The sequence below is a fragment of the Cydia pomonella genome, chromosome 1 (assembly GCF_033807575.1).
Source record: "Cydia pomonella isolate Wapato2018A chromosome 1, ilCydPomo1, whole genome shotgun sequence".
Classification (NCBI taxonomy): domain Eukaryota; kingdom Metazoa; phylum Arthropoda; class Insecta; order Lepidoptera; family Tortricidae; genus Cydia; species Cydia pomonella.
Genome location: NC_084703.1, coordinates 26,331,698 through 26,403,786, shown reverse-complemented (window position 1 = coordinate 26,403,786; position 72,089 = coordinate 26,331,698). Strand labels below are relative to the sequence as shown.

The window sequence follows — 72,089 nt, the reverse complement described above, 5'->3', positions numbered from 1 at the left end:
ATATTTTATTGACAAATGTATTTACAGTACATACGGTGCTACTTTACCGCACTAGTGCGAAAATTAGCATATTACGTTACTGTGTCGAACATTTAAAGGGCCATCTGTACTGTAAAATGTTGTACGACACATGTGCGAATAGGTAATTCGCAACTCGTGTCGATTTAAAACACTCCCTTCGGTCGTGTTTTAATATATCGCCACTCGTTTCGAATTTCCTATTTTTCACACTTGTATCGTAATGTACTATTGTTGCTGTATCTAGACTAAAAACACTTGAAAGTAACTCTGTTTAGACAGATGGCTAGAATAAAATGGCTTAAAATCCGTGATACAGATATGTGACCGAAAAAAAAATCTTAGTCCTTTGCCGGTGACACGCGTGTTTTTAAGTTTGAGCCTTTTCTTCGGCGAATTCGTATTTTACCGAGCAAGAAATGCGTCTCTACAGGTTGATTATTCAACCGATTTTCTAGACATTTTGTGAGCAGGTTCGATAATTATATGGATTTTTTTTGTGATTAAGTTTTTGTGAAACAAAAAGTGTTTGTTTAGTATGTAGGTATTATACGGGATCTACAGCTTTCAGAGCCACTAGTGTTAAATTTTAAAATTAAGTTCAGAAGTAAGACGTTATCTCGCTACAGGACATACCCAATAATAATACTTTTTTATTTCATTAATGAGCTGACTGAAATGTAAATCTATTTCTCCCAGTGTAGCCACGGCCATAACCCACTCGTAAAGACTTAAGTTTCAAAATAAAATTTTATCATTTGTACACGACGGTTGAATCGAGGCTCGAATTACAAACAAAACACAAATATGTCCCCATACGTCATGCCAAAATTAAAGATCGACATGCATTAATGACTTCTACGACAGTGCTTATTGAGTGATGCATGTCATGTATAGAGTAGTTAAAGCGACAAAGTTCTATAGTGGCCTAGGATTCAAATTGGTTGACTGTACCTCGCTCGCTACGATATATCTGATGGCGACTGTACACCTCGTATATAAAACTCACTGCTAGAATGTGTCTCTTCCACGTCTCGAGATTAATCTTCGTAAGGGCATGAGAAATGCTTCTGTGGTCAGTAATTTGGTCAATTCGATATGCAAGGCTCGGTAAACTGCACATATGAATAAAATTATCCAAACTTTCCCTCCGGACCTCAGAAAAAGAAAACCAGCTAGGTCTAAAATGTATTGAAAGAAGAAAATCAGAGTAGAAGGAAACGTCTATCTGCAGTGTTGTTAGAGAGCACTACTTCCTTAGTTTCTTTCAACTTATATTCATTTTATAATACTACATTCATTAAAACAATGCATGTGTTCATAACAGGTCTTGTCACGGTCGCCAGATGTAGAAAATTACGTAAAATATAGCCTGAATGAAAACACGCATCAAACGCTTAGCCATTTATTTTAGAGTAACACATGTAAAATCAAGAAAAATTTGACACTGCTGATCTCAAAAGAGTTTGCAACACATATGATTTATGCTAAGCAGTTATTTTATGATCCTATATAGATTTATATAGGGACCGTGCGCGTTGGAGGGTCTGCCATCTTGTGGCCTGAATCGGAACCATAAACATGCACATTTACACGTCATGTGTTTTCTTGTGCATAGTAGGTTCTGCCATCTTGTGGACTACATCGGAACAATAAACATCACATTTACGCCTCGCGCCAAAAATCTGACGGCTCCTGTGCTGCCTCCTACAGTTCATGCACGCTCCCTATAGACAGATAGAGTTCACGGCGCCACCACTCAAATTAAGCTAATTTAGACAATGCGGTCAAGAAAAAAGCTACACAAACATGTATACCCGTCCTTAACTTCCTTACGAAATAAAAAAATTGTCAAAAAGAGATGTTTATGTATTTATTTATATATTTCATAAACATCAATTTACATAGATTTCCTTAAATTAGAAACTCTGCTTCCTAAATAGGTATAACCTGTACTTTAGGGTAAACAGCGCTCCTCCCCAAAAATTTAGTTGCAGGAGATGTTTTATTTATATAAATTTTAGATAAAAATTGAAAAACTTTAGTATCATTAATACTGAGAAATTTAACTTATAAATCTAAACATGTGTATGTGTGTGTGTGTGTGTGTGTATGTGTGTATGTGTGTGTTTGTGTGTGTATGCAAAAAAGAGAAAATGAATATGCAGAAATGTTCAAAAATAGTTAAGTAATTATGTTCATAATATCTTCAGTGTTTTCGTAATTTTGATGTAAAAGCCAGTCTGTAACAATATTTTTGCATTCCCTTTTAGTTTTGTCGTAAATATTTAGTGTTTTATTAAGTTTATTATAAATATACGGCCCATTAAAATCAAAGAATTTTCTGCTAAAGGCTGTGTTAAATTTTTTTGATCTTTTCCCAACATAGAACGCTCTACGACAATTATTTCTTACATGTTGTCTATTGTAGTCAAGTGTTGAGTGGTATTTGAGGGCTACGCTTAGAATAAATAATTGTCTTACTGATAGGACTTTTGCAGTTTTATATAAGTATTCTGTAGGAGTTAAGAAAGGCAGAGAGTGCATATGTTTGTTATTCCTCATTTTTGTAGGGTGTCACAAGTTGAGTTAATTACTAGGGATGTACCTGTGTCGATATTTATATCGTAAAATTATGCACTTATGTTCTGTCAGTAAAAAAAGAAAAGAATTTTGCACACTTCGAATAATTCATATACCTTCCTCTTTTCATTTCGTCCTTTTGCGCATATGAGTAACACCTCCCTCAACTCGATACAAGCGCACGAGCAAAGAGGACGTTGAAGCGAAAGAAGACTAGTGTCCAGTAGGTAAAAACAGTCCACTCGCTATACAGCTCGCCACTCGGACATGTGCACGTAACTAAATACAGATTTTCCATCGAGGATAAGCCACATATACGATAACAATCTAGTATTTACAGTGGCTTACTGGTTGAGAAAGAATGCTATCACTTTTAGACTAGATGCACAACGCAAATAAAGACGACTTTCTTGGCTGACTGTACATAAAACTGTCAGCGTCAAATATCTAATTGTTATAATATAAGTATGATTCCTTTTTTGACCACTCCCCTCTCTCTAAACTGCAAATAGTCTGTGCGGAAAGAGAAGAGTCATGAAATGTATTGGTTTGGTTCCCGTATATTCCACGACTCTTCTCTTTCCGCACATACCCTAATATGAGAATTTATGTAGCATCGATCTCATTTAGAGTCCACCACTCAAAATCTACTTATTTTATGTAGCAAATGGGAAATAAAAGAAAACGGTTGTGTAATATGATTTTTTATTTCAATAATTTCAATTACATTTTTAGACAATCATAGTTTCATATTTTTCATTAGGCTTCCTAGCCTAGTCGCGATAATATATACACATTTGACGTGGCAGCTGTTCCATATAAAAATGAGTTTTTGGCAAAAATTTCATTTTTGGTACAAGCTTTTATCGCTGACTATACTTTTCTTTCTACAGGTAACTGATACACATCGAGCAAATTCTAAAACCCCAAACACAGTTAATTAGGTTGCGTTGTTTTATCACAGAGTTCCTATGTCCACCTCTTGTCTCCATCATCAGATCAGCTCGATGGTACCATAATATTGCATTGTCACCCGACTTACATATGTATGTAAATTTTCAGCTCAATCGGGGACCGGGAAGTGGATCAAATTTAACTTGCAAGATTTGATTACAAACAGACAACAGTCAGGTGAAACTAAATAAAAGCTTGTAATAATGAACTGTAATACGAATCATCATTGGTCGCACGAGATGTTAGTACATTATGATATAAGTGTGCCAAGTTGGATATTGCACACGAGGCGATATTGTGGCAGAGGCATGTTATTACGAATTAGTTACTTTCTTAACTCAGTCGGATAATATAATGAAAAAGCACGAGTGTTACAATATACTGAAAAAGCATGCGTGTTTATATTTAGGATTATGACCCAAAAATCGGTGGAATAAAAACGTCGTTTTGAGCAAGTATGTTGAAATTAGACATTACGATACAAGTGCGAAAAATAGGAAATTCGAAACGAGTGGCGATAAATTAAATCGACACGAGTTGCGAATTATCTATTTGCACATGTATCGTACAACATTTTACAGTACATATGGCCCTTTAAATGTTTGACACATTAACGTAATATGCTAATTTGCGCACTAGTGCGGTAAAGTAGCACCATATGTACTGTAATATTGTATTCTATAATCTTGTATATCCGCATAGTGATGTGCGTTTTTATCGACCTTGGAACAATAACCTATCGACATAGTAATAATCACAATGAACTTTCCTTATCCTATTGGGTTACCTATCTAGTACATGTTTAAATTCTTATTACTGAAATTGGAGCAATGATTATAAATTTAGAGAGAGACGAATGAGATAAGCGATCACAGACGGTATACATAAAATTAGTTAGTTAATTATTTAAACTTCATTGCACATTAAAAATTGTACAAAGGGCGAACTTACTAAATACCTTAAAAAACTATTTAGAAAACAGTATTCCCGAAAGCATCTTGTATCAGATATTAAATATAGGACTTCATAGTACTTATCTTGTATTTAAGATAGATCTCTGGTGATGTATATGTATAAGTGCTGCCTTGTATATTTTGTTACTATTATTTATTTACTAATTTCGTGATATTTTTTTAAACATAGCACATAAGCGCATAATTTATCGATGTTGTGTGTTGACTACAGAACATCCATAGCAAAGCACGAAACTTGCGAGTCTTGTGACTCTTGTGACACCTTACGGAAATAAGGAATAACAAACATGTATGCATCTCTTTTCGACACATTATCTAATTCGTAAGGAAGTAAAGAACGGGTATATATGTTTGCGAAGCATTTTTGTCCGGCTTCTATGCTTTATTTATTATTCTGAGGGTACGTGCGAAAGTGACGCGTGGCATGACAAGTGATAAAAATGGTACCATGATACCGCCGCTAGAGTAGAAACAAGGTGTTTCAAATGGACTTATCGTAAATGTTAAATTCGAAGACCTTCTATGCTCAAGTATTTTATAAAAAAACCGGCTAAGTGGATGTCGGGCCATGTTTAGTGTAAGGGTTCCGTAGTTACCCGTTTGTCACAATAATAGGCTGCCTTGAACGAGGGCTATTATGTGGTATCCTGTGTATAACAAACAAAAGATAACTATTGAAACATTAAAACAAAATATTTTGTCTTTGTGCTTACGAATAAATCAATTGTATTCTGTTCTGTTCGGTCCTATTATATAAAAGGACCCTGTGCAGCATTTTTACTAAGAAGGGATGACTTTTTGCAAAAAATTAAAAACGATTTAAGTTTTATTTTACCATTTTGTTGCCATGATTGATTTATGTCTCCATGCCAAATTGCAGCTTTCTAGCACTAACGATCACGGAGCAAAACCACGGACGGACAAACAGACAGATAGACATGGCAAAACTATAAGGGTTCCTTAGTTGTCTACGGACCCCTAAAAAGGGCTGTGGTTACAAAATTTTCTTAAATAAAGTTAAATTAAAGAGAAATAAAAATCGAATATATTAAGTATTTATATGCATAATTTTAATTAACCAAAATACAACAATTTTCCCGTTCGCCGCAATCTGTGGCTCGTGAAAATATGAGGGTTGGAGGGCACTTTTGCTGTTTTTCTATGCATTCACCTCCACGTTTTTGGCATCGAGTTTCCGAGAATGGCACTATAAAATGGATTAGTACGTTAGTTTGATTACAAATACAAGCAATTATTTCATCATTCAGTATTTTAGACAAAACTTACAAGCATAACAACATTCGATTCCATTTTTCTGTTGTAGGGGACACAGGCCTGTAACTGGGACGCGATTTGTGTCTGGACACTCCGTGGACGAGACACAAAGACCACCAATGGTTAAGCAGGGCAATTCTTCATGCGTACTCCTTGCTGTCGAATATATATTAAGTTTTTATTTATTTTATGTTAAATATAATTTTAGTAAGTCCAATATACACCCTATGCTCGAATAACCCGACAGATTTTAAAGGCTTATTCTTGACCGTAGCGTAGACTAAAATGTCATACAATGTTTTCTGAAATCTTTTTAATTAGTTTTCTGTTTTAGATATAATAACAATTCTCGCGTAAAATATGTTTCTATAATAACTCAGTGAAAAACGCCTTTTTGGTTGCTACGCTGCTACTATGCGAATTAGTTTAGACATACCTACGAACAGGCGTTACTAGTTTAAAGGAAACTCGCAATATTTATCTGATATTTAAAAAAAACTTTACTTATTCATAGTTAACCTTAAAAAAAAGACCACGGGTTTCGGTGTAATTAGTGAACACCCATAAAAATTTGTCACAACCGAATAAAGAACCTCCTCTTTCTGGAAAAGGAAGTAGAATAAAAATAATCAGTCATCGTAGAACTCCCGGACCCATACGACAAAATTCTATTTAAAATCTATAAGAGAGAGGACTGGAGTTGGACCAAGCACACGCTCTGTTATCTAATGTCTATTTATATGTCAAATTACCATAAGAATATGACGTTTACTAACTTACTTCCCCACTTTGACACGTCAAAGTCGGTGCAGAGTGTTTAGGTTGTATGTTTCTGTCACCAAACTTCTGTAGGGGATCCACATACAGTCATTTAATGGGTTCACGACAGGGTGATGGTGCGAGCCACCTTCTCTGTCAGCGACAGTCTTTTCTGTATTGCCCTCTCTATAAACTCTAATAATGAAATTACAGTTACAAAAAACTTACTTGCTTGGTGTCCACTCCCGTAGTCAACCTTTACAACACTAATTATAAGCCAAATAAAAAGTTTAGGAACCATAACTGGATAATTCTCACAAGTAAATAAGTATTTAGATTCGTGCTACACGCCTTCAGTATACTGTGAACGATAATGCACTATCTCTCGTTATATACAATTTGGCCCGCATTAGCAATATGCAAATTTTACTTTCGATTCGATAAAAACCAAATTAGCCATCGCTCTGTTTTCAGGTTAGTTTAAAACAAGAACATTGTCTCGACGGGTAGTTAAATATGTCTATTAGCTAGTTATTTTAATGTGCATTAAAATATACTTAGGTAATAGTCAAACTCACTAGTGAGATTGAGATTACCGTTTTTATGCAATATGGACCAATGAGTGTAATATTTAGGTAGGTAAATCTAAAAGATTAGGAGGATGTCTCATATAAATATAACCATATTACATTTATTTTTAAACAATACGCTAGTTGTATTTTTTTTATTAATGGCATCAATCGATCAGTACCCCTAGTGTAAATAAATTCGATTTCCAAACGTGACGTACGCGTTTGCGTTTAGTCTCATTTTGTATTGGATTTCGAAAGAGCGCGCCAAGCGGGACGTTTTGGAAACTCAAAATCCTATACAAAATGAGACTTAACGCAAACGCGTTCGTCACGTTATGATGTCGATCAAAGTTACACTAGGGGTACAGTACCCCTAGTGTAAATAAATTCGATTTCCAAACGTGACGTACGCGTTTGCGTTTAGTCTCATTTTGTATTGGATTTCGAAAGAGCGCGCCAAGCGGGACGTTTTGGAACCTCAAAATCCTATACAAAATGAGACTTAACGCAAACGCGTTCGTCACGTTATGATGTCGATCAAAGTTACACTAGGGGTACAGATTTGTTTTTAGGATCAAATATCAATATGGGACCCATTGCGTTAAACCAAATACAAAAGTCACAAATGACAGGTAGGATAATCCAGTAACTTTGTCGCCTTTTGTAATGGGGTTCGTTTGCGTCAAATCCGATAATTCTGATTTTTTGCAAACTTGTTTATGATGCTGGCTCAAAAAATCCAAGTTTGTGACCTCGAGTGCCGAACGCAACTTTGTAAAAAATCTAAAAAAGCGCGTAAATTTCAGTTTTTTATTTTATTGGGCGATTATAACCCTAAAGGATTTTTTTGATAGTACCTTCTCAGGGAGTTTTTAAAGTAGACTAAATGTGTGTACCCCTAGATCTAATAGTTTTCGAGACAAAGCCTTTCCATATTTATAATATGTGACTGTCCACATCAAAAGGGACTTTATGGCGATCGGGGCTTACGCCGTTTTTAGTGGCGCGCCAATACTAAGTTAAGGTCACTTTTGATATGGACTGTCACATATTTTCGAACTTGTATTCGTAAACTGAGTAGTGCAGTATGCAGTTTTGTCTCAGGCGATGCCGCTTGGCACGATTGTTCCTTATGTCAAACAAAGCTGATTTGGCCCGGTAGCCACGAGATCGTACCGTGCCTACCCCCCAGAAAAGAGGGGGATAAGATCGGCTCACCAGGCCCAATATGCGCCAATACTAATGCGGCACTACGCGACGTAGGCGCCGACCGCCATAAGGACCCTCTTGGTATAGACTGTCATATATGTGTTCATTGACTGCTTTTCAATCCTGCGCGAGTCTGATTGGCACGTTTAGGTACTACCGGGAGCGTTAAGGGTCGACCACTTGCGGAAAAAATTACCTCGATCCTTGCAAAGAGCTAAACTCCGTCGCCCCCATACAATTAGGATCCATTTAGGATTCCCTATCTTAATAATGAAAAAGCTAAAACCAGGTAATGAGACAACAGGTAGCAGGGACAGTTTATTAGTTGTTATTGTTTAGGCTAAACTTCGCCCTCCCCCCCTTCCTTTCCCTCTTCATATAGATAACCAATTAGGATTCCATAACACCCAATCTTTCATACTATGTTGATGTCACGTTATGCCTTCCGTGTTGTCGCCTAACCGCCTGCAAGACGTTTATACGATTTTCGTCTATAAGGTAGTCGACCGTTAACGTTCCCGATGGTACATCTATGTTGTCTGTTTGCAGTTGTGTGTGGTTACCGACCTGCAAGTCGACACTCCGTTGGGATGTGTCATGGCGGGCGAATGGCTGGTTGCAAGCACACGATCACAATCTCTATTCTATTTACCACCTTGTCATACAACGGAGTCAAGACGTCACAATGGCGACGAGGATAAAAAACATAAGAAAAAATTAATAAAAACGATGAACTAAATGAACGACAAAATGTTAACTAAATTAATTTTTTTTTTTTCAATAAAAGGAAAGGAGAAGAGTGACCCAAAATAGCACAGGTTTGATTACCCATTGTTGATTTATTTATAGCCCCGAGCACATAAACATCTCTATAAGGTACACATCTGATATTAAAACTATATTATGGTCGATACAAAAAAAAAAAACTATGTTTACATATCAACGTCTTATTCAGTTTAAATAGTACTGAATGCTATTGTCTTTCAAAAAACGTTCGGTGAATAACAATTTAGCCAAGTACGGAAAAATTAAGTTATTAAAAACATAACTTTTCTAACGACTGTGACATTAATAAAGCGTGTAAAACTACAATGAAGTTATACGTATAGTAAATAAACTGTCGCGCATTTTGCTGAGTAGTGCTGAATGTTTGTTCACCGGCAATTTATGATAGACTTAATTTACTATAGTTGTTGAAACAATATCTTGGTGCGCTGTAGTATATGAACAGCTCAAAATGTGTTGTACGAGTATTAACGACATCTGCTTAAGAATAGTTCACATAATAAGTTTTTTGCAAAAAAAAAAATTTGGTACAAGCTTTTATCGCAGACTTTATTTTTCTTTCCAATGGCAACTTATACACATCGAGCCAATTCTAAAAACCCCAAACACAATTAGGTTGCGATGTTTTATCACAGAGATCCTATGTCCACCTCTTGTCTCCATCATCAGATCAGCTTGATAGTACTTACCATAATATTGCATTGTTACCCGACTTACATATGTATGCAAATTTTCAGCTTCATCGGAAACCGAGAAGTGGATCAAAATTAACTTGCAAGATTTGATTACAGACAACGGGACAGGTGAAACTACATACGAGTAAAAGTTTGGAATAAAAAATATATGTACACTTAACAATAGGCGTGTCTTAAACTCAATAAAAATCAACACCTGTTTACGTGTGCTACTTAGGCATGCATTTAAACTGTTTAACCAAATCAGCATAATATTATCTGGGTCAGGCTGGGATCAGGTTTCTATAATGCAAAAGGGAGAAATAAGTTAACAAACTGATACTGTCGGTGAAATTTGTCGTATAGAGTGCTAGCTAATACGACTATTCTCCAAGAAGGGAATACCTTTATGGTTGTCAATGTTGTTGCGTTAATGTTGCTGGGGTCCAGCCATACAAGGAAAAAGTGCGAAAGGCCATGCCTGGATTACTGGTCAGGTTAAGGGAAAATATGACACTCTTCATTGATCAACATATTTTACAAACAAAAAGTCAAAATAAACCGTATCTGAGTAGCGACGTAGGAAATAATATGTTAATTTATATAAGTCTGAAATTATTTATATATTTTTTGCAATGGGCGACCGGTTACGTATTATTAACGAAAAACTGAAAAAAGGGACCTGTGAATTGATTGTAATTAACTGTTCCCCTTTAATATCGTTTTAAATATTGATCATAGAGAAAAGCAATGAATTGTTTTTTGTAGGTTTTCGTTTAAATATATTTATGTATTTTTATTGCTATGGGCCATTGTTTACGAGTTATTTACAAAAACACTAAAAAGGGACTACAAATTGATTATAATTTACATTCTAGCTTTAAAATCTTTTTAAGTATTGATCCTACTGAAAAGTGTTCCGCATGTTTCTTGTAGTAAATTGTATGTAAATTATTTATGTCTAAGTTTTTTTCTATGGGTCATACTTTACACGGAACTTTGGTAATAATCGGGTCCCTTTGTTTGGCATAATTGTTGAAAGTCATAATATAATGATAGTCATATTATCGTTAGTCATAACTCTGAAACCGTTAACTTTTCAGGAATTTCCTTAAGTTATCCTATACATAGGTAAGGTTCGGTTTGTTTAATGGCAATCCTGAAAAGTTACGCGTTTCTGAGAAAAACCAAATTATGGCTAACGAAAATGCGGACAAACAATACATTATGACTTTAAACTTTATGGGAAACAATAGTTTATAATTAACTCTCCCTCTTTAATATCTTTTTAAATATTGATTCCTTGCAAAAAGTGAACTTAATCGTTTTTATAGAAAATTTTGTATTTAACAACATGTTTTGCTATTGGCCACCGTTTATGAGTTAGTTTCGAAAAAAAAAAACATAGAATTGCTTTTAATATCACTGGTTGCATAAATGTTTTAGGGTAAATATATATATATATAACCCGCATTCACTCACATAAAGAGCGAGATAAACTCAACCCTTCTCCACGGCTGTGTCTAATTTAGTGAAAAGATAACAATCGCTGTCGTCTTGGTGCAAGTTAAAGGCGCATGTAGAGTAACTTATTTTTTAATACAGTTGCTCAAAAAGTGCTACTTTACGTAGCTGTTTAGCGTGCGGAAAGTTGGATTTCGCGAACTAGTGCTTTTTACTTTTCCACTTGTTCCAATTCATGACTACTTATTGATGAGTGTTAATGTTAGTTTCCTTTAAAAGTCGTAATCAACATAAAAACCTACTGTTAATGTAAAATAATAAATATAAGCATATTTCATATTTTATTACTTACCTCTTCATCATTATAACACGTTTATTTTTTAATATTGTATATTGAAAAATCGTTCTTAATAAGTTGTCTGAATAGAACGGAATAACTGCCGAAACGCCTGTCAAAGCAGAGGCGTTTTTCTTACTGCAAGAATGTTATAAGTTTCCAAAGGCAACATTCGATATTGTTTTCATACAATTCAAATATACGATCAAATAATCGTTTACAGTACATATGGTGCTACTTTACCGCACTAGTGCGAAAATTAGCATATTACGTTACTATGTCGAACATTTAAAGGGCCATATGTACTGTAAAACGTTGTACGATACATGTGCGAATAGGTGATTCGCAACTCCTGTCGATTTAAAACACTCCCTTCGGTCGTGTTTTAATTTATCGACACTTGTTTCGAATTTCCTATTTTCGCACTTGTATCGTAATGTACTAAAATAACGATTAGGTAATAATTGTATAATATTTAATATTTACAATTGTTTCTGTCTTATAAAGAACATGCATAAAAAAGTACTTGTTGTTTTTCTTATTTTTTCCCAACTGCATTAAAAAACGTCGTTCGATACACGTGCTGAAATGTCATTCTTCACTCGTCCCGAGTCTTGCCACTAGCCTAATACTTTCCGCACTAGCATCGAAATGTACTATTACAGTACATAATATATGGTGCCACTTTACCGCCCAAGTGTGGTAACTCGCACTTTACGTGCGTATGTATAATTATATTAATTATGTACTGTAAAGGGTAGCACGCCAAGTAGATATAGATGGCCGAGCGTAGCGAGGTCGGTTAGGCAGACGCGGCCGGCAACCCCGTTTCTCGCCGAGATTTGTATGGTGCTTTTCTCAAACTTGCAATGAAATAATAATAAAAAAATTAGATGACTATGATGATGATTGTTTCACGTCCTGATGTGATAGTACTTATGGTAATTAATGATAATAGCAGCCATGCATATTAATTCCTGGGAAATAGCTTAATACAGCCTACATGGCAGCTTCCTCGTTATCTGTTTATTCGCCGTGGGTTGCCAATTTCGTACAGTTTCGTACAATTTTCATCAAGTGAAATTATATTTTCAAAGTAAATTTCGTCTTGTCAGATAACAAAGCGTATGCAAGCGGTCCAATATTTGTACTAATTTCACTACTCCCTAAGTCACCATGTAACACATAGAACTGTGCAATTGGTCGAGGGCGGCACTTAAATAAGATGTAATGTTACTCGTAAAACGTCTTGATGTATTCCAACAAAAAAATAATATGCGAACTTTTCGGTCTTGTCCTCGTAATCAGCTAATATAAAAGCGGCCAAGTGCGAGTCGGACTCCGTTCCGTACCATTTATGCCGTATTTAAAAAAAAACTGCTTACTAAATCTCGTTCAAACCAATTTTCGGTGAAAGTTTGCATGGTATTGTATATCATGTTTTTTTTTAGTTTTATCATTCTGTTATTTTAGAAGTTACAGTTACAGTCACGCAAAATGATATTAGAAACCTCAATATCATTTTTGAAGACCTATCCATAGATACCCCACACGTATTGTACGGCTTTGAAGAAAAAAAAATCGAGTTTCAGTTCTAAGTATGGGGAACCACCAAAAAAAATTTTTTTTTCTAATTTTGTGTGAAAATCTTAATGCGGTTCATAGAATACATCTACTTACCAAGTTTTCTAGGCACTTGCGCGTGCATTGTGCATTACACCTTTACATACAAGTTTATCTACTCTTGCTACTCTGTTCCTATTATAAAATACATACGCGTCTTGATATTAAGAAATGCAAGGGTATTGCATATTAGGTCTATTCCTTTATCCCGGAGAGACCCAACGACATTTTGATAAATCTGAGGTACCTATAGGGACATCATCTGATTGCTTGCTTTTCTTTACACATATATCTAATTGCATATCCAGCTCATTCTTGTTAAAGTCTTGCTGAAACGTATGTTCATTCTTCTTTGTGATAGCTTGAGTCTGTAATGTAATTGGTTAGAATATGCATAGGTATATATAGAGTTTTATTAATTGGTGAAAATAATTCGCAAGCAAATGTAACTTGCCAATATTGTATCTTTACAGAATATAGGACAGACCGAATATGAAGTTTACGATGAACATGAACAGGCAACCACTTGAGCTGTGAGTGAAAGAGGAACATGGTCATACTTGCGTAATCCAAATATGAACCGGATGCTAAAATTTTGGATGTGCTCAAGTTTATTAAGTTGCTCCTCCATTAGATCAGGATAAGATACGTCAGCAGCAGCGTAGTCCAAAAATGGAAAGAAGGAGGGTTTAGGCAAGCGTAATTTTTGGGCGGAATTGGTAGAAGATATTGTAGCCTCACATTCTCCTGCTTACGACACACATACAATCAATTTACTAAGGTGTGTCAATAAAGAGTTCTGTCTATCTATCTTCCCTTGGTGAAAATTAGTTGCAGTGGTAAAACCAGTGGGATATGCGGTCGTGACATACCTTATTATTATTATTAACATCCACGTAAAATACTGTCGTCCAATCTGGCGACGGGCATTTATTAACTAATTCTGAAGTTAAATAACTAGGAAGTAGGAGAAAATAATGCTTACATTTTTCTGTTTTTGTACTTCTCTACAGAAACGCACAAAGATAAAGAACTGTAGAAATAACGAACTTTTTTCTTTCAATGGCATAAAAATAATCACCAAAATGCGAATAAAATTTCAAATTAACTTTTAACCGTGTCCGTTTATTATGACAGGTACCAATCCGTACGCTGCTTGTACCTAACACAGCTATATGAAACAAATTTAATAGTACATTTTATTGCAAGTGTGCAAAGTGTGTCATTATGTACGAGTCCCGAGGTGTCTTTTATGGGGGGCCGTAGGCGAATATGAACATAAGTACATATTACACTTACGGTTACGATTTTCCCTTGAACTTGAATGATATTGTCAGTTCACTTACGGTTACGATTATCCCTTAACCTTGAATGATATTGTCAGTTCACTTACGGTTACGATTTTCGCTTAAACTTGAATGATATTGTCAGTTCACTTACGGTTACGATTTTCCCTTAAACTTTAATGATATTGTCAGTTCACTTACGGTTACGATTTTCCCTTAAGCTTGAATGATATTGTCAGTTCACTTACGGTTACGATTTTCCCTTAAATTTGTCAGTTCAGCACTATATTTTTATTTAAGTATATTAAATAAATTGCAGAAATTTAAAAAAATAACTCTATACAAAAATACACAGTTCCAATTCACGATACATTATTATGATACAATTAAATTGTGAGCAATATGTCTAATAGCGAAAAATATATAGTTTTCGAACAACCATGCACTTTGGTGTGTTGGACAGTGGACATATGGATCTACACGGCGTAACATGAGGAAACTGAAAGATTTTAATATTGACACACCTTAGTAGGTATATTATTATAAGTCTGTACTTGCTGCGAGTACGGGATCAGCCGCCATCAAAATAAATTGGAGGTTGAGGTCGATCTTCGATAGGGATGTGACTGTATTACTATGACTGGAACGAAAACTAGACTGATAAGGATTCGTTCGTTGCTTCTTTCATACTCTTCATATAGGTATGAGCTGCCTTTCCAACCTTACGGTTATTTGGCGGTGTCTAGTCGCCGCCTGAAACTACGGGCGAGTTGTGCCCTGCTGCTGGCTGCGGCGTTCATTTTCTTTGGCTGGCCATTTGTGTTGGCCTGTAATGGCGTTGTGTTGTTTTTTCGTTGGCCTATCTGCGGCGTTGCGGCTTGCGATGGTTTCAGCTACTGACAGGCGTAGTTTGTCGCACCAGTGCCCCAGGGAGCTGGCGCGAGCGGCGGCTATCCGGTGGGTTTGCAGCGGTGCGATGCCCTGCAACTGCAAAAAAAATACTCCCATATAAAACGTCAAGGTCAAACAGCCAAAATAAATGAAACAGCCAATTTTTTTCTGGCTTTCGGGGTAGGTCCCATAGTAAAAGTTGCTCAGTATGACCTATATATTCACCCCGTAAATTATTGCAGGTGACTAAATAAACACCCTGTATAAGCTTTAGAAGTTACGAACAACATGCTGAAATGAGGCCATTTCGTGGCACTATGTTTTTCTTAGTTAATTGGTTTTCCATTTTGTTTACGAATAAAATAAAATATATTTCTATTTAACATCAAAACAAACACACACAGTTCACAGTTTGATTCCTTCATCAAAGTCATCCGTTATTAATGAAATTGTCAGACTCTGCTCATGTCAAATCTCGGCAAGCCTTAGCATGGCCACTACCTTGTCAAGTAGCCTGACTGATTACTTACGCCAAAAATGTACAAATATCCTACGGCTTCCATGTTTTTTTGTGCAATGAATTGCTTCTGTCATTTGAATTTAATTTAAATAAAAATTGTTAGTCATTTTTTTTTTACGAATGGCATTGTTCTCAGTAGACCGTCACTGACTTGATCGGCTCCGCTAGTCGCGGCTGAGACGCAGTAAAACCACAGCTCGGGAGCTGCGTAATTGCTGCCTTTTAGATAGCGTCAAAAATGCCGCAAATCTTTGTTTACTGCATACTTATAGGTACGCGAACATAATTAAGCTAGACATTATGCACCGCAGGAGTAAGAATAATATTGTTGTTGATATGTACAGTCCCCAGCATAAATATATGACTGTAGGCAGCCGTGCAAAAATATCTGATCTGCCATTGGAGCTATAAATATATGACGAAAAAACCTTCGTAAAAATATGTGATGCTTTGTGGCCGGCAAAAACATAATTACTCTGTATCCGCATAAATATCGAATCGGGTCGCTTAAAAATATTTGATTACTCAAGAAAAAAAAAATATGTGATTACTCTCACCTGGCATAAATATCTATCTACTGTGAAAGCAAATACATCCGATGGTAGTTAGAGTAATTATGTTTTTGCCGGCCACAAAGCATCACATAATTTTACGTAAGTAGGTTGTTTCGTCATATATTTATAGCTCTAATGAAAGATCAGATATTTTTGCACGGCTGCCCACAATCATATATTTATGCTGGTGACTGTACATATACTAGCCGACCGCGTAGCGGAGCACAGTGTAAGATTATGCCTTAGTTGCGGCCATGTGTGTTTACAATTTCATTTGATAAATATAATGAAATAATACATCTTTGGGAAAGAAACTATATTTATCTTTCGCTTAGTTTTTGAGTAATTGAAGTTTTAGTGATATTAGTGAAAAACTGTTTTTTAACTTTCGGTCCTAAAACAAACATTAAGTCCATGTGATGTATTTACAACAAAATGTGCCATAGTATCATTTATGTAACTATATGCAAAAGAAAAAACGTGTAGGTGCTACATATACTACACCTATGAAGTGATTTAGTTATTTATGTTTTTTAGAAAAACATATTTTTCTTCTTTGTCTTTATGTTGGAGCAATGTGTTTTGATTAACAATCGTAAAAAAAAATCACATGCTCAAATAGCAGGACTCCGGAGATATTGCATTTCGAAGGATTTACTGAATTTCTATGGAAATAGGGTTGTCACATCAGAGTTAAACATTATACTCGTAGCAAGATTTTAGATATTTTTATCATGTACTATTAGTGTCTTTCAATTGTACCTTTATAATTATAAATATTAACCAACTGAATAAAGAGGAAGGTTCATATTTGAAACGTATTCAAGTATCGCTCTTCTCACGATCCATTGAAAGCTTGAACACATCAACTGACTTAGCCGACTGTTTAAAAGCCATATCTGCTGTCTCCGCAACTGCTGTAAACTTTGCCAGGGGTGCAGGAGATGGTCACTAAAAAACCTCATTGTCAAAACTTGATCTCCTTGTGGACGCCATTCAACAATCTTTCCTTTAAGTGTTCATCTACATCCCTGAATCGCAGCCTTTAGCCAGTTTGCGAACAGCAAACAGATATTCTTTTATCGTTTCTCCTTCTCGTTTCCTGGCCATCAGTCTCGCACTGTACACTGCTAGATTTATTTTGTAGTGGTACAATTCTGGCAGTTTTTATATATAGTTCATCGTATAAGTATAAGTATTTGAGGCACATAATCCTGACAATTAATAATCAAACGAACTTACCTGTGAAGTTTGATTACAATTTTACGAGTATCCAAATCCAAGACAACAAATATAATTTACTAGCAGCAGTACACGTTATCGTGCAGTCCAAGTCACACATTTTAGAGATATAGTATTTAAAAAACAAGTTCGCGCTGTCCCTCTCACTCGCTACGCTGCGTTCCTGCTTCGACATCGCTCCTCCAGTACTCATTATTTCAGAGTTATTTTTGTGTTATTAATCGAGACTATTTTATTTTCATTTTTGGGGATGGGGGGCGGGTCTTTGTTGTCTTGGATTTGGATACTCGTATAATTGTAATCAAACTTCACAGGTAAGTTCGTTTGATTATTAATTATACTTCCTATCTAAATCCAAGACAACAAATATAATTTACTAGCAGATGTTCAGAGATTTGTATTTAAATTCAAATCCTGAATGCTGACACTGACATATTCGATAGCGTAACTTACTTTCTATGCATCTCGCTCATACTGGCATCCTATTAGTGTGAACGAGATGTATGGAAAGTAAGTTACGAACACGTCAGCTAATATGTAGAGTCAAACTCGTGGTAAGGCTACAAGTACATCAAATTGAATAAAAATGTATAATTGTAAATTCATATAGATTTTATAGCTGAAATAGTTATATTAGTGTTTGCATGTTGCTAGGTTTATATTCTGATGCCACTTATGTTCTCAGTGAGATATGTTTATGGAAACATCATAATCTATATTGTACTAGTTTCGTATATACTGCCTTTATTGTTTTTAACTTGTATGATTCTGTTTTATCTCCTTGTAATAAAAAATATAAAAATATTCGTCCGATGTAGTGCAGCCCTCCATAAAGTGTTGGTGTCCGGGTTTCTCAGTAAGAGTACAAAATTAAGAATCTATAAAACCGTCATTCGGCCTATTCTTATGTACGGCTGTGAGGCCTAGACACTAACTCAAAAAGAGAAAAGTCAGCTCCTGATATCGGAAAGAAAAGTGCTCAGGAAGATCCTGGGACCTGTCCGAAGTGACGATGCTTCCTGCAGGATCCGGAAAAATGCTGAGATGGAGGAGTTGGTGGCTGAGCCCAATATCATCGGCGTAACTAAATCCCACAGACTTCGCTGGCTCGGTCACCTACTCAGAATGAGGGAGGATCGGGCAGTCAAGGAAGCGGACTTCGGGCGACCAACAGGAACCGCTGGTGGGGCGTCGTGGAGGCGGACCTGCGTCGAATGAATGCTAATTCATGACAGAAAACCGCGCTGGATCGGGACAGGTGGCGTTCTCTCGTTTCGGAGGCAAAGATTCTTTTTGGATCGCTGAGCCAAAGCAGTTAGTTATATTCGTCCACTAGCATCACTTGCAGAGTAAGTAATATTACTACAACTTTAAACGTTACGAAAAACGTGTTATGAAAAAAGAGAGGTCAAATACGAAACTGATACCCCATCATATATCAGTATCACACGATACTAATAAGAGACTATGTATATCTTCTTGTATTTCACACAAAACCGCTAAATTGTAAGGGCCGTCGTAAAACTGTCAAAAGTTTGTCGGAACGTCATCTTAATTGCGCCATTACATCGTTCATGATCCTATCTGTAGCCAACCTTTACCTCAAATGAGAGATAAAGATAAAATATGTAACCAAATACTTGACAATATAAATTAAAAACGTATGGTTGTTCATTTTGTCTGTTTATTCAACAAAATACGAATAATTAGAAATCATAGTTTAGGTGCGCACTAAACCCGTTCGATATGACTTTCTTTAATGTTGAAAGATAGCGAAGATATACAATTTGATTTTATGTAACTGCTATGCTGACAGTCTCGCTCCGAGCGATCGCGCCACTTGTTGCGATCGACTTGAAACAATACTGTTTAAAATTGTCTATTTCATTAATGTAACGGTCTAATAAGTTACCTACGTGCCGCAATGGAGTGTATACAGTGCCATAAAACTCTATCGAAAAGGGGGTCCCATTTCATGTGTCAAGGACCATGCCAGGGAACCTTTAATAGAAATTGTGTTAAGGGATTGGCGGCTGACATGAAAGCTGGACGGAATAGAGCCCATTGCAACAACTGTGAGGAGGGTGACACCGACGATGAAGACGTTGACGAGGACGGGTAGGACATTGACAAGATCCTCAAGGACATCCAAAGAAAGGTCAGTGCTATTCCCGGCTTCAAAAAACAATTGGACTTGAGTAAACAAAGTATGAGTGTTGTATCAGACAAATACGATGCTCCGATATCTGAGCTTGCAGTCTAAGGCACTGGTCCCACCGCCGGCTACAAACTATAAGCGAGTGAAACTATAAACTACAAACTAGTGGGCGAGCGGCGAGAAGCGAGTATAGTTTTACTAGTTTAGACGCTGAGCTATAAGCGAGTGTTTGCGTGCGACGGGCGATTACTCGCTCCACTAGCTCAGCCGGGTGGCCCAGCATAAAGGTAAAAAACTTAAGAGGGCCCTATTCGCCAATGACCTATACAGGGTGGAAATAGATTTTGGGTCAGTGAGTGCAGCCACCAGCTTCCGTACTGCTAAGCGAAAATGGTCTTAGAAGACCTTCCTTCTATTTCAAATTAATAAAGATTGGCGTTTAAAGATTTTTGAAAAAACATACGGGGTGCGAGAAAATTTTTGACAAACTTTTTTATTATGTCTATCGATTCTATTCCTATCCAGTATCAATAGTTTCCGTGGGTCAGCTTTATAGTACTCCTGCCCCAAAGAATACAGCTCAAGATTCAATGGGTGTTACTGCAAGTGCTGGTACAAGTAATAACTAAATATACTTAACTATATTTTCCTACTCCTCTACTGTTATCTGTCATTTATGCATTCATTAACACGAATATAAGAACATACATAAAAGATTTCAAGAAAAGTCTATATTGTCTATTCCTCATAAAAGCTCTTGTGCTTTTATAAGCTATAATGTTACTGCGATTAATGGCTACCAACCTAACAAAACCAAAACGAATACAGTTTTAAACTAAGTGCATTGATGCCAACTTACAAAATATTCATTTGGTTGCATAGTAAAAATAATTACTTCATAATGCATGTGACACCCGTAATATAGCAACACCCATAGACTACGAAGACCGCTTAGCGTTGCTTGTTAGTCTCCGTAGGCTACGGTGGCCAAAATTGAGAAAAAACTGTCCAAAAAATTAATTTAGCAAGTAGCAAGTACCAGGGCCTCATGAGTTACGAAGAGGTGTCGCCGACCGGCCGGCCGCGGCCCGGGGCGGGCCGGACGCGTAACAAGGTATGCTGGCGCGTCTTGGCTATATCTATATACTTTTGCTGTAATTTGTTTACCTAAATTAAGATTTATTTTTGTTGACTCGTAGGAAAAATATTGTATGCAACGTTGTATAAGTAGGTCAAAAAATTCTCGTGGCGTATTCCTTTACAATGTTCGCCTACGCCTTCGGCTCCGGCTCACATTGTAACTCACGCCACTCGCCTTTTTTGACCCTTCTTATACAACTGTTGCATAAAATACTATTCTCCACTATGACGTTTGATTTAAAAAACCTACCCTTAGTGCCCTTACCTTAATGTAATGGCGAGACGCTCTCTTGAAATTTTTGACAAACTTTTTTATTATGTCTATCGATTCTATTCCTATCCAGTATCAATAGTTTCCGTGGGTCAGCTTTATACTACTCCTGCCCCAAAGAATACAGCTCAAGATTCAATGGGTGTTACTGCAAGTGCTGGTACAAGTAATAACTAAATATACTTAACTATATTTCTCCACTATGACGTTTGATTTAAAAAACCTACCCTTAGTGCCCTTACCTTAATGTAATGGCGAGACGCTCTCTTGTACTAATAGCTTCTCTATAATTTGTGTTATTTTTTTTTAATATCATTTTCTATTAATGTATGTATATACTCAAACTCATCTCTTTTCATTCTAAAATATGAACGAAATTGATCGTTTGTCAACTCGTAGAACAGTTTGAACTCACTGCATTCTTTTCTGAAATAATTAATTTCTTGCATCCAACATTTTCTTGTCATTCTTTTTAAAATATCTTTTTTTTCTTCCGTCTCTTCAAAATTGCCACTGCCACTACAGCCATGCTTTTATAAAATACATCATCATCGTCATCCGAACTGGACAACAAAGATAGTTCATATGATTGTTTTAAATTCATTGTAAATACGTGCACTCGCATCCACCTCATAAGGTAAAATGATCGGTCTGATCGCCAAGCAGGCACCGGCGAGTACCGCTGAGCTAGTTTTATAGTCGATAGCTTTTATCGCGGCGGTCAACTAGAAAACAGTGGTCCCACCGCCAACTATCAGCGAGCTCGGCTATCAACTAGTAAAATTATGTACTAGAAACAGTTGACAATCAGCGGGCGGCTAGTAAACATTGTATGGAATTATCGCTTACTCGCCGGGCGGTGGGAGAGTGTCTTCGCCGGCGGTGTGAACAAGCCAGCTATGAACTATAAATATATATCTCTCTCTTTTATTTACACGAAAGCGATTATCTTTTGTTCGTTTCTTGAGCTAGAAAATAGCCGATAGTTCATAGCTTACTCGCTCGCGGTGGGACCAGTGCCTAAGGAAAAAATAAACGCCCTTGAAAAGAATGTGTCTACAATAAACAATAAATGCGTTTATTTAGAGAAACAGAATGTTGCCTTTGAACAAAAACTGCTCGAAATCGAGCAAAGCACGCGCAAACAAAATATAGATATTATCCGCCTTGAACAACTGCCGGAGGAAAGCGCAATGAGTGTAGTAGCTAAATTGGGTAAAACACTTAAATTGAACACCGCGGACATCGACTGGGCCCGCCGCAACCCATCCAAAAAACCAGGTGACGATAGACCGGCCTCCATCATCGTCGGCTTCAAGACGTCCGGCGCTGGCTCCCGTGATGCGTGGCTGTCGCAGCATCGCAAGGTCGCGGAGGTGACGAGCAACATGGTGACCGGTGACACTAAGACTAATCAATGGACCTGCCCAAGCCGACCCGAGCTTTACTCTGGATTACCAAAAAGAAATTGCATGGAGTCTACAGATTCATTTGGATATCCAACGGTAAAGTGCTAGTTAAAAAGGCAGATTGAAGGAGATAAGACCCTTTGGTTGAGATCGGAGAGCGAAGGAGACCTACTCAAAGTGAAGTGTCTTACTTTGCGGTATATTGTGCTAAATTTAATTAATAACATTCAATGATCTCACTAGTATTGAGTCATTTAGTGATTAAAAAAAAATAATAATCTGTTTATTTCATATCAAAAAAACATGCATTTTTTCTAACTTAACTACTAATCTTAAATTAAAAATATTTTTTGAGTTAATTTATTTGAGTTAATTTGAGTTAAGATAAAGATGACTCAATAAATATTGTTAAATTTGATAATTTTAATAACTGGTTCTCTTCTATAAATAGTTTAAATTATTATGCTGCACGCTTATGTATACTGCACGTCAATATTCGTTCTTTAAAGAAAAACTTTGCAGAATTATTGCTAACTATAAATAACAACATTGACCAGATCGATATTCTTGTAATTACTGAATCTAACATTAGTTTCTCCTTGTTAAGTTTTTACAGCATAAAAGGTTTTGATCTACTAGTTTTATCTTTCATTCATTTTGAATTCCATTTACTGATAATGGTCTACTTTGTTTATAACTTAGTTTATTAGTATCCTTCCAGAACTGAACGAAATTTCCTGCCGACCTATGGGATGCTATAATATCCATTTTAATAATATCTTGGTTCCGTTGGCTCCAACTTAATTTATTCTTAAATAATTTGCGTTTATTGGACATATCATCAAATATAGGACCTGAAGAAGGCGAACCGTGCCATAACCATACTTTATGCGCTTCGCGTGCGTTATTGTACAGTGGTAGCACATGATAATTCCAACCGGTAATTTTATTGATTTGTTTACGTTTCTTACTGATAGACGATTTACCCGCGCAGGCCGCAGCGGGGGAGGGGTTCTTGTTTACACGCGGGAGGGAATCCAAGCGCGCGTAAAAGAAACTCCCGCCACTAGCTTGCCATCAGCGGAGTGCGTTTCCATTACCATAAATGTTAATAATGAAACAGACCACCTAAAATAAGTAAAAAAGATAAAATTATTGAATTCCTCGAAGACCTTCGGCCATTATTAGAATCTGTACCCTCTAACGTGAATCTTATTTTCTGTGGTGATATAAATATAAACTTATTAAATAAACATAATAAATATGTTCTGGAATATGAAACAGTTATGACAGAATTTGCCTTAAATAAATGTATTAATCAGGGATCGGAACCGGTTTTTTGCAAAAACATCGAAATAACCATATATTTCGGTTGTTTCATACTCTAAATGTAGGACTCAGTTGTGTTTTCAGCTAACGACTTCGTATTATTAGATTGCCTAATTAGAAATGAAGTAATTAACAAAGAACGAAAAAATACCGTTTTCGTTCCCATACAAAAAATACCGGTTTCCGATCCCTGGTATTAATATAGTAACACGTAAGGAAGTAGTAATTGATAAGGCTGTAGAATCCTGCATAGACCATATTTACATAAGGACCTCGGTTGGCACGGCACCAATCCGCTCAGCTGTTATAGAGCATAAAATGTCGGATCATTATTTTGTGTCAGCTGTGGTGCTATGGAACCGCGGGCCGGGGCGCGCGATTCCGGCCGCGCCGGCGCCCATAGCAACGGCGCGTTGACGGAGTCGCGCGGCGGTGGCGCTCTCGGTGGCGCAGGTGGCACGAATGGGAAACATTTTGCCCGCGCTGAGTCGCGACGTGTCCTTGACAACCGCAAGGTCAAAAAAATGCTTTTAGAAACCAACTTTGAAATGTCATTAAATTGCCCAGTTGATTTGTATAATGCGATAACACAGTTATTTTTAAATATGTACAACGATTGCTATGTATTTAAAACAGTTAAATATAATACAAGTAGAAATCGTAAACCCTGGATAACCGATAATTTAAAGAACATGATAATAGAGAGAGATTATTTCGCGTATGGTGTAATGAGCCAAAGAATATGCTAAAGCGACTTAGTTATACTAGGTATAGGAATAAATAAAATACCAAAGCCATAAATAAAAGTAAAAATTCATATGACAAAAATTGTAATATAGAAAGTAAAAATAATATAAAGAAAATATGGCAAAGGACACATATATTATTAGGGAAAGAGAGTAAAAATTTAGATGATATAATACACTCAAACATACAAGGTGTGGGTGATGACAAGTATGTATGTAATAAGTTCGCCTCTACTTTTTCAGACGAGATCAAAGAAATTAAACGTATGTGTAACGATACTTGGATTGATAGGGGTAACTATGTTAAACAGTCAGACGTGTGTATGAGATGGCAGCCCGTGAAAAGTCATCAAGTTATGAAAATTGTCAAAAACATGAACGCAAACAAATCTCCGGGCAGCGATCTGATACGCATGTCTGACATAGAACTCGTTGTAGACAAAATAAGTCCTGTTCTTGCCAAACTGCTTAATTTATCTGTTAAATATCATAAATTCCCTAGTAAATTAAAAGAAGCCATACTTCGTCCGATTTACAAAAAAGGAGATCGTAAATCATTTTCTAACTATAGACCTGTTGCAAGATCATTATGAGAGAATGCCTTAAGGCATTAAGTCCGCCATTTGTACTTATTTATATTGTGCAATAAAGTTTAAAATAAAATAAATAAATAAATATTAACAGCATTGATAAAATTATGGAAAAATGTATAACTGACCAACTTAGTACCTATCTTAGTAAAAATAATATTCTAACTACCTGTCAACACGGATTTAAAAGAGGAAAAAGTACCTCATCTTTATTGTCAAAGTTCACAGATGAAATTAATCATTACCTCAATGATAAAAAATTGATTTAGCCGTATTCTTTGATTTCAAAAAGGCGATCGATACATTAGAATCGAACACCTTATTGAAGGCTATGTACGAGTGCGGAGTGAGCGAGCCGTTGAACTCATGGTTCCGCGACTATCTTACCTCGCGCTCCTACAAAGTCAGGGTCGGTAGCTCCTATAGACACGAGTGCGCCGTGGAGTGCGGAGTGCCCCAAGGCTCGGGCTGCGGTCCTGTCTGCTACTTGATGCACGTTAACAGCTTGTGCAGTGTGCTGCAGCATTGCTCAGTGCACATAATATGTGCATAAATATTATTTCCAGACGACCTCTGCGCCCTGCGCGTGGGCACCGACCTTGAGGACACATTCCGTTTAGTGCAAGAAGACATTAACTCGGTCGTTAAATGGTTTCATGACAATGGAATAGTCCTGAACTCAAATAAAACAAAGTTCTTACTCATTCGTTGTCCGTACTTACTAATTAAGAATATCCCTTCCAAACTATATGCCCATACTTTCCTGGTCATACCATGTTAATTTTATATATGATAGGCTTAGAGTATTATCAGGTAAGTTTTATCACTTACAATTCAAAGTTCCTACTAGCACACTAAATTTTTTTAAATATGTCACTTGTAGATTCAATACTGAGAGCTGAGTTATGCTCTTGACAGCTATGGGCTTACAACCAAGACCAATATCGATAAATTAGAGCATATGCAGATAAGATTTTTAAAATTACTTCTTAATCATAAAACTAAACTCAAATGCTTCCATTCAAAATATGCAATATTTTACCAGTTAGCTTAACCCTTTTCCAGGCATAGTACGATTTATCGACCACATACGCGCCATTAGAATTTCAACTTTAGCATTCCGATTTAAGGTTCAAATTAGATTACACTTTCAGAAAATGTTACTTGTATTCAAATGAATCATCAAAGCTGGATTTATTGCAATATATTGGCTAGATTGATTCTGTAAGGTAAGCATTTAAATAAGTTATTCTTCTTTTTCGTACTAAAGGTAAAATAATCTTGTAACAGTTGGTCTTATCAATAAAAAGCGATCTAATCAAAATATTGCAACCACTCATAGTCTTATATACGTAAGGGCTATTGTTGACCAACAACCAGCAGTAGGTATATGTATAATAAATTAATAATATATAATGAAAAATTCATCACACAAGCACACACACACACACAAACACACAACACACTTCTAGGTAATTATCCTAACAGTATAATAAACAATAGTAATAGTCCAATAGTAAATATATATAAACATATATAATACGGGTAGTTGAAAATGTTGTCACAAACAATAGCTGATATTGTATACGTATATACTTAATTAAGCAAAACGATTACCCAATTTTTAGATTTGTGTACCAAGGGTGGTTCCCTGATCCCTATAAGACAGGTTTACCTAGTTTAGGGCTCAGGACACTATTCCTAGGCTTTCCAACAATAGAATGCTTCTAAAAATGTAATACTTTTCTACTGTGTAATAAGCTGCAATTTTGATACCTAAATAAATCATTTTTCATTTTCATATCTGGATTTTTTGGGAAAACCTTGTAGATTGGTGCGGCCTGGAAAAGGGTTAAAACATAAATACCTACTAGCGATAAATAACCATAGCTGCCTGGAGCTTAACTCAGCGGATTCCTTAACACCAGTTAGTCAAGGAGCAACGCTGTCTCCTCTTCTGTATAATTTGTATACTAGTGATATTAACTCATTTGTAAATAGTTCTAATGTTAATATACTGCAATTTGCAGATAATCTTGTAATATATTCTATTAATTCAAATTTAGATGTAGCTAAAGTACATATTAATAATGCACTAAATGAACTCTATGTATATTACAATAATTACTTACACTTAAAGATAAATCCTGACAAAAGCAAGTTACTAATATTGAGCAAGGACATAACAAATGTACATATTGTATTTAATAATGAGATTATTAGAGAAGTCCTTTCTCATAAGTTTCTAGGTGTAGTCATAGATAATCATTTAAATTTTGACCTACATGCTAAGCACATAATTTCAAATTCTGTAAGAGGTTTAAATGTTATGAGATGTCTTGCTGGTATATCTTGGGGTGCTGACCCTCGACTACTCTCCTTACTGTATAAAACCCTTGTCAGAAGTCACTTTGACTATAGTTTTCTTGTACATATGAATACTGTTCACACACATCAATTAGAAATAATTCAAAATAAGGCTATGAGAATAATATCAGGGGCAATGTGTTCAACCCCAATAAGAGCAATGGAAATAGAGACTAAAACAATGCCTTTACCTGTCAGATGGGTGTTGTTAGCTTATAGATATTTAATTAAGATATATGCTAAAAATAATCAAAGTGTAATTAGAAGAATAAAGGGTCATCCTAGTATCCCCAAGTTAACAGCACTACTCTTACAGGTGGAAGCTAAGTTTTGTAATATATATAAAAATGAAATTCGGCCATGTTATGAAGATAGCTTTGATAGTAAACTTTTAAACATTACAGTATGCACAAAATCTATCAATAATAATACTGATTTTCTATATTTCTTGTCACAAATTCCCGATTATTACAAATTATACACCGATGGTAGTAAAGCAGATTCTTATGTTTGAAGTGCAGTGTATGATCCTCAAACTAAATTTGTACAGAGCTATAGGTTGCATGATGTATGTTCCATATTTACGGCTGAATTGCGGCATATGCTGTATTTGAAGCCCTGAAAGTTATAACCAGAGTGTCAGAATATAAACGTTTCTTTATTTTCACTGATTCACTTAGCTTAATTTATGCATTACAGAATAATCACTTGCATTATAAAGATAATTTCATTCTGTACAAATTAAAAAGATCTTATCACTATTTAAAAATAATAATGTAAATATAAATTTTCATTCCATCCCATACTGGTATAACAGGGAATGAAGTTGCAGACAAAGCTGCTTATTTAGGTATTAACGAATTAGATGTAAGATGTAGTACTAGAATTCCACTAACTGATTGTCAAGCTTCTGTGAAAACTGATGTTGCTAAGATGTGGATAGATTTCTGGACCAAAGACAGAGAGATAAAAGGAAGATGGTACGCTAGTATTCAATCTGACTTACCTGGAAAGCCTTGGTATGAGAAAATTAAGACGGGAAGTCGTAGCTTTATTACCACTATCAATAGATTGAGGTTTGGTCACAACTGTGCACCAGCGCATTTAGCCAGATCTTCGTTTATAGCCGATGGTACATGTCCTCACTGCCAGAATGGTAGCGTTGCTGATGTTGAACACCTTATATTTAAATGCCAAGTGTTTGCATTTGAAAGACTAATCCTTGCAAGTGAATTAAGTAAAGTGTTTAATAATAATGTTCCCCGCCGCCTCACCGATATTCTTAAAAACGTTGACAGTTACGTTCCGTTATACAAGTATATTAAAAACACAGTGTTGAAGATTTAAAGTGAAGTGTTTTAACAAAATTACTAGTGCATTCTCTGCCATACAACTCTTTAAATGAAGTGTTGTGAACATTACAAAACAAAGACTTGGCTTAAAGGACTCGCATCCAGGCCATAATTGTAAAAAAAAGATAAAATAAAATAGTATCCTTTTAAGTATATGCGTTACCAACTGATATGTTTGAAGTCGGTGAAAAGCCAAATTTAGAAGCATACCATGATTTTGGTGCGATTCGATAAAGATGCGGCTATACCGGTTGTTTCCTGTAACACGAGCAAATAATTAAACCATATATTGTACTCCTTAAACGATATAACTCTTGATTAACAAGTTTTAAAAATTATGAAAGTTAACTTTTTCATACAAATTTAATATTATTTTCAACGTACGCTGACATCAGTGTGTTTGTTACTTGTCACGCTTCAAACAAATCAAAATTTGAAATACATTGCGTCTTAGAATTAACTTCAATGTGTGATAAAAATCAAAACATAAGTTTTTTTTCAAAGTTATACAAATGTTGGTCAGTTTTAGGTGTACAGCTTACACTTTAATTTATTGTTCCTGTCTGACAGTAAACATAGTATTTTCGGGATCGTGCCGGTACCCCTTAAATGCCAACATATTAAATGACTATAATGAGAAATACAGATGGCCATTTTAAATATACTCAATTAATTTTAATTCATTATATTGTAGTTCTGAAATGAAAATATCGATGTAATCGTATTTCATTAATTGAACTATTTGAGTTTCCATTAGTCTCAAAACTTATTTACAGACCTTAGTCTGTTACTACATGAACTCTATGTATGTGGTTGTATGTGGGGTTTTTAGAATTTAGTAGTTTGAGTATACTCATATACTCATCGAGAAAATTCTAAAAACCCCACATACAACCAGGTTGCCTTGTTACATTATAGAGTTCCTATGGCCACCTCCTATAACCATCATCAAAACAGCTCGATGCTAACATAATATTTCAGTTTTCGACTTATATATGTATGCAAAGTTTCAGCTCAACCGGAAATAGGGAAGTGGGTCATATGTAGCTTCCAAAAGAGTTAACCCACACGAGTCAGTTCGTGACAAACCAACCAATATAACAAGAGGGCAAGTTAAATAAAAGAATATTGGAAATAGCCCTTTTGAAAACACACTCTTCAACTCGGCACTACAACTATGGTTCGTTGTAGTCCCGTTTTTTATTTCTTTCTACATTTCTTGTTGGGCTGTATTTAAAAACATGATTATTAAATTTAAATATTTAAATAACGCTGTATAAATGTATGTATATATAAATAATTAAGTAAAATCAGACACTTAAACTTTTTTTATTCGGTTACTTGTACTGTTTCATGGACGCACATACAACATTGATTTAGGTGGTAGTCCGTAACGCAGGTCGAGCTTATATGAATTCGGTTCAGCTTTTTGGATTAAATATCTACTCAAATCTCTTGGCGCTTGTGACTGAATATACTGTAAACAAATAAAGTACCGTTATATTAATTTACAGTACATATGGTGCTACTTTACTGCACTAGTGCGAAAATTAGCATATTACGTTACTGTATCGAACATTTAAATGGCCATATGTACTGTAAAACGTTGTACAATACATGTGCGAATAGGTAATTCGCAACTCGTGTCGATTTAAAACACTCCCTTCGGTCGTGTTTTAAGTTACCGCCACTCGTTTCGAATTTCCTATTTTTCGCACTTGTATCGTAATGTACTATTGAAAGTGCATATGAAGAAGAGTTTTAGTCGGCTACCTACTTAAACAATTTTCCATAAATATCGCAAGCACTATTTATTTTCACCAATGCTCCAGGGAAAAGTGTCTCAAACGAGGCGTAGTGTAGAAAAAAGAGCAAACGAGGCGTAGTGTAGAAAAAAGAGCAAAATCTCTATGTACGAAAATTGTCCATCAAAAAACATTAAGGTGGCGCCACAATACACTGAGATAAAATGTTATAGAGCTAGTATTTTATACAGATGTGCTATCCCATACCAAAAACAACCTACGTTGTTTGGCCGTGTTATTTGCTGCCCCTCTCTCCCCCATGAATTATTATACCTCTATGGTTCATGTAACATCCATGAGCCTAGCTAGCGCCACCGGAGAGATTAGGAACTATTATTTAAATTTGAAATCTGGTCACTTTTGCAACAGTTCTGCCAAAAGAGATTGTCGTCCTTTCTCTACCGTCCATAAAAAGGACAAAAAATACTGTCAATTATTCACTACCTACGTCAACTACGATGACGGGTAAGGTTGCAATTATGGAAGGTACAGGTAAGGAATAAAATCTCCATAGGCAAAACTGTTGCAGGTCTCCAGCTGTCAGCTATAAAATAATAGTTCCAAATCTCTCCAGAGTAGGCGTTATTGACGGAGAGAAGTGCACTGTCTGATGTTTTTTTCTTCTTCGGGTATTGTAGGTATTGTAGTTTTTTTTTAACTACGTCGGTGGCAAACAAGCATAAGGGCCACCTGATGGTAAGCAGTCTCCATAGCCTATGGATGCCTGCAACTCCAGAGGAGTCACATGCACGTTGCCGACCCTAACATTACACTCCGCACTTTCGTTGAACTCTGGCAACCTTACTCACCGACAGGAACACAACACTACTAGTAGGGTCTAGAGTTATTTGGCTGCGGTTTTCTGCAAGGTGGAGGCACTTCCCCAGTTGGGCTCCGCTCACTACACAAAGCGAGATGACATTTACAATGCCCATACCTCTCTTTTGGACCTAGTTTAAGGACATACCCGGGTCCAAAGGTTTTATGACGGACACTTTTTGGTACATGGAGATTTTATTCCTTACCTCTACCTTCCATTGTTGCAATAATCGTACCATAGATGAAGCACTCGAAGTTTTTGAAGTTTACGGCGCTACCAGTGACGCAATATATATAGCCGACGTTCACCATAGAAAAATGCCTTTCAAAAATGATCCCAGCCATACTGACACTGACTGTTATCCCTTGTCCATTAATATGTCCTGCTAGATCTTTGAATTATATCGAATTAAACTATTTCCCGTTATTAATAAAATGATCAATAAAAGTTTTGATTGGCTATAACAAAATTCTGTGCGTTAAACCTCTTGCGCGGCATTACAATATTTTGGCGTTAGGAGAGGCGAAGGATGATACAAAAGGGAACCAATTCATAGGTATTAAAATAAATAACCAATCGACATTACGAACGAAGTCCAGTTTCGAAGCCATCTAGAATAAAGCCAAAATGGCTTCCAGGAAGCTTGGGGTGCTTAACAGAGCCAAACGTATTTCACACCCGGTCACCAACTTTTGCGCAATAAAGCGCAGGTTTGACTTCATACAGAGTACTGTTCTTATCTCTTGTCTTGCGTTCCACTATACCAGCTCCTTACTCTTGACTCCATCCAACGGCGGGCAGTTCGTAATGTGAACTTATCTAGTTTTCCAAAGGACCAGTACCCCTAGTGTAAATATTTTCGACAGCGAAACTTGACGTACGCGTTTGCGTTAAGTGTCATTTTGTATGAGATTTTTGACTTTCCAAAACGTCCCGCTTGGCGCGCTGTTCAAAAACCCATACAAAATGAGACTAAACGCAAACGCGTACGTCACGTTTCAAAATCGAATTTATTTACACTAGGGGTACAGGACCCGGAACTAAAGTTTCTTTAAAAAATACTGTTATTTTAGAAAGACAGAAACCAGATTGGTTCCCTAGCGCAAATGAGTAGCGTTTTTTCAAAGAAAGTGATCACTATCAGACAGGAAATGGATTACTGCTACTTAGATAACATTGTACCAATTCGTACGGCACGGTTACTTATATTTTTGGTTACGTATTCGATCGAAAACACCCAATATGTTCAGTAAAAAATAATATTTTAGCTGGTACGTAACATACTTAAAATATCTCAGAAACTTCAAATGAAACTAACAATATTCCAAAAATCCGTCGTACTCGTATGTTAAATATATTATAGGATTACAAAATATTGAAATAAAACGTAGCTTTATAATTCTAGCACAATCGGATTAATACCAACCTCTAAATCTCTAGAACAGTCATTAAATTTGGTATTTATTTTCATGCCCACTCCATTTGACATTTGGGGACCTCGAGGAATCGCAGCCATCTTGGAAAATGTGTACCATCCAGGAGAAATTAGCGTTTTATTCTAAATCTAAGTTCTCTGTAAAAATATGGTCATGACTGTTCCAGAGGTTGATGCTAATCCGATTGTGCTATTCTGCTTATGCTGACTTATGATATTTTAACTTGGACCCCGGATCAACACCAAGTCCATGGCATCAGGACTGAACAGAGCAAAAAGGTACTGATCTACGAAAAAGGTGCTAAACCGAGAGCCTGCGTCGTAATTAACAAAAATATAATTTCGCCTGTTACAGAACTATGCAGCGAAGACCAAGAACCTGCCTACTACGTCGATCTCAAAAGGAGAGGAGCACTCAAGGTGATAGTCTGCTTCGCCTACCTGCCCGGAGAGAAGCAAGATCCCACAGAAGAACTGACTAAAAAGTGCTCACAACGCTCAAGCACAAAAGGTGGAACTTATTGTCCACGCCCACCACACCATTTGGGGGAACACTGGAATCAACAAAAGGGATGGGTTATTATCCTAATTTATCTTTACCAATTGTCTGCATTTGCTGAATAAAGGCAATACGACCACCTTCGTAACTAGAGCTAGGCAAGAAGTATATTAAGTATCGTACTGGAAAGGCGGCAAGCTGCCTAACCGACTGGCGTATCAGCAGCGAGAATTCAATGTCGGGTCATAGACATATTTTTTCAGTGTTAAATGCTCTATAGATAAGGAACTACTTACGCATAGAAATCCAGAAGAAATTCTAATCCCAAAGGAATCCTCGAATCCACAGGGCACGCAATATCGACTGGAATTAAGCAACAAACATCTTTAGACCAAACAAAATTAAATGGGCATTGGAAAAATGTAAACCATTTAAAATCAGCGGGAGAAGATGGAGTGTTTCCGGCGCTTTTACAGCAAGGACAGATCCTCCTCCTTCTGCATCTGGCCAGAATATTCCGAGCAAGTTTTGCGTGGGGAATTATACTTGATAAATGGACTCAAGGTACGATTTATACCAAAAGCAGGGAAAAAGAACTACTCATAGCCTAAATCCTTCAGACCAATCTGTATAAGATCGTTCCTACTCAAAACGATGGAAAGAATCATTGATCAGCACATCAGAGCCAAAACCCTGGTGGAAAGACCACTAAGTGTAAACCAACATGCTTGCCAAAAGAGAAAATCTACGGACACTGCCTTACTTGACCTGGTTGACCAGGTGCAGAAAACCCTATAGGATAAGCAAATCGCTCTATGTGCGTTCCTTGATATAGAGGGTGCTTTCGATAATACGCCCACAGAGACCATACTTAATGGTATGAAATCATAGGGAGTTGATGAAAGTACCACTAGATGGGTACATAGCATGCTCTCGAACAGAGTAGCCACTCTGACCTTCAATACTACTATGAATTTTATATCACAAAAGGATGGATGAAGGAAAGGGTGGCAACCTTCTCCTAGCACTAAAACGCAAACTTCTCGACATGTCTATCTAAACCTACGGCACCCAAACTTGGTCATTAACAGAAGCTCAAAAGCCCCGACTCAAGATTTGCCAGCGAGCAATGGAGCGCAGCATACTCAGAGTCCGTAGAATCGATCGGATAAGGAAGACAAAGCTGCGATCCAAAACTGGTATCGCAGATGTGGGTGTGAAGGCCGCCAAACTCAAATGGGATTGGCCGGGACACATCTGTGGAATGCACCAGGACAGATGAGTCAAAATAGCGACCGAATGGGCACCACAGATTACCTGAGGCAGAGGCAGGCCAAAATAGAGATGGCGAGACGACCTGGACTCATTTTGTGGCGACTGGCGGGAGCATGCACAAAAACTGTAACGAGTGGCGGTAGACATGGGAGGCCTTTGCCCAGCTGTGGGAGACAATGTAGGCTGTTAAAAAAAAAGGATGCCCACAACGAAACGTTATTTCTCCTCTATTATGGACCCTAGCAGTGGACCAACTTCTTGCAATTATGTCAGGCCAAGACACACAAGAATATGCCGACGACCTTGTTAGTCATTATCAAAGTGTACAACAATCTACCCGCGCATATTAAACATCTCGACGCGTTTAACTCGTTTAAAAAGCACCTTGCTAAACACTTCATTTCAGACAAACCTATAATATAACAATACAAAACGAGTTGAACGTGCATGTATAAAATTGATTTAAACCTAATAAGATAACTATCTTTTTTTTTGTTATGTTGCGACGACGAAGAGTAAATATGTATTTTCTAAATATGTTCTCATGTCAGTGATGTATTTATCTTTATAAGAATAAATGTTTTTAAATTTTAATACCATTCTCAGACGAGGTAAAGTACCTTGGGGTCACTTTCGACTAAAAGTTAAGGGCCTACTAAAGCCGCGAATACCGGTTCGTAAGCCACGCCCGCTAGCTTCCTCACTCCCCGCTAGCACGCACACATGGAAGCGCTCCGCGGAGTCCGCGGCGCACGTGTAGGTGAAAGCTCCATCTAGCGTTACAAAAGTTAACTACGATTATACGTGGTCGGCCAGAAACTTAATTCTTAGAAAATAAAAAAGATGGCGTTATTACTTGCTACTAGAAAATAAAAAAATATATTGTTGTAAATTGTAATAAATCTGAGACTACAATATAGCCAATTTTTATTGTTGATTTTTGGAAGATGTTAATAGTATAGTTAATTGTAAGTATAACACTACCTATCTTTTTAAATTCGGTATCTTACATTGTTAGTTATCATATTTTATTTAGTAATATATTGTTGAGGCAGGAAATACAGGGTGCCGTTTTCCGACGACCAATTTTTCGGATGATAGTGAATCACAGTTGTCAGTGGGAACTACCTACATATAAATAAAAGAAAAAAGTAAGTAATATGGTAACAACGAAAACTACCAAAAAAAAGTGAACTAAGTATTTTTATTACGCTGAAATATGTAATATTCAACTAATAACTTTTAAACAATTACTCAAACAATCAGGGTGATTCTTAAATTGTGTCCAGAAAAATATTTTTTCATAAAAGCTTTTTATTTTTCACATATTGTTACGTATAAAAAGCATTTTTTGATGCATATGGTCAAGCTTAATACCCTCAGGAAAGGTAAATAAAATGAGTACATAATCACGGTTGTCACAAAGTGTCCCTCAGTCGTGACGTTTCAGCATTTTGGCGGCCAACTCCACTATTTTGAATTATACAATATTTTTAATATAGCCTAAGTATAACTACGACACATCGAATGACAGCTCATACGTTGAAATTCGTCAAACTAGCGCTGTAGAGCGTGACAAAGAACCGGATACACATCATACATCCACATACACGCGGAAACCATTTTTCTGCTTTGGCAGTTGGGCAATAATAACAAATGAACGTATCTAATAAAATCCATTTCTAAAGAGTGACTATGCCTCTAAATTAATCAAACGAATTGAGAATGTCACGACCACGTGTCTATATGTCACGAACATGGATTCAAAAGTCCGTGGTGGGGACAGAATTTTGAGGCCACTGTCGTGACAATTTGAAACATGTTCGGTATTACCTAAAAATTACCTTTGACTTTGCAAATATTAAATAATTAGCTCAATCTCGAATGTAGTAGGTATATCTTATGTTACAAACAATAACGTGAAATGAGTACTGACTTTTAAAACTCAAACACGGCGGTGACGCGTTAAGGTTGACCTTTGTTTTTTCTTTAATTAACACAAATAAATAATTTTCGACAACACTTCTCCCTTCAGCCATTTGCAAATATGACACCAACACAGTATTGCTGTTCTAAAAAAATAGCGTTAAAAAGGCTGCCAGACGTAAAGGTAACTTTCTACCGAGTACTGCATGTTTATGTTACCACGCGCGGCGGTGACACGAAAACTGATCTCGTATGTTATTAAATTTTTTATAAAGTCGTTATATATCCATACAATTTTTAAACCGTATTGTGGAATAGGTGTAAGTGTTAACATTTGATATAAAATTCTTCCAAAATCACTTTCAAAGAAAAATAAGATATCATAAAATCCGAGGAAGTCACACTACACGTTTCGTGACATTTCGAACTTCTTAATATTATGTTTCTAATAAATGCTCTTAGGATATTAGGTTGACATAAAACTAGAGGTAAATTACTAAGTATATTGATATTCAGTTAACTTATTTTCTTAAAAATATATGCTATTCTTACTGTTTTTTTTATTTTGTTTGTTATTTTGACTGTTTTTAATTTAAGTTAATTTGTATTGTATTTTCGTTTGTTTGTGATGTAATTATGGGTCTTTCACCTGAAATAAACGATTTCATAATATCGTTCCCCTGGCTTTGGTTCACTGTGATTTTCATTCCCGTGTGTTTTGATATAAAATGTATTCTTCATGGGCATGTACAATGTTAAATCATATGTCAAGTAAATGATTATTTACTTTCATGGATTAAGTAAAATTATCGTAATCATAACAGTTGATCAAAGACATACTTATTTCTTTACCCCTGGTTCTCATTCCATCCCTTTGGACTGGGGTTTCAACTAAAATCAACGCTTGGCACTTCGTTCTATAGATCTTAAAAATAACATTAAGTTGCTAAGAGCGTTCTATGATTCAGTGTATTATTTTGGAACTAATTGTTCCGAAATTCATTGTCATTATGTCATTCCTTGTCATTCCCTTATCGGTTTTTTTCATTCTCTCGTCGCTTTTAGATTGATGGGCTTATATTGAAATTATATTTAATAATCTGATTTCAAAGAACGACCCTTCAATGCCCGCCATAAGCTAATTGGTTGGCTAATGGTTTCAAGAGCATGGACAAATAAAGTATAGACTAACATTATCAACACAGAATCGCGTTCCTCTGAAATGAAAAGTTTGATCGGGATATCCATAATTGCACAAAGCCGTCTATTAGGAACTACTTTAATTATCAGACAGTTAGACAAGAGGTTGAAGCAACTGTTAAATGGTGGTATCTACTATAGCAGTTGCCTAAACTTACAGGAGAGCGATTTTGTAAAGACATTGTTAGTAAGCGATTTTGCTAAGTATAAAACTTTAATCGTCTTTGTCAGGACTAAGATATATTAATAAGGTATAAAAGTAGAGCGGTATAATTTTAAAATCTGAAAAAAAAAGAAATTAAAAACAGTTATTATTAAGTTCTACGATGTACATTATCAAAAACCATCCTGTATATGTTAACATTTATAGTATTTTTCAAACTCGATGGGTAGGGTGACAGGTGTTATCTCTATATAATTTTAACCTAAAAACGCCAAATCTCGCAAAATCGTATTGAAACAACAGCTGTCAGCATACCCATATAAAAAAAAAACTATAGATAGCACCACACACGAGCTGAATTTTCTTTGAATGGCAATTTTAAGAAAAGGACGATTCGGTACGTTTTTCTTATTGCTCCTTGTCAAGTAAAATCAAACTGAAAAGCATACTTACTTTACTCTTTGCTGAAAAGTCATATTAGTCATTGACGTTTTGACAGTATCCTGTTAAATAAATTATGTGAATTATGTTCTTAAGGCATGCGGATTACAAATCAGAGGTCGCTGGTTCAAACCCCGGCCCGTGCAAACAAGTTTTTTTTTTCTAATAAATTTGTTGATTTTTTCGTTTTTTTATATAATAAGTAGGTATATTTGTTTTACATAAAGATTACCTAGGCTATACAAAAATTGGTATGAATAAAATAAAATTATTCGTGTGATTAAAATATGTTTTTTATACACATATTTAAAAGAATAACTTTATTTCTGTATAAGACAGACAAGATTTACTTTTACAATAAAATAGAAAATAAGGAATAAAGATATTATATAGGAACAAAACAAGAAAACAAAAAAGTTGCGATTAGATTGGTCTATAGATGTCTCGCATTTTTTCTTTGGTGTCTACACGACCACACAGCTACCGATACATTACAGAAGCTGTCGAAATTTCCTTACCCGTTGTAATTGTTCAAAGAGTATTAGACTTTGACGTAGCTAAGCAAACACGCACACATGCGTAACGTATAGGCCTGTAAAGATAGCTCCATTCGTAGTAGACCTCAGATTCCGTTACTAGTTAATAGAGCTACGACTCAACGTTTATTGGATATGTCGATTTTACGTAATTTGGAGCGCTGCGCGATTTGACATAGGTCTTACCTCTTTGAGGCACAACGGCCATCTAACATTACTGGCATAAAGGACGCATTTATGACTTTGACGCATGACAGAAAGAGAAACCGAACTGCGTAAAATGGGCGTTTTCTGTTGAATTCATAAAATCAAAAACCAGAATAAATCCGTTTGTATAAGATAATAAGTTAATATTTAGTTGAATGATGTTTAAGACGAGATGAAAACCTTTAGTTTAAAGTGGATTATGCTGGATGAAGATGTGTTTTCTAGTTGCACTGAGGTAAACACTAAACATGTAGATGTAACTTTGGATTTATATTCTATCGAGAAAATTTTAAGCCTTTTTGTTTCGACTAGTATCATACCTCTTATCATATAGTCAAGATACATATATCCGAAAATCACGCCAGTTTGTTTCCGGGGCTAGCCCCTGCCACGCTTCAAAGATCCCGTTATTTTTCGATGCAGGGCCTTAACTTGGAACCCTCATCTGAGAAATATTATACAAAAAGCGAAAATGGCCTAGTGGTCATCCTGTCAAATGGCAGGAGCAAGATGGGGCATAAGACCCAAAATTGCAAGGTGGTTATACACAGCGGTAGTGAGGCTCATTATCACCTACGCCTCCGCAGTTTGGTGTAACAAAACAAGCCAAAAGACGGCAATAGAAACTTTAAACAGCCTGCAATGCACGGCTTGTTTAACAGCAATAGGCGCCTTCTCCTATACACTGGGTGCGGCCCTAGACACACTGTTGGACATGGACATTATACTACTCCACTTGCAAGTGCAAAAGAAGACCAAGCAGTGCGTCTACAGAATATGTACGCTAAACAGGCCAAACTGGCGCTCTCAAGCATTAGCCAAACTAAAAGGTTTTTTCAAATAAAACCCTTAGCATGCCCATTGATGATACGGACACTGAATGTCATTTTACTAAACTGTACACTGTAGAAATACCTCCTAGAGACAAATGAACCAAAAAAAAGTCGAAAGAGTCGGAAAGGCAAGCCATAATTCGTACACGGATGGTTCCAAGAAAGCTATTGATGTAGGATGTGGAATCTATGATGAGAGACCTACCGGACGGACCGGACGAACTTATTAGAAAGATACACCCCTGGTCGGCCTAGAACCGTTCTGTGGAATCACAAAACGGGATACATATTCTCTGCTCAGCAACTTAGAAAAAACAAGAGCAATCGATTGATGGAAGTTTGTCAAAGGACAAGAACACTCGAAAGCTCTAATCAAAGCGATCAACAGCAAAACTGCTAAGTAACTGCTAGGGCTCAAAAGACTCAAAACCTGCGCGGTGACCAGAATATTGACTGGACACTGTAAGTTGAACAAACACATGTTTCAAATTGGAAAGAAACAAGATGCGTCATGCACATTCTCTGTTCTTGTGGACCACTAATATCAAAAAGAAGTACTGCATGTACTGCAACCCTCATGCACTTGCTGTACCTCACGGCTCACAAAGTCCAATAATAAATATATTTTAACTTCAGGTTTCCTGTCCATGTCGTGTTGTTGTTTTGTATTATTTTCAGTTTATCGATACCTAACTAGAAACGTGTTTTAAAAATGGGAAGCATTTAACACTGCCATTTTATAAAACTCTATGTGTACCTACACTGTTCCAAAATAAATAATACACATTAATATTATGTTTCAACTTTTGTGTGTACAGTCAGCATCGATAGTAACGGACGAAACAACGCGCCAAAAGTATCTGATATTCCTGATAACTTTTCCAAATATAGATAAATCTTTGATATTCACGTTCAGATGTATATCTTTTACAGTCTTAATTGTTTTACATCTAGAACCATCACTTTTTGTTCGGCTGTTACAGAATGGTAGATAGGTACTTTTGATACCTTGTTTGATCCGTTACTTTTGATGTTGACTGTAACAACATACACGATATAATGTTACGTATGTACGTTTCCCGGCCTCTATAGTTATGTACTAATAACGCCGCGCAAGAGGTTTGACGCATAGAATTTTTCTCAAACTTGCAATGTAATGTTGACATTACTTACTTCAAATTAGGTCCGGAAACACTACATCAGATGCGATGAGTGAAGATTGATATGTAAAGGAATTTCATACAGCCATACACACCTAGGCCTGTAATGCAACCTTTTGTTTTTAAACGTCAAATTATGGCACGTCTTGGCATTCAACCATAAAAAAACCTATAAGCAAAATTCAGCCATTATGCTTTTTGTTTCCTTTTTTGTGTTATTTTTTCTTTTTTGTGTTTGTCTGATATTATTTCAGGGTTTCCTAATGGAACGAAGATTTTATTGTTTTTGCGCTAAGACGCACGGTTTAGGAGGTAGAGGACGTATTTTTTTAACTGTGTCGCCTATACTTCAACTCTTAGATGTTTGTTATGTATATAAGTAATTATTTATTCATTATACATACAAAATGGCTTTCAAATATATCGTCTTTAAGGACACACCTATTTTTTTCAGTCATGCAAAAATCTTTATATAATATCTTCTAAACCGTGCGTCGTAGCGCAAAAATAATCAAATTTTCGTTCCCCATTTGATAACACTGAAAGTAATAATAAAAAAAAAGAAAAAGAAGCGTAATGGCGTGCGTCGTAGCGCCAAAATAATCAGATTTTTGTTCCCCTTCAATACCTTACGCACTGAATAACCTATCACATTAGGACATGAAACAATCATCATCATCCCATTTTTATTATTATTTCATTGCAAGTTTGAGAAAAGCACTATACAAATCTCGGCGAGAAACGGGGTTGCCGGCCGCGTATCCTTATTCGACCTCCCTTCGTTTCCCGGCCTCTATAGTGATGTATGATTGTTATAGCCAATACATCATTTTTTAATAACGGGAAATAGTTTATTGGATATAGGTAATTCAAAGCTGCTAGGACATATTCATGGAGAAGGGATTGCGTCAGTGTCAGTATGCCTGGCGTCATTTCTGGAAGGCATTTTTCTATGTAGAACGTAGTCTACGAGTACATACAGGATGTAATCGCTAAGTGTAAACTGATATCAAATTCATATCGAAAGAGCGTTATCTAATGAGTAAAATTACATTTACAACTTTTTTGTAAATATAGTAATATTAAAAATATTAAGTTTAAATGCTCCCATACATTTAGTACGACGACTCATCCCTCAGAGAACGTCGGTGTCGTAAGAAATAAAACTGCTTGAGATTCAGTATTTGCACGAATAAACTGTAATAAAATAATAAAATGGATCTGGATAAGTGGATAGAATAAAACAATTCATGAATCCTTTGATAACGGTGAAATCACTAGACCGTATAAACTAGTCTTTCAACGAACGGCGTACTAAATGTATGGGAGGGTTTCAAGTCAATGTTTGGGATATTGATATTGCTGCTTTTATTTAAAAAAAGTTATTAATGTAGTTTTACTCATTGGGTAACGCACTTTCGATATCAGTTTCAAGTTTTCTAATATCTGTTATATTTACGGAATAATCGCCTGGCTACACTTAACGATTACACCCTGTATATTCTGTCGCTGCCGTAATACTTTCATTGACGTCTGGAAGAGCGCTTGTAGTTTTCTAGGGATTTGACTTAGAATTTAATTTACATGTCTATTATCCATAAAGTTTTATAGATATTGTATGAAGATACAACTTTTTTTTTCATACTAATTCAGGCCTTTAAGTTAAAGAACTTAAAGTACTTCCTTCCGAGTCCCAGAGGCCCTTAAAGAGGCTTCATTTAAAACCGTAATTTTATTTTCGATTAAATAAGTCAAGGTTCCAAGTTCAAGAACTTAACTAACTATTCTGGGACTTATGAGATGAAATAGGTATGAGTCTAAAAAAGGTAAATAAACTTACTTTTGAGGAATCATATTTTTTTCTTAATAACCTCAAAGACAAATCAAACGGACCCCATTCTTTGACGGGGACAAAAATCAGCTTCCAATTCTAAAAATAACATTTTTGTTAGATCGACCAATTATATATTTGCATAACTGCCTGCCTGAACTGAGATCTTAGCAGAATCGGATTAAGACCAACCTCGAAATCTCTAGAACAGTAATGAAATTTGGTATGTATATAAATTAAAGGCCCCCTTTTCATGCCCACATCATTTGACATTTGGGGACCTGATATTAAGCATAGAGTGATCTTAGGACTTGCCAGTACACCACCTGAAAGAATGACCAAATTCATCGTTGGGGGCACCTCTAGTTCGCTTAGCCTGCTAGACCCTTTGGTATGTATATAAATTAAAGGCCCCTTTTTCATGCCCACACCATTTGACATTTGGGGACCTCGAGGAATCGCAGCCATCTTGGAAAATGTGTACCATCCAGGATAAATTCGCATTTTACTCTAAATCTACATTCTTTATGAAAATATAGTGTAAAGCAACACTAAAGCTTATTAAATTCTACACAAAAAAGCCTTGGACGTCTTTGCGGAAAAATACATTTTGTTATAGCTAATACTTGCTGGATTTAAGTTTAACGCTTATACACTACCAGGAGACATTCTCTTTATAGGAAACTCGGAGGAATATGAATTTCACTTTTAACTATACATTTGTACATGGTCTACACCAATATTAACATTTTACTCGACTGCGACTTAACCAGAAAGTAGGATTATGGGTTAAAGTACTGATAATTCAGTACATCCTGTAGCTTAGAATACTGGACGGATTTTTTTTAAAGACGTATCGGTAGATTCTTTTTACCCTTCACAACTTGTTTACACTTGTTTTATTACAGATAAATTAAACCAACCGCCTTAAGAGGACTCTGAATATTAAATCATATTTTTTCCACTGGTGCCTAAAATATTCAGTGGATTTCAATAAAATAGACATCAGTAGATCCAAAATTAGTACACGAATGCTACGCAATACAAAGTTACTAAAATAAATGGAGGAAAACTTTTTAACTAAATAATGTGATTGCAATAACATGTATGTTACACGTACGTTCATTTTACTAACTTTGTATTGCGTAGCACTTGTGTACTAATTATGGATCTACTGATGTCTATTTTATTGAAATCCACTGAATAGTTTAGGCGCTAGTGGAAAAAAATATGATTTAATATCGGAGTCCTCTCAAGGTGGTTGGTTTATTTTTTCTGTAATAAAACAAGTGTAAACAAATTGTGAAGGGTAAGAGGAATACCGATACGTCATTAAAAAAAAATCCGTCCAGTATCCTAAGCTACAGGGTGTACTTAATTATCTGTACTTAAACCCATAACCCCACTTTCTGGTTAAGTCGCGGTCGAGTAAAATGTTAATATTGGGGTATATCACGTACAAATGTATAGTTAAAAGTGGAATTCATATTCCTCCGAGTTTCCTATTACGAGAATGTCCCCTGGAAGTGTAAGTGTATATAAGCATTAAACTTAGATTCAGCAAGTATTTTCTGTAACAAGATGTATTTTTTCCGCAAAGATATCCCAGGCTTTTGTAGAATTTAATAAGCTTTAATGTTGCTTTACACTATATTTTCATGAAGAATGTAGATTTAGAGTAAAATGCGAATTTATCCTGGATGGTACACATTTTCCAAGATGGCTGCGATTCCTCGAGGTCCCCAAATGTCAAATGGTGTTGGCATGAAAAAGGGGCCTTTAATTTATAATATACATACCAAAGGGTCTAGCAGGCTAAGCGAACTAGAGTCGCCCCCAACGACGAATTTGGTTATTCTTTCAGGTGCTGTACTGGCAAGTCCTAAGAACACTCTATGCTTAATATCAGTCCTCGATCTTCTTTTGTTTTCGAGTTATTCAGGATAATGTAATATAATCAGCGTATTATTGAAAGTGGCATATTTTGTAAACTGTTCAAGTTAGATTAACGAAACAAAATTATATTTGACAATAATAAAATAGCTACAAAATACACATTTTTAACCCACGTCATGTACTCACACATCATTGTGTAAAAAAACATTTTATTATTCTTCAGATTTACTTTTTTACTTTTCGCGGAGGTACACCTCCAGAAAAAATATGCATGGATAGTTAGGAGCATATGTAAACAAAGTACTAGTGCAGGGTGTAGATAAGTTAGTATGTAGGTGTGTAACCCTTTCTTATAAACCTATTTATAATGCATAGACGATGACATGTCAAAGTTGATAACATTTGACACATATTCTAGCTGCATATGTTTTATTTGCATTTTGTGTTAGAAAATGGATAACACTAAGTGTAAGTCTTGTGAAAAAACATTAAAAAATATTGATGGGAAGAAAAAATGCATAAAAACTGGTCAAGAGGCTGATTTATATAGCAAATGAACAAATAAGCTAATTTATATCAATGATATTTTGTGTGGTAAGTGTCGACTTTTGGTGTATAAATATAAAGTAGTAGCATAAACGTCCACGTGTAGCAGCACAGCATTTGGCGATGCTGGCTCTTCGTCTGCAATCTCCGACGCTTCCGATTATAATTTATCCGATGATGATAATTTTGTATACACACCAAAAGTCGACACTTACCACACAAATTGTTTTTTTTTTAGTACCTATACTATACTAATGAGTAATGATATTTTTAGGGTTCCGTAGCCAAATGGCAAAAAACGGAACCCTTACAAAAATAAAATAAAATTCGTTTATTTTGGACAATAAGGAATCCATAAATACGTCATTAAAAAAAAATCATCAAACCCTTACGTGTGGGGTATCTATGGATAGGTCTTCAAAAATGATATTGAGGTTTCTAATATCATTTTTTCTAAACTGAATAGTTTGCGGGAGAGACACTTCCAAAGTTGTAAAATGTGTCCCCCCCCCCTGTAACTTCTAAAATAACAGAATGAAAAAAAATAAAAAAAATATATGATATACATTACCATGCAAACTTCCACCGAAAATTGGTTTGAACGAGATCTAGTAAGTAGTTTTTTTTAATACGTCATTAATGGTATGGAACCCTTCATGGGCGAGTCCAACTCGCACTTGGCCGCTTTTTGAATTGTTTTCGGCTTTGTCTCAATAGTGTGGTATCATTGGATAGGTCTTTTAAAACAATTACGGGTTTCTGAGAACCATTTATGATAAAGTTCATATCTTAGGAAATAATCGCTCCGAAAGATAATAAATATGCCCCCCCCCCCCCCCTCTAACTTTTGAACGATGGGTCCAAAAAATATGACAAAAACAAAAGCTTAGTAAATACTTTAACTGAAAACTATTGCGCTCATGATCGGTCTAGCCGTTTTTGAGTTATTGCAAAAATCTTTTCTTCTTAGTAAAAAGACGTAAAAAGGGCTTCGAAGGTACTCCCATATCAAAGAGAATTTGAAATAGAAGTGTGTTGTCAAAGAAAACTTTGTAGCGACGTAAATTTATTGTCATCTTTCGACACCTAATTAAAACTTTTAGATCGCCATTTTAATTTCATCCTTATTCTTTCACTGATATGTGCTCAATTTGTTATGTATCAAAAAAGTGGCGCCATCTAATATATCAAAGGTCAAAGGTATAGCAGCATCGTTTCGAGCGATGGCGCCATAACCTTTAGGTAGTGCCTGGTAAGATGGCACCACTTATATCATTGATCACATCAAAATTTAGAGAAATGAAAGTGAAGGTGGGTGGTTTGTTTGTGATGTCTAAGCCCAATCCTATCATAGACTTTTCATCGGGTAGTTACACTAATCTCTGTTTTACATAGTTATCCGCGAACACGACCATTGATTGTAACCTGCGTCAAAATCTCGGAAAAATAATTCAATGTGTTCAAAACGCGAAAGCCGACATTGTGACATTTCCGACCTCCACTAATTTCCGTATAGACAAATCTATTAAACATAAGAAACTTGGGTATCTTCTTAATTTAATTATATTTGAATTTTTTTTTATGTTACAGGATAGTCAGCAAACAACTACTAGCCGCCTGATGGGAAGCGGTCATCGTCGTCAACATATGGGAGCCGCTCAAGCTTTGCGACCCTTCCTTGAGAACCCTAAATACCTGCTTATTGAAGAACCTACCCACTTGTCAATTCCTTAATTTTGTCAATGATACACGTACCACCGATAATCAAAATAATCTTAGTAATTTTTCTTTTTATATTTAGGTAACCGTTATTTAATATTTTTTTCATCACAGTCGCTCGAAAAAGATCTTATTTCATGCAGGTATGCTGAAGGACAAAGGCCTATTTTATTCCCGGGGGAGTTATGGATTGTGAAAAAAAAGCTATAACTCCCTAGGGAATATAACTCCCTTTAATTATGTCACTTATTCATACAAACCGAGTAGCATAAATGAGTTTTACTTTTTAAATACTGACGTTTATAATTTAATATTTTTGTTTATGTTTAAAATTATTTAATTTGATTAATTTAACAGCCGTTTAAAATATTTTTACATAATTTTCAATCGTGGCTGAATGCCGAATAGGTCTATGCCTTCGATGCCTCCCCTGTCATGAAATTCCAAAATGGCGGACGAATGTTTGATATGTCACCGTATTTAAGAATTATTTCGCTAAAAATTTTGTTTTTTCTGAAGTGTGTTAAAAAACATTGTGTAACTCCGGGGGTAAGAATATTGCAAACTCGGGTCTTTAATTCCCTCCAGCCTGCGGCTATCGGGAATTACCACCCTCGTATCCAAAATTTCAGTTACCCCCTCGTTGCACAATGTACGGTCGAGGAAATTGATTTTTAGAAATTTGCGGTTCTAGTAAATTTGGTTGTACATACTTATGCTATGAGCTTTCCAGTGTAAAGTGAACCAGAACCTGCTAAAGAATCAGTTTCCTCGACTGTACTATTGGTGAACCGATTCCGTTGACACATCTCCTCATAATCATAAGTTGCGCCACAAAAGGCCTTTTACCATCACCAATGACAATGACAGATGATGATAACAATGAAACACTGTCGTAGTGGTGGTTCACGTGCTACAGTTACGTTTTAGACAATTTATTGCCACATTTCTGAATACGAGTAGTGGCGCGAAAAGTAATATAATGCCAAGTAGCACATAAGGTAAAAAAAAAGGTCAAATAAATGAATAATATGCCTCGATAACTAGTGGAAACATTGTTATGGCAGGTGTCCGGACGTCTTTGCAATAACCCAGTCTCATTGTCCTCCCAAACTTCAATCCATAGACCGTTATACTGTTCATTTTTACTACAATAGTCCCAATGCCTGCTGCGACCGGTTCATGGGTGTCTATTGTTGCGCCTGTGAACGGGTTCCAGCAGGCGTTCTACATGACATTAAAGCTCTCCAAGGGGCCTCTACGTGTTGGATCTATATCCCCACGCAAGCCTATCAAAAGACCGGGATTTATAGGCCCGTGAAATCCAAGGAGATACAATAATAAAAATTGATCACCGATTTTGTAATTACTAAGTATTTAGAAATGTATACAATTTTGTAGAAAGATTTATTGTGACCGAACTTATAAATGTAAAGGAAGCAACTACATGAATTTAAGTTAGTGATCGATTAAATCATATCCATTGTAAATCAGGAGCATGCTTATGTGTAAGTATATGAATGTGGGAAGCATAACAAATTCATTGATTCTAAACAATAATCAAGCCAACTTTGCCCGCGTTTTTCAATAAAACATGATTTCAAAAAATATGGCACATTTTGGTGTCTACAGCCTGCCTCATTTGTTTACATAAACCAATTTGTTTATGAATGCATTTACCTTATGATATCCTATAGATAACTCAGGCAAAGTTGGCTAGTTTGACGATATTAATATGAACTAGTGATTAAGAAAAGTTCACGTACCTTCTTTTTAATTACGACAATGTCATATAATTTAACTAGTAATCCAGCTGTCAGAATTAAAACTAATGCATAAGTTATTCCTGTTTTCCATTTTGATGGTAAAAAAATTCCGAAAAGTGATGAGGAGCGTAAAAACTTCACCTAAAAGAAAGATATACAGCTATTAAAGATGGGTGTGTAATGCTTAATATAATTATAAAAAAAACTATCATACATTTGTTACGCCATTTGATAAGTTACGAGTATAATGTAATTTTTAATAAACGTTTCTTTTATGTAATTTTTAATAAACGTTATATTGTGATTTCATCTAAACTGACATAAAGCCTATTCTAATATAATTTGTAAGTAGTATATAGCCATGTTTTATAAATTTAATGACTTTTTATAGTATATATTTTTATAACGTAATACTTCATATAATTTTATCAAGTATAAGTATACCTATATACAAATGTGTGTCCCCCCCCCCCCCCCCCTTGTAACTTCTAAAATAAGAGAATGAAAAATCTAAAAAAAAAAAGATATACATTATGATCCAAACTTCCACCGAAAATTGGTTTGAACGAGATCTAGTAAATAGTTTTTTTTATACGTCATAAAATTTAGAAAAAAAAACATTTCATCAAACCTATACGTGTGGGGCATACAATACAATACAATACAAATACACTTTATTGCACACCTCAATACAGAAACAGTACAAATAATACAACACATAAAGAAGAGGTAAACAACAGGCGGTCTTATCGCTAAAAAGCGATATCTATGGGTAGGTCTTCAAAAATGATATTTAGGTTTCTAATATCATTGTTTTCTAAACTGAATAGTTTGCGCGAGAGACACTTCGAAAGTGGGAAAATGTGTCCCCCCCCCTGTAACTTCTAAAATAACAGAATGAAAAATCTAAAAAAAATATATGATATACATTACCATGCAAACTTCCACCGAAAATTGGTTTGAACGAGATCTAGTAAGTAGTTTTTTTATACGTCATAAACAGTACGGAACCCTTTTTTTCTTATGGTAACCTACGAGTTTTAGACGATTTGAAATGAAAATTGTTGAGCTACGATTTTTTTTTCAAAATAAATGTATGGAGCAGGAACAAGAAATCATTAAGCAATATCCTAGGAGATGGTTATACTACGAATTATTTGTGATTTTTTGGCATACCACATATATGCTAAGTTATAAGTTTCAGACGATTTGAGTTGAAATTTGTAGAGTTATGATTTAAAAAAAACATAACTACTATTTTCAATTAAAATCATCTGAAACTTATAACTTAATTAGGATAAACACACTACGCAAAACCCAATTCAATCAAAAAAAAATTAAAATGTTGACTTTGGTTTTGTGCTTTTTCCATAGAAAAAATTAATGATTCTAAAAAAACTGCACCCGTGACGGATATATATAGTATGCCAAAAAATCACAAATAATTCGTAGTAGAGCTATGATTTAAAAAAAAATAACTACTATGTTCAATTAAAATCATCTGAAACTTATAACTTAGCATAAACACACTACGCAAAACCCAATTCAATAAAAATAAAATAAAATGTTGACTTTGGTTTTGTGCTTTTCCCATAGAAACAAATAATGATTAAAAAAAAACTGCACCCGTGACGTATATATGTAGTATGCCAAAAAATCACAAATAATTCGTAGTATAACCACCTGCGAGGATATTACGGTTTGTTTTGCGGTTCTTGAGTAATTATGATTTCTTTTACCTGCCCCAACATTTATTTAAAAAAAAAATTGTAACTCGACTACTTCATTCCAAATCGTCTAAAACTCATAGGTTACCATAACAATGCTGGGCAAAACCTATTTCAATCCAAAAAACATAAAAATAACAACTTCGGTTTCTATGTCAATGAGAGCCGAATTTCAGCCCACATTGCGCCATTTGGCACGACTGGGTCACAATAAGATGATCTATCTAAGTAAACTAAGGGCTAATTTAGACGGCGCACGAACTTGCATGAGATTTTAGTTACATTGCGTACTATGGAGGTTACATCCAATTCGCCGATCCATCTAATACCGCAATGTAATGAAACTCGCATGCGATTTCTCGCATCGTCTGAATGATTTTTAACTCCGGACTACCTTCCAAAAATGGTTATAGTTCGCCGTAGAAAAAAATATTTCAAATTATTGCTTTTGATGGTGTAATTTTTCTAAACAATGTCATTCAGTTATCGTGCATTTCGCTCGTAGTTGTCTATCCACGAATCGGCGCGAGCGAGACGTAAAATAACTATATTATGTAGTTTACTAATACAGGTTGGCCCATGCACAAATACGTTCCCATAACTTTTTTAGGAATACTTTTCTGTTACTCATCTTTACAAAAAATGTCAATTAAAACTATTCTACAATAATTTTACTAAATCGACACGTATTATCTTCATAATATTCTCCTTTAGCATTGATAGACAAACAAAAACGTTTGTTCAAATTGTCAACAGCATGCCGCAGGAAATAATATCAACGTATTTTTGGGCAACCCTTTAAAAAGGTATAAAGCTCTTAACACCATTTTATTCGTGGGATTTTTCAGGATAGGTATCTTAAGAAATAATCCAACACAAATAACTTACAATATAAAGTAAGCACACGAGTCGTAAGCTTATAACAGCAACAAAAGAAGGTGCAATCCCATTATGGAACGTTGTATCCTCCACGAGTCTACTCAAGGGGTATAAGAAGGTTATTATTAATAATTCAGTAAATGTAGCTGAACGAATCCCGTATGCTATGAGCCAATTGTTCTGAAATTAAAAACAAAATATAAGTCGGTACCTACGTTTTCGTAGTATAACAATAATTAACAATATGTATTCTAACTAGTTGTTAAGATACTCCATGTAACGTAGTATACAGTGAAACTTGGTTAAACTAGGTTGGGTGTGCAACGAGGGGGGTAAGTGAAATATTGTACGAGAGTCTATATATTCACGACAGCCGCAGTTTGGAGTGAATTAAAGACTTCAGTAACAATATTTATACCCCCGGAGTTACACACAATATTTTTCATCACACTTGCGAAGAAATAATTTTTAAGAAACAAAAAACCGACTTCAATTAGGGAGACCGGTGAAAGAACGATTATTGTTGATTTTAGATTTTATACAATGAAATTTAAAAGACAGCGTCCTACGCCTAATTATGTCGAAAAGGAAGTAACATGTTTTTTTTTTGCCACTGCACCCACCTTGACACATTTCAGATTTGCCCTATGGTTGACTGGAAAGATACCCGCAATAGGGTATTCGACTGTATTTAAGATAAATTATTTCACACCATGCATGAAATAAAGCACCAGATAATTATTTAAAAAAAACTAAATAGGATAGAAATATAAAAATGTGCCTTGAAAACCTAACTGCTTGACAAACATGCAAAGAGAACAAATTGCCAAACGTGAACTATGCATCATTGAAGAGTTCCGTTCTGTTCATCATCAGCAATTCCACTTCATCAAATGTCACTTCTACAAATGTAAATACTTGATTTGTTAATGAAAATACTAAGATCACTATATATATGCCTTTAACATTTGATGAGTTCCCTCGAGTCCCCATGGACCTCATCGTCAGAACTCGAACTAGACAAAAAATTGTTTTGAAAAGTTAATTTACTTAACAAACACAGCGAAGAGGAGAAATCGCGAAACGTGTACTATGCGTCGTTGACGAGTTCCATTCTGATCATCATCAGCAGTTCCACTTCATCAAATGTCACTTTTTTAAATGTAAATGCTTGATTTGTTACAGAAAATACAAAAATCACTATATGTTTGCCTTTCACATTTGAAGAGTTCCCTCGATTCCTTATGGATCCCATCATCAGAACTGAGTTTTGACAAAAACGAGACTAATCTGTATATATATAAATTCAAACAAAAAAAATATTTTCAAAATCGGTTCAGAAATGACGGAGTAATGGAGTAACAAACATTTAAAAAAAACAACCGAATTGATAACCTTCCTCTTTTGAAATCTTGAAGTCGGTTAAAAAACTTATGCGAAATAATTCTTAAATACGGTGACATTTCAAACTTCATCCGCCACATTGTCATGTTTTGACAGCTTACGCATCGAAGGCACAGATCTATCCTACGTTCAGGCATAATTTAAAAGTGTGCAAAATTATTTTTCATGTCAGCAGCTTTACGAATTGATAATGGGATCTTGGGATAGAGAGAATGTCTAATGTATCATCACTATACGTAGGGTAGGGCAATTAGCTAATTTTTATTAATTCAATTATATGTTCTATATTTACTGATAAACTAAAAAGTAGAAATTACAAATAGAAGAAGAAGTTATAAGTAGTAATAAACTGATAATCAAAGTAATACTTACAAGTATTTAAGTGTAAAACCGAAAAACTCGAAAAACCGGTTTTTTCAAATTAGAAAGCCGGTTTTCTCAATCGACGAAAAACCCGGTTTTTTCGGTTTCGGTGAAACCGGTTTTGTGACCCCTATGGGACGCATGCTGCGGTCTCAACACTTTACCATTGAATGACCTCTGTTAGTGGTACAAAAGAGACCTCTGTATCTGAGATGAGTCCTGTCGATTTATTCGTCAAAATTACCTCTATAACTGGGGCAGTGAGTGTTTTTATCTCTTTTACTGAGACTACGTTTGAAACACTTTTTTCTTGATTTTTATATGTATAGTATTAACCTCTATTACTGACATGCTGTCAATTTCGAACCTCATTAACTAAGACCTATGGAGGACGCAAACAAATTTCCGTTTCGTTCTAAGTCTACCCGCAAATTTCGGACTTTGGCTTATTGTGCATAATAAAATGAGTCTCGAGTTAGTATAGTTTTAGCTATCATCCGGGTATTTACATATTTGAAATATGCCAAAACGAACGCTAATGAAAAACAAAATTTAATATCCGTTTTTAAAAGTGGAAAGACACGCGATGAAGTCTCTTCTTCTTTCTTCTTTTCATCCTGTTACCCCCTGCTGGGGTGTAGGGCTCGAACCATTTTCTTCCACTGACTCCGGTCTTGGGCAGCTTGAGTAACCTCCTCCCACCTCATCCCCAATTCACCCAACTCTTGCTCCACGGAACGGCGCCAAGTAGATTTAGGGCGACCATGTTTCCGTTTTCCGAGCATCTTCCAGGTCAGGGCCACCTTGGATAGGTAGGTTGATTTGGTAGGTTGGTAGGTAGGTTGGTGTGTGCGATGAAGTCTATGTGGAATTTAATATGCCAAAATCGACTGGATGTCGAATAATTAAGAATAAAGACAAAATTCAGTCTCAAATTTCGCAAGAACAAAGAGAACTTGAAACCTGCCTGTTAACATGGATCAAGCAACAAAACAAAAATTACAGATTTTTTTGAGTGATTCACTTCTTTGTATAAAAACACGAACTTGATTATTTTTGTTGACCTTTTTGTGATTACCTATATCTAAAGATTACAACAGTATGTTTAATATTTACAGATAACAATCTAACCTCTGTAACTGAACTAACCTGTATTCTGAACTCTATAACTGGAACCTTTTTCAAACGAAACAATTTTTTTTTAAACCTCACATCTGGGAAAACTGTGTAAGTGGAATATCTGTTTAAGTGAGACCAATTCCCAGGTCCCTTGAGATCGAAGTTATCCAGGTTTCACTGTACTAAGATTGGATTAGGTACCTATATCATAACGTTTTTTGCGACCTACAGAGGACATACGAAAGCATTCTTGCCCAAGCTGAAACAGAGAGCTTTGCTAACGCTTGGTCAATGATATATTTTTGTCTGACTCTAGTATAAGTAGTTGAGAACACCCTGTGCCCAGGCAAAAAGATCGGAGAAAAACTCAAGTAGCCTGGACCAACATTGCGAATTGGGAATGCCACTCCGCCAAGAGACACTCGCTCGTTTTTAGGGTTCCGTACCCAAAGGGTCAAACGGGACCCTATTACTGAGACTTCGCTGTCCGTCCGTCCGTCTGTCACCAGGCTGTATCTCATGAACCATGATAGCTAGACAGTTGAAATTTTCACAGATGATGTATTTCTGTTGCCAATATAACAACAAATACTAAAAACAGAATAAAATAAATATTTAAGGGGGCTCCCATACAACAAACATATTTTTTTTGCCGTATTTATAAATCCGACTCGCACTTGCCCGGTTTTTATTATTATTACCGATGATATGAGATTCCATCAAACAGTTAAGTATTATTACACCATTTCACGACACAACTTTCGTGACAACATCACAGTGCGCAGTTCGGCTCATATTGACTGGATCGCGACACTCTCGCGACTACATATGCGAGTACGAATTGATGTGACATGCTTGAAGAATACGTAGGTTTTATCGTCGGAAATAAAAATAACAGGGACAGACGTTTATATTCTCAAATATCCATAGTACTACATCAGTTATACTTTGAATCATTTTTGGAGAACAAACGTGACAATCAATAATCAGTATAAAAATACCTTATCTATTTAATTAAAAATGAAGCATGCAGATATTACAGATTAGATATGGAAACACAACGCGATGTATATCGATGTTATTAGTCTGTTATGTTATTAATGTTATCTCAGAGAGATTTAGATTTAGATTCATGTATACGATTGTGAAAAACGTCAGCTTATTTTCTACTTTAACCAGCAAAACTATTTAGCTAAGGGCTTGTTGTATGGCGTATGTCCTTACTGACTGACTGACCAACTGAACACAGAGATGAACTTACTATTGTAAACCATTGTTGCTGATGTACATTAGCTAAAATATACAATATTACTGCTCCGTGCCATCGTTTAAGTACTTGCCATTCACAAACTATAACCTCAATCAGGCATTGATAAGTGATTACCTAAAATAAAAACCAGTTATTCAATCACTTAATTGTGTTACTGAAACTGCATAGATACAATTATTAAAATTAAATATAAAATCAACACAAGCAAAAAAAACTAGTAACAATAATACATATTATACTTACAAACGTAAAATAGTCCACGACGAAAATCAAAATAGAAAACGGGATAGTTACAATACTGTCCAGGTAAAGGGAAGTAAAAAATATCGGCCATAGTAAGAAAATACTGGAATCCGCTGAAACAAAATATTTTTTTAAAGTAATGGGTCCATTCTTGATAAAATTATTGATTCTTGTTTTGTAACCAAAAAAACCATTTATTTATTAGATACAATACCTGGGTATTATGTTTTAGTCTATTATCAGAATTATCACCTTAGAACATTACCTAAGTTTAATATTTAGTTATTTTTACAAATACTCACAATAAACTAGATGAAGTTGCACTTTGGTAATATATACACAATATCTCAATAACTTGTCCACGACGAATGCACGAAATAAATAAAAAAATGTGTTAGACGTTATTATTAAAGCGCTGTCAGTACTTAACTTGACCTGCAAAAAAACAATGGTTATTATGAAATAATATTTCAATCACTGAAAATAATGTTAAACAATGTATTGCAAACGGGTACAAATAAATAAAAACTATAAGTACTAAGTTTTTATTTCAAAGTAATTCCTGCCATCAGGGGCCTATTGCATAAGTTTACTAATAATACTAGGAAATAATACTAGTTACAAGTCAATGATTTACAAGTCTTACTTTTAACCATTTTTGATTTTACTAATAATACAAGATAAGGAAAAACTAGATAAGGAAGTTCTCATATTTAATAAAGATAGTTTTAACCTAGAGTTACATAATGCCTTCAGCTTATTAGAAACTGACACTGATAACGACGGCGTAGACCAAGAATATTTACAAGTAGAGAAGTGTATTAGAATCGCTAGCAACACAATTAAATAAAAAAAGCGGCCAAGTGCGAGTCGGACTCGCCCATGAAGGGTTCCGTACCATTTATTACCTATTAAAAAAACTACTTACTAGATCTGGTTCAAACCAATTTTCGTTGGAAGTTTGCATGGTAATGTATATCATATATTTTTTTTAGATTTTTCATTCCGTTATTTTAGAAGTTACAGGGGGGGGGACACACTTTTTTTCACTTTGGAAGTGTCTCTCGCGCAAACTATTCAGTTTAGAAAAAAATGATATTAGAAACCTAAATATCATTTTTGAAGACCTATCCTTAGATACCCCACACGTATGGGTTTGATGAAAAAAAAATTTTTTTAATTTTTTATGACGTATTAAAAAAAAACTACTTACTAGATATCGTTCGAACCAATTTTCGGTGGAAGTTTGCATGGCAATGTATATCATATATTTTTTTTTGATTTTTCATTCTGTTATTTTAGAAGTTACGGGGGGGGGGGGGGGGGACACACTTTTTACCACTTTGGAAGTGTCTCTCGCGCAAACTATTCAGTTTAGAAAAAAATTATATTAGAAACCTCAATATCATTTTTAAAGACCTATCCATAGATACCCCACACGTATGGGTTTGATTAAAAAAGATTTTTTGAGTTTCAGTTCTAAGTATGGGGAACCCCCAAAATTTATTGTTTTTTTTTCTATTTTTGTGTAAACATCATAATGCGGTTCATAGAATACATCTACTTACCAAGTTTGAACAGTATAGCTTTTATAGTTTCGGAAAAAAGTGGCTGTGACAGAATCGGACAGACAGACGGACATGACGAATCTATAAGGGTTCCGTTTTTTGCCATTTGGCTACGGAACCCTAAAAACAGAATCATAAGCTAAAGAAATTATCCACCGAAACTTTAAACCTATTGAAACAACGAGAATTGCACCGATTTAATATTACTGGCACACAATACAAATTAATTGACAAAGAAGTAAAGCGCAGCATTAGAAATGACATCAGAAAACACAATGATAATTTAATACAGATAGCATTGGAAAAGAATCGTTCATTAAAAATAGCTAAACAGGGCATGTCGAAAGGCAAAACTTGGGTAACTTGCTTGCGCGATGATAGTGGTGTGAAACAGGGAAGCCGGGAGAAAGTAACATACATATGTACTAGTTTTTATAAACAGTTGTATTCCGACAAAAATTTAGTTCACGCATGTGAATCTACCTACAATTACTCCTGTCCTGATTCCATCCCACCCATAACTGGCCACGAGGTTCATCTTGCTCTTGCAAAGATGAAATACGGGAAAAGCCCTGGTGAGGACGGCATCACGACTGAGATACTGAAAATAGGAGAACCTACACTCTTACCACATATCACTAATCTTTTCAACTCTATTTTGAAATCTGGAAAATTCCCTGAAAAGTTCTGCCATTCAAACATCATTTTACTACACAAGAAAGGCAATAAATTGGATATCAATAATTATAGACCCATTAGCCTTGTCTCGCACCTCTACAAAACGTTTGTTAAAGTAATTGAATGTCGCATTGCTGGTAAATTAGATAGCAATCAACCTCCCGAACAGGCCGGGTTCCGACCAGGACTTTCTACCACAGACCACTTACAGACCCTGAACCAGATAATTGAAAAATACCATGAATTCAACATCCCTCTTTATTTGGCCTTTGTAGATTATAATAAAGCTTTTGACAGTATAACCCATACATCCATATTTGCCGCATTGCTGGACCAAGGCATAGAACCTACATATGTTCACCTAATCTGCAACATCTATGCCTCCAGCACCGCTTGTATCAAACTACAGTCTCCCGGACCGTCCTTTAACATAAACAAAGGCGTCAAGCAAGGCGATCCCCTGTCACCTAAGTTGTTCAATAGTACCCTTGAACAGGTGTTCAGGAAGCTGGCGGCAGGATGGGAACATAAAGGAATTGACGTCGGCGGAAGACAGTTAACAAATCTACGTTTCGCCGACGACATTGTCCTGTTCTCATCTTCAGCTACGGAACTCCGCGTCATGCTACAGGACCTGAGCCGGGCAAGCCTTGAGGTTGGGTTAACAATGAACATGTCAAAGACTAAGCTCATGACCAATAGTGCACCAATAGGAGTAGAAGTGGACGGGGGAGAAATAAAATACGTCCATGAGTATATATACCTGGGCCAAATAGTATCCTTCCAGGCGCGGCAAGATAAAGAAGTTGCAAGACGGACCGAGAATGCCTGGATGAGCTTTTGGTCCATAAAAGAGCACATGAAGGGAAACCTCCCTATATCACTAAAAAGAAAACTCATGGACATGTGCATTCTCCCCATCCTCACCTACGGAGCACAGACTTGGTCTTTGACAAAAGTTCAAAAAACCAAACTCAAGGTTTGTCAGCGAGCTATGGAGCGTAGTATTCTGAGCGTGAAGTTAACCGATCGCATTAAAAATACAATACTACGCTCTAAAACTGGAATAACTGATGTAGCTGAAACTGCCGCTAAGCTCAAATGGGACTGGGCAGGGCACGTCTGCCGTATGCCGGATGACCTGTGGGCCAAAACAGCCACCTGTTGGGTCCCACAGGTTGTAAGGCGTCACGGTAGACCTCGTCGGAGATGGCGGGACGAACTTGATGCCTTCGACAGAGACTGGTGGGAGACTTCCGAGGATAGGGACACGTGGAAGAATAAGAGGGAGGCCTTTGCCCAGTAGTGGGACAGTATGGGCTCATAATAATAAATAATAATACAAGAATATTCCTGTTGCATAAATTGCTAATAATATTTCTAAACTACAAGTTATAAGATCTCAAATTACTAGTACTAATATATTCTGTTGCATAATATATTTATTGGAACTTGTAACATTGGTGCTAATATTATTAGCAAATTATACAAATTATAAGTAAATTTGTTGGCTGAATGAGTAAAACCTTTGCCTAGGTCATGTTTTTTTTTCTAAAAAGTAACATTTAGGCGGCAATTTGAATACTGAATATTGACATATTTTCGGCGACAGCTATTTAACAAAATATAATTGAAGTTTTTCAGTACAAACGTATTTCAAATATTATAAAAAAATGACGGGAAAACGTGAAAACAGCGAAAATTGAAAATGTGCGTTTTGGCAAAAATGAACGAAAATAAAGACGTGTTATTTGGTCCATTTTCCGCAACCGTTACAAAAGAAATAAGATGTGATGCCTGGAAAAGTATTGGACAATATGCACAGAGCCTAGGTATTATAAAAGAAAAGAAAGATTGGACCTATATTCGCGATGTTTGGTGGACGAATATACGAAAAATGTCAGTGGTTAGTAACCAAGTATATATGTGATACCCAACTTCCAAGTTTACTCGCTTTCTTATATGTCAACCAATACCATTAATGTCATTGCTTGCACGGTGCACGTATTGTCTGTTTGTAAACTAAAACAGATATTTACTTATTTCTGATAGTGATAAAGTACTTTGTTATCACATAAGGCGAATCACTGAGTAGGTACCTAGATAGTAACAATAGAAACTTGAAACTTTAATCATGCATATCTTATGCAGTATACTTATGTATAGTTTTATTGCTGTTTTTAGGGTTCCGTACTCAAGGGGTAAAAACGAGACCCTATTACTGAAACTTCGCTGTCTTTCTGTCTGTCTGTCCGTTTGTCTGTCTGTTTGTCAGCGTCTGTGTCTCAGGAACTGTGTTACTAGAAAGAAGAAATTTTCACAGGTTTATTTTATGTTGCCGCATTTATGTTGCCGCTTTAATGAACGTGATTTTACGGAACCCTTCATGTGCGAGTCTGACTCGCACATGGCAATTTTATTTTATTTGTTTAGGTAAATAGTATACATTTTGAATTAGGTCTTATGAACTTTCGTATGTAAAAGTACATGTACCGCTTTGGTATTTTTTTTTATTGTAGAGGAGGCAAACGAGCAGACGAATCACCTGATGGTAAGCGATTACCGCCGCCCATGGACACCTGTAACACCAGAGGGGATGTAAGTGCGTTGCCGGCATTTAAGATGGGAGTACGCTCTTTTCTTGAAGGTTTGAAGGTCGTATCGGTCCGGAAATACCGCAGGCGACAGTTCATTCCACAGTTTAGCTGTGGAATGAACTGTCGCCTGCGGTATTTTTGGTATACGTGTACGTGGTCAAACAAAGTCAAAGTGTAGTTTTTCTAAGTACATACTACCTATTTTTATTTGTAGGTAGGTACTTTTTTTAAGAAGTCACACTAGTCTCTTCAACTATATGTTGTAGTGTATACAGAGTGTAACAAAAAAAGTGGTACAACAAAGAGCACAAAGCAATCAACTTTTTTAAAATTGTTTAGAAAATGCTAAAAACGCAGACGAAGTACTTTTAAAATAGCGATATCAAGACACAGAGCAACAATGGATATAAAAGTAAATAAATTAATAAAACATAAAAATAACGACATTTTAACAGATAAATCCCAAATCGGAGAAAGGTGGTTCGAGTATTATAAACGACTTCTAAATGAAGAATTTCCAAACGAAGATCCGACACCATGCAAACCCACATATGGACCAGTGTCCGAAATAGGGAGTGATGAAGTTAAATACGCGACGATGAAAATAAAAACTACGGGGCCGGACGAGATCCCGGCAGATCTGTGGAAGGCACTTAGAGCGATAAGCGTAGCGTGGCTTACAAAGCTGTTTAATATAATCTTAGCTACCACCACCACTATCCTGAACTCATGGCGTCAAAGCTTTTTACTACCTTTCTACAAGAATAAGGGTGATGTGGCTCAGTGCGAGAACTATACAGGTATCAAACTAACCTGACATACGCATAAGATATCGGAAAGAGTTCTTAATAAGCGAATCTCAAACATCTCTCAAACGTCACCAAATCAGTTCGGCCTCACAGCATCCAGGTCAACTATTGACGCGATACAGGCTATTAGGATCATGGTGGAAAAACTTAGAATCAACCAAAAAGATCTAAACCTAACATTTATAGACCTAGAAAAATCCTTCGACCGTGTGCCCCGTAAGCTTGTATGGGAGACTCTTCGAGCCCAGAACGTTCCTGAATATTACGTAGACCTTCTTCAAGACATGTATATTAAGGTCAGCACGAGAGTACGAAGCCTAGCAGGCATAAGTAAGGCTTTTGAGGTCAAAGTAGGCGTCCATCAAGGATCAGTCCGCTGCTATTTTACCTGGTCACGGATTACCAGAAATATACCATCTCCACTGCCATGTACCATGTTGTACGTGGATGACATAGTTCTAGCTGCTGACACCACGACAAACTTGCACGAACTTCTAAGCATGTGGACACGAGCACTTGCAAAGTACGACCTGAGGGTTAGTGGAGTAAGACGGAATACCCGAAATGTACTTTCAGCATAACTAACATACCGGAAACCATCTGTATTGGAGACGGGATCCACGTATCCCAATAAAAACAAATGGATCAGAATGGTGGACAACAAATAAAATTCATAAGCAAAAGGTACATACCAACAAGATGAAGATGCTTAGGTGGGCGGGAGGTGTAACTCGGCTAGACAGAATCCGTAATGAATATATACGTGGTAGCTTCAAGGTTACACCAATCGCAGACAAACTTACTGAAAACCGCCTTCGTTGGTATGGCCACGTTACGCAACGGGAAAACGATCACGTAGTACAAGTAGCCCTCAATCTACCAGTGGTGGCAGGACGCCACGGTCGCCCGCCATATACCTGTTGAACAGGTGTACAAAGAGACCTGAAGAAAGCCCAGGTGCCTCAACAGACAACCCAGGATCGTAGGACTTGGCGCAGAACTGTGAGGAGACCCGATCCCAAATAATGGGATCAGGAGAGGAAGAAGAAGAAGTTTGGTATCATTTTCAATTAAATCAAAATCAAAGATGTAGACGTTGATTTCATCTAAATTGCTGGAGCAGTTATTGATTCCCTATACAAACCTACACCTCCCTTTTCAGTTTTAAGGGAAATTTTTGGGATAAGAACTTATGTTTTTCTCCGGGAGTCACTATCTCTATACCAAAATCAAAATCGGTTCAGCGGTTATTGATTCCCCATACAAATTTCCACCTCCCTTTCCACACTCTTAAGGATATTGGCAGAATGTCATAACGAACGAAAAAGTAAGTATTGTTTATAGTATTTTTTTATGGTTGAAAGCCATGATGCTGTGTCACAAATACGAGAATATGTGAAATGGAAATTAAAAAAGAGCAACTTTCCGGCCTAGGCCCTGCAACTTTGTATTAAATTTAATTAAAGTCTAGACAATAAAGACCTCTCGTCTAGCCACAGCCGAAATGTGATACTTCCCAGCCTAATTGAACAACATAATATCAATATTTCATTGTCTGTTTGAAAAAAGATTTAATATGATATATTTGGCCACATTGGCCGCCACTAGGTGAATTTAAGGCCGTGATCCTAAATGTCAAAAGTGGACTCTTTTTTGGACGTAGTTTAAGGACGTACCCGGGTCCAAACATAATATTGAACAACTGAATTACTGAACAAGGTTTCCCATGGGCACAAAATGAAAATCGTGAAAAAAAATTACCTCTGGACCCATACGTTTCGCCTACTTTAAGCCCCCCAGGTGTCCATTAGATTTATTTTTGCGATTTTGTGGTCAGTTTCATGGGAAACCTTGTTCAGTATGACTATCGTATTTTTTTTTAGATTCGGGATCACAACTCCAAAACATCCAGCATTTGATGCTGGCTACATTAGCATTTTTCACAAATATGGTGTGGTGGTTTTGTACTATTCTATCACTTCCTTTAAATAATAACATGACGTGGCTAAATGAGAACAAAACAACAGTCGATATTGAATTCATTCAATTCTAACTCTTACGCCATTCAGGCAGCACGTCTCTGGAACGGTCTTCCCCCTAACATTAGAAAAGCTCCCAATAAGTTTGCTTTCAAAAACTAATTGCTGGCAGTTCAAAGATCAATTAAGTATCAGTCTCACGAATCGGTTGTGTATATTATATACCTATATATACATTTATAATTTGGGAATTAAGGGTTGCAATAAGCCCAAAATTGTGCGGTATGGTTGGTTTATATTCAAATTTTATGCAATTCTTTCTTTGTAGTTAGCTTCAAGTGGACGGAAACTAGCGCTGGACGGTACCCCTACATAAGTTCCCAGCTTATTATCGCTCGTTCCGATGTGAAACCCTGTATTTGACTGGGATTCCTACATTTGAGCAACGTCTGGGCGTCTCCTATATATACGTTGGCTGTTGGTCACTATGTAGGTAAATGCAAAAAATATTCCATTGTTTTGACATATGGTTTACAAAAAATGTGGTGTTGCCAGGGATAAACTATTTTAGTTCGTCTTTATTTAGTTTCTAATCATACATTTCGGACTTTACCTCTTCCTTGCTCCGTGACGTCAGTATATGAAGTATGGGAGGAGTAGTCATTGACTCTGCTAGAAAATCTAAGTCGAGACCCTGCAACATAACAAATGCTAAATTATTATTCAGTAGACTTTCATGTAAAATTTTCATAAGGAGCACTAATGATTACTTTAGTTATTTAGGAATCATAATCTTTTATTTTGACTTATAAATAGGTCATAATTTTAAAAAATCCATGTCGACTGGCAAATCATATTATTTTTAGCAACCGGGGTTTTTTACCTAATTTGACCCCGCTAAATCCGTTTTTGTCGGTTTCCCGATCGAAATCTTGACCGGAAATGAGAAGTTTAAGATGGCGGCCATTATTACCCTATTTGCCTTGTAAAGCAAGACAAGAACCTCAAAAACATAGAGGCCTCACTGTCCGGCGATATGGAGGTACTAGCTAAATACTTCAGGATATGGCGACTAACACCCAACACAAGCAAAACAGAGGCATCCTGTTTCCATCTGCACAATCAATGTGCCACGCTGGAGCTGAAGGTGAAGTACGAAGGATCCACGCTAAAGCACAATTTCTCTGCTAAATACCTGGGCATCACACTCGATCGTTCTTTGACGTATAAGCAACACCTAACCTGCACAGCTCGCAAACTCCAGACCCGAAACAACATTCTCCAGAAATTGAGCGGGACGTCTTGGGGTGCAAGTGCCGATGTCCTGAGAAACTCTGCTCTGTCCTCGGTATACTCCACGGCTGAATACTGCGCTCCAGCATGGTTCGGCAGTACCCACACCACCAGAGTTGATGTTGAATTGAATAGAACCATGCGACTCATCTCCGGCACGCTACTGTCTACCCCTCACTAGCTGCCAGTACTTTCTCGGATCGCTCCGCCAGACTTGCGAAGAAAAGAAGCCCTGTTGCGAGAAGTAGCAAAGATCCAGAAAAACCCTGCCCTCCCAATCCACGTGGAGTTTCTGGAGCCAGCAAGTCGTCGTTTAAGATCTAGGAATGCTTCCTACAGTATCTCCAAAGGTCTTCTCGTCAGTTGCTTCAACCTGAAGCGTGAGTGGACACAGTCGTGGAACTCATTGATGGCGGGAAAGTTGGGCTCTGGGATCATTCCAGGTACTATTATTAAAGGGTCTGACCTACCAAGACGGCACTGGTGTAACTTGAACAGACTTCGCACTGGCCACGGCCGCTGTGCTCATTACAAACACCGGTGTGGATGGGTGAAATCCCCGGCCTGCAATTGTGGAGAGGCTGCCCAAACAATCCAGCACATTATCGAGGAGTGTCCCATAACGCGTTATGCCAATGGACCTCCTGAAGACCTGATCACCCTTAGTGACGAGGCCATCAAGTGGCTGACTGCCCTAAATCTACATCTATAGCTGTCTGTATTCTGTTTAAAAAATATGCCATACGTTACGATTCAATAAAATTACCCTACATAATGAGCAAGCATCGGAGTTTTTATCACACGGTAAGACTAATAGCGAGCTATGCAGTCGACATTAGCAATAAAATTCAACTTATATTCATACTCACACTCATTCATTTATTTAATTAGTGATTTTAATTTTACAAGGACAATAATGTTTGTAAACGTTCCTTTAATTTTGTATTTTAGGACACATTATGATTACCTCTTTTAATAAACATATTGCTTTTTTTTTAATGAAATATCGTAATTATTTTTATTTGTAATATTTATATATTCAAAGACAAAATTGGATAACTCGTCAAAGTTATAGTTCTTGATATAAAATTAATATCACTACACATACGTACACAGGCTACGAAGTTTGCTAACCATCAGGCGGGCCGTATGCTTGTTTGCCACCGACGTAGTATAAAAATAAAAAATAAATAATGAGTTCCTTGTATGGAGACTCACATTTTTTAATTTTATTACAATAATTATTGCAAGAAATAACAGTAATAATAAAGCGTATTTTCTGAAAGCTTGGACTACCTATAATAGTTCAAAATATCTCTTTAAAGATAAAAATAAATTCGTCGTCAGCGTCGCACCGAAACACGAAATCCCAGGAGTGAGGCCTCGTCATGCCTTCGAAAATCTTCAAAATGTACTGGAAGGGCTTTAAATTTATATTATACTGAATAGTTTATTCAATATTTTAGCCATTTATTAAGATATTGGGGCATTTAATCTATGTGCGCATAGTAAAACTTTTTGGGTGTAATAATGCGTCTGGTATAAGAAAGATAGATGAGAATTCGTACGAATATTTAATGAATCAATCGTTTTATTAATTAATTAAGTAATTGGGATTATAAGGTGTCAGTGTCATCGAAGACTGAAGACCTTATATACTTACTTTAATTTTTGCTGAAGACCCATAGCGTCTGCCAGGTACGCGTTTCCGCGTAAGTTAAAGATTGAATACGTACGTGAACTTATCAAGACACTTATTAGTGGGTCGGGTATAAGTTCCAAGTTCTTGAAACGTAATACGTTCCTAAGTATCTTGATTGTGAAGGCCGAAGGCCGAGCTCTGATTAAGGCGGACAGGCGAGCGCAAATACGCCAGGCCGAAGGCCGAGCTGCGGAATGTTAGTCCTTCAGCCTTCGCATTGAGACACTTGTACGTACTATTATTCTGTTTAAAAAAAAAGGCGAGCTTTTCTTAGACACATTAGGCTTTCAGAGTTTGGCACTGGGCGGAGCTCGGCCTTCGGCTTTCACAATCTCCTTGTGAAAGTTGCAGGAAAAGTGACTTCAGTGTACCTACTTACATTGTTCTGTGTACTTCGGTCTCGCTTGACGTTTCGCCCTAATGTTAGTTAACCTGGGGGCGGATTTTTGAATTTCGAGTACTCGGTTAAGGTTATACATTTTTGGGGAATAACATATTTAATGCCCTAAGAATAATCTTTAAAAAATATTGTAAATTCTCAGAGTTATTAACAAAAAACACATTTTATTTCATTTCAAATCATTTGCAGCTAAATCAGTTTTTGTATTATATAAATACTTAGTTTTCCACAACTTTTGATATAATCATTGTTACGTACAGGTTAATAGATAAACAATTGATAACATCACAACAATGTACTAGTAACGGACAATTTTGCTAGACCAATGCTTCAGCTCAATCAGACACTCGGAAGCCTTACACACCTAGGTCTGTAAGGCAACCTTCTTTTGTTTTAATTAAACGTCAAATTATGGCACGTCTTGGCATTCAAGCATAAAAAAACCTTTTTAATACAGTTGCTCAAAAAGTGCTACTTTACGTAGCTGTTTGGCGTGCGGAAGGTTGGATTTCGCGAACTAGTGCTTTTTACTTTTCCACTTGTTCCAATTCATGACTATTGATGAGTGTTAATGTTAGTTTCCTTTAAAAGTCGTAATCAACATAAAAACCTACCGTTAATGTAAAAATAATAAATATAAGCATATTTCAAATTTTATTACTTACCTCTTCATCATTATAACACGTTTATTTTTTAATATTCAATATTGAAAAACCGTTCTTAATAAGTTGTCTGAATGGAACGCAATAGCTGCCGAAACGCCTGTCAATGCAGAGGCGTTTTTTCTTACTGCAAGGATGTTTTAAGAAGGCAACATTCGATATTGTTTTCATACAATTTAAATATACGATACACAAATAATCGTAAATAACGATACTTAGGTAATAATAGTATAATATTTTATATTTACAATTGTTTCTGTCTTATAGAACATGCATAAAAAAAAGTACGTGTTGTTTTTCTTATTTTTTCGCAACTGTATTTAAAAACGTCGTTCGATATACGTGCGGAAATGTCATTCTTCACTCGTCTCGAGTCTTGCCACGAGCCGTAGATATCTCGGTACTCGTGAAGTAATGACATACTTTCCGCACTGGTATCGAAATGTACTATTTAACAAAAATCTACCATTATGCTTTTTTTGTTTTGTTGTTTTTTTGTGTTTGTTTATTATTATTTCAGGGATTTCGGGGTTTCCTAAAGAGGAACGAAAATTTGATTATTTTTCTATTCTCCTTTTAATAACCCCAAAGTGATAATAAAAAAAAAACAAAAAAGAAAAAAAATCGTCTTATTTTATTACTATTATTATTTCATTGCAAGTTTGAGAAAAGCACTATACATACAAATCTCGGCGACAAACGAGGTTGCCGGCCGCGTATCCCTGTCCGTCCTCGCTACGCTCGGCCGTCTATATCTACTTGCCCTGCAACCCTTCGTTTCCCGTCCTCTATACTAGTAATGTACTATTATGTCTGTAGGCTAATTGTATGAGATGTACTATGGTCGTAAATTATTTTTTTGACATTTCAAACGGTTTTATGAAGTCAAGAAAGTTAAAAAGATGAAGGCGCTGGCGTATATAGAGAAGTTCTTACCATTTTTGTCTCAAGTGCAGGCGTAGATGTAAGCGATACTGTTTTAAACCCCGCATTATTGGCATCATATATACCTATAAACAGTAAAATACAAACAAAGAAGACAGCGAGCATCCAATGAGCCACATGAAGTATCTGTAATTATAACAAAAAAATAAATTTATATTGTAGACGGAAAAATGGGACTAAGATAACTGGAGGGTGAAATATTTAAGATGGTCTACTTTCCCCTATTATACAATATATCTATTTCAGGTTGCTAGCTCAGTATGAAATTATTATGTGATAATAGCTAATACCTACATACTTTGGTGTAATGCTGTTTTGACAAAAAAATTGCTTTCCATTGAAACATAAATTTAAGAACTTCTAATGGATCTGTCGACAGTCGACAAATGTGTACATAGATAATGTAAAATCATGATATTGATGTGCCAATGTCTTAGACGAGTAAACCAGTATGGACCGGCTATTAACAGGCGTTCCCCTCTGCCAAAAAACCCCGGCCGCCGGTCATAGAGGTTATATAAAACTAGTTGCCGCACGTCATGTGCCATTCAGCAAACGTCAGTGTAAGCGGAATTACAGGAGCTGAAAATGCCGAATGCAGGGTGTTCTCGTGCAAAAACAGATCCGAAAACTCTAGACTACAAAAAAGATAAAGTTTCTTTTCATCTGTAAGTACTATTACATCTAAATATTATCAAATAATGCACTAACTTTGCAAAAAACTAACAAATATTGTCAATTTGAAAGGGATACCACTTCATGTTACTAGATCTAATTTAGAGTAATTTTTAAAGATGAATTTCTAAATATTTGTTTCGGTATAACATCTCATTTGCGTTGATAATACATAAATAAAGAAAATTGAACGATAAACTGTTAGAAAATTTATTATTCCTTAGTTTGACGACCGGCCGACCTAGTAGGTAACTATGAACTATGAAGCCGATGGTGCTGGGTTCGAATCCCGGTGGGCACATTGTGTGTGTGTGTGTGTGTGTGTGTGTGTGTGTGTGTGCGCGTGCGTGCGTGCGTGCGTGCGTGCGTGCGTGCGTGCGTGCGTGCGTGCGTGCGTGCGTGCGTGCGTGCGTGCGTGCGTGCGTGCGTGCGTACGTATATGCCAATAACCTCAATTAATTTTAAGATTCGCTGTACTGTACTAACACTATATGGATCTCCCTAGATTCGATACAAATAAATAATTGGATTGAATGTATGCATCGAATGAAGTTATTGATTTATGTCGTCTTTGCGAACAGGAAATCCAGAAGCACTTAACTCATGACAAACTTGTACACCGCAATGGGTTACAATAGTACATTACGATACAAGTGCGAAAAATAGGAAATTCGAAATGAGTGGCGATAAATTAAAACACGACCGAAGGGAGTGTTTTAAATTGACATGAGTTGCGAATTACCTATTCGCACATGTATCGTACAACGTTTTACAGTACATATGGCCCTTTAAATGTTCGACACAGTAACGTAATATGCTAATTTTCGTACTAGTGCTATAAAGTAGCACCATATGTACTGTAAATAACGTTTTAACGTTATGTTGGTAGACAACTGTTTTCAAACATCGAGACTCATTACTTTGATAATGACTTTATTGTGCACAATATTGAACTTGCGAAAACAGTCACACGAAAGTATGTGTAAAGTGACCATAAGAAATGATTTAGGCACATATTCACAAAACTTATTCATTTTAAGAATCAATAGAATTTCATCATAATATTAATAAATAAAAGATTAAGTAAAAGTGTCCACAGGTTGAGCACTTGCCCCTACACAAATTGACTAAGTCCCACAGTAAGCTAAATAAGGCTTGTGTTGAGGGTACTTAGACAACGATACATATAATATATAAATATTTATGAATACTTAAATACATAGAAAACACCTATGACTCAGATTAAAAACATTTGATGTGGGGTTTTCAAAAACTGAATGAAAATGCTTTGTACGTCGGAGGCGACAGACCCTTTATAGTGCATTAACTGTGGGGGCTTATCTTTTTTAAATATAGATTTTATATAGGTCCAGAAAAAATTAGGATATGTTTTAATTTTCTGTTCCGAAAAGATATGTAGTTCTTGTAGCATACCATTTCAATTTTTTCTGCTCGTTTACGTAAAACATTGAAGCTATTATAGTCGCGAGGATTTCCATACAGTTTCCATAATTTGTGGTACTTACTTGCGCTTTTCGTTCAGCACTTTACGAAGGCATCGACTATGCCAGGGTGGTACAGTCGCCATCAGATATATGGTAGCGGCCAAGGTACTCAAATATTTCGGAGCAGCATTAAATTTCAATATATTAGTTACGATAGATAAGGTCTATAATATCGGACCATATAATTCGCCATAAATTTGGGAGCAGCGACTTTTCAATTAATTCGTGACATACAATAAGATAAAGATATCGTAACAAACAGATCGTCAATGGTATCTAAGCAGTCAAGGTGATCATAAAGATCGGAACATTTATAGAAAATGTACCTTAAGTTTGTGTAATACAACTTAAAGTAGTTAAGATTGGACCCATGAAAATAAGGTTTCAGACAGGCATTAATACTATGTTATCAATACTTTAAATTTAGAACGAAATTGTTTGTTGTGACATTCACCGAAAAGAGTGTGGACTTGTCATCGTGACAAAATACCTATGTTTCCGTCTTTTTCGAATTAGACAATTTTTTTTTACAAAACTAAATGCCTACAAAATCGTTGTTTCGACGCAATGTCAAAATTGGCGGGCGTAGAATGAGTAGCTTAATTTCGTCAAATTATGTCAGATGTCAGATGCTTAATGGCGTAATTGATAGTCCCTTGACTATTAACCTTTTCCACGCCAAAGACGTATATATCGGCACCACAGGTCCAACGCCAAAGACCGATATATCGGTCACCCACCACAGAGCAAAATAGTCCTACATGCACACGCATAAAGTTTAACTTCATTTTTGACATTTAGATGTCGTGGCATCTGAATGGTAGGTTTTGCGTTTGACATGGCGTCGAAAAAGTTAAAGCACAAAGTCATGGGTTCAGATCTGATGTAAGTAATGGTCTAAGAGCTGGCCACGTCAGATGTGACACAATAATGAGAGGTTTGTAATCAGTCCAGTTAGATTGCATAACCATCCTTATTGCTAGATCCGGGCATCTGGCAGCTTTTAATGGGTGGAGATCAGAGTGACAGACCAACAAAGTTTTTAAGTTGAAAAAAAGTAATGACGCAATAGGTAAAAACTGCTAAAGTTGTGTCATTTATAGAGAACAGGGCCTATATTTTAACATTAG

The 72,089-nt window shown here is 36.2% G+C and overlaps 1 protein-coding gene across 1 annotated transcript; it reads right to left on the bottom strand.

The window, feature by feature from the left end:
* Window positions 1–30,396: 30,396 nt before the first annotated feature.
* Window positions 30,397–70,737, bottom strand: LOC133518881 (uncharacterized). Its single transcript, XM_061852648.1, has 9 exons — window positions 68,771–70,737; window positions 64,391–64,471; window positions 56,449–56,581; window positions 56,147–56,259; window positions 55,895–56,017; window positions 51,757–51,927; window positions 49,142–49,282; window positions 43,224–43,313; window positions 30,397–30,560 (listed from the first exon to the last, which is right to left on the bottom strand). The coding sequence occupies exons 1-9, from the start codon at window positions 68,882–68,884 to the stop codon at window positions 30,435–30,437; spliced, it is 1,092 nt and encodes a 363-aa protein (XP_061708632.1). The 5' UTR covers window positions 68,885–70,737; the 3' UTR covers window positions 30,397–30,434.
* Between the last annotated feature and the right edge of the window lie 1,352 nt (window positions 70,738–72,089).

Bases quoted from the DNA above. Each gene is read 5' to 3' on its own strand.
- LOC133518881 (XM_061852648.1), bottom strand. From the start codon at position 68,884: ATGCTCGCTGTCTTCTTTGTTTGTATTTTACTGTTTATAGGTATATAT. The intron at 56,018-56,146 runs GTAAGTATAATA...TTTTTATTTTAG, and splicing joins TCGTGGACTATTTTACGTTT to GTAATCACTTATCAATGCCT. The intron at 43,314-49,141 runs GTACGTGAACTT...TGTTATTTTTAG, and splicing joins TTGTCGTAATTAAAAAGAAG to AATTGGAAGCTGATTTTTGT.